Genomic DNA, 72,089 nt, shown 5'->3' on the forward strand with positions numbered 1-72,089 from the left:
TACTGAATTAGGTATGAGATTTTGACAATCTCTGTTTTGGCCTTACAAAAGAGGGTGATATTATCGACAAATAAGAGGTTTAACATGAGCAAGGCAGTGCAATGTTCTTTAGTGGCTTGATCAAGTACCATAGATAATTTAATCAAGCATGATAAACCAAGTATGGTGAGAGTGGATCTCCTTATCTTATGCCTTATAAAAAGGAAAATTATGGAAGAAAAGTACCAATCCACATCATGGAAAAAGTCACACTAGATAGCATATCCATGATAAAATTGACAATGTCCTTTGGAAAATGGTATTTCTCTCAAGTGTTTCAAATAAATCTCCATTCAAGCCTATCATATACCTTATTTAAATCTAACTTCCCACTACAAATTGAATACAACTTTTTTTCCGAAGCATAGTTTCAATTAGATCTTGAACACATTAATGGAGTGGAACCAGTTATCACTAGCCACAAGTAGATGTGAAATATTTGTAGGGCTACATCCATTGACATATTTTTAGTCTTCAAATCTTCCTTACTCTAAAATTTAGGGAGTGAAAATGTAATAATTGAAAAGTATGTATGACAAAAATTTTGTATGGCCAAACCCCAACAGGTAAATAATCTATCCATAAATGACAAGATTTTTTAATTTGAACGGAACTCTAGCGATTTCATTTTACTTTAAATCTTAAGGGGTCAAAGGTAAAAATTGAAAGTTTATACTAAATTGTGATAGGTCAAACCACATAGGGTGAATTTTAGTTTTCCCTAAAAGCTAGGTTCTACAAACTATAATTTCATCAGTAAGTCAAAAAAAATAAAAATAAAATAAAAGTGTGATACATTATATGATGTGCTTTACCAACATAGTTTACAAAGTATTTATTTATAATATTCTAAATGAAGCTCTATTGCTCAAGTTTCAAAAAATTTAAAATACTACTTCAATTTAATTTCAATGACCTTAAGCTTCAATAAAAAAATTAAAAATTAAAAATTGATCTAATTTTGTTTTTTAATTTCCCAAATACAAGTTAGGAGATGAATCAAATGATATATCTTGAACCTGTTGTATACAGCGAGTCTTTCAAAGATGTGAGTCGCACTATTGTGTGGGCCCACATGTTATGAGAGTACCTGTTGTATACAACGGTTACTAAATATCCTTTCACATATGTAAGAGAATTCGATCATTGGATCTTTAACCTACAAAGGAGAGAGAATATCTCCTCATGAAAGTGTTTTTTTTTTTTTTTTTTTTCTCCAACCTTTTTATTTTGAAGAGGCAAAATTCTAAGGAAAAAAATCCACACAAATAGAGGGGTCCCGACTCCCCTATATTCAACAAAACAGTGTTATGAAAACTTTGGAATTGACGGATTAAAAAGGCTAGTAATTGGTAGGTCATAGTTGGGGTGCTCATCTTTGAAGGACCGACATTCGTCTAATGCACGCAGGGCAGAAAATTTTCCCATTGATGATTGAACCACCACTTTGTCCAACCTGCCGTGGTGATAAATCCGTCTAGAACTACAATAATTATTGTGAAACGAATCTTTGGCAGAGGTTTTTTTTTTTTTTTTTTTTTTTTTTTTTTTTTTTTAATTATTTAACTCTTTAATTTATATATTTATGTACAAAATTTTAAAATCTCATACTCTTTTGTTTAAAGTTTTCAGGTTTTCTTCTCCAAAAAAAAAAAAAAAAAAGCATTGGTCTTGATAGAAATTTGATCATGCACTTGGGGCTAATACTTGAATCTTATAACTAGCACTGTCCTCGTATAGAATTTATTTTGTATAAAAAAGATCATCATATTTCATGAAGAGATTATTTTTGTATAAACACCAAACTTATGAAGTTGATTGTCTTCTTGAAGCTAGACTCTCTCTCTCTCTCTCTCTCTCTCTGAGTGTTTTTATTTTATTTTGACAAAACTTAAAACACCATTCTTTAGAATATGTATTTTAAGTTCTCCAATTAGATTTAATTATGTAATTTATTGACCAATGCAACACATTCATGTGGCTTGTTGGCTATTGCATGTACAGTTACAGCTCCCAATGCCATGTGATTGAATTTACCCTTTAATTTTTACATAACTAATTGAAGCAATAGTAGTTAGACAAATACATCAGAGCAGTATTAGCATGGCAAAATTTTCCAAAATTTTCACTAGGGATCTATTATATGTACATATACACTGACAAAGCTAATACGATCAACATGGAAAAAGCAAGAATGAAGGTTCTACATGCATCTTTCGGTTGACAAAGCTAACCTGACTTAATTTACTGTGACACCAAACTAGTTGGTCCGTTGCTATCCTAGACATGTTTAAGACCCTTGACACTAATTTCATATCTACTTGAGAGAAGAAGTAATGATGATCTATGCCATCTTCTTGATGCTTTTGCAACCTCTTTAATATGCAGTTTCCACTCCTGAAAATGTCTTTAAGCTTCTTCTCTTTCTGAAATACCAAAATAATGAGCATTAGAAAAGACAATGAGCATATATGGTTAAGCTAAAAGAACAAGAAATTAGGAGTTTATATATGAAATGTAGAGAAGCTAACCTTTTGAACATCAGTTCTAAGCTCCATCAAAAGCACAGAATCTGAAGGGTTTTGGAGTTCTACATGTGCCTCCTTTCGACATGTTAGAATCGTGGTACATGCATCTTTATCAGCATGAATGAATTTCCAAATGGTTCTCATTGATCCTTCCAAGTTCTCTATCAACTTGTCAATCGTAATTGCACCATCATCTCTCCCTTTTTTTTCTTTCCCTTTGTCCGCTGCAAGTTTGTACTGATTTAATTTTGCTACCAAATCAAGAATTAACTTAAAAGTGCCTATCAAATGGGACTATCTAAGATGAGGAACATGCAAAAAGTTACTAAATCATGTATTAGTCAGTCATAATAAACACAACTTATAAAACTTAAAGGAGTCTCAAGAATTCTCACCTCTTATTACTGGTACTTGAAGAAAGTTACGATTAACACATCGATTCTTGACATAATTTTCAACCCTTGGCCCTTGAAAAGGTTCATTTTCAATAAATCTTTGCAAGAGCACTTGAAACTGTTGAAATTCACCTGCAACTTCATTATAAGGAAGTAGTCCATAGGGGTCAGATTCCCATAACTCCAAGGCCTTCTCATATTGCCAGTGAAGGATTTCCCAGGAAAGGCATAACTGACCAACATAAACCACTTCCAAATCACTATGCAATTCTGTAATGAACTTCGTCATTGGGTCAAGTTCAGACTTTTTGCGTTTGCTTAGCCAGAAGCTCTGTGAAAGAATGGATTTGATTGCTGGAGCCGAGGATTTGTGGCTTGAAAACGATTGAAGTGGGTCCTTCGACTCCAAAAAACCTGTAAAATCATCGTGAGACACATGAGATGTTGTGCATCCTCCACATTAGACTTTTTTTTTTATAGTCTAATCCACATTAGACTTAAAATAATAGTCTTGATAATAGGACAACTATGCATTAGCATATCCCAAAATTCACTTTACCTAAATAGCTATAATTTATGCAGCACACATTTTAGCTTTACCAAACTCCTCTTGTCTTTTAGTACTAGTTTATTCACAAAAAGAAATCAGCTATAAGAAATTTTGGTGGAGCATTACCATCAGTGATAGACTTACAGGACAAGAAGAAATTCAAATTTCAGCAGAAGTCATTCCAGAATAAGATAAGTATTTCAAATGAAATGGTGGTGCTAATTGAAATTTCTGGCCCGCCAAATAACACTTAAGGACCATGAATGTGAAACTTTAACTAACCATTATTTTTGGACTCAAGCATAAAAGGCACGTGGGGTAGCTTAGTATGCATACCCAGGTAGAATGTTTTGGCACATAGACAATAACTAAACAACTTAACAAGAAAGAGATTACACATCATATGACACTCATTTCAAAGTAGACAATTTCAAGTTTTGCAACTTCTGGAAGGATTCTTGAAGTAGTTCCTTTACACGGTTGTACAAGTACGTAAGAAAAAAAAAATTCTTACTTGAAAAAAGGAAAAGAAAAAAATGTCCAAGAAAATAAGAGAAATATAGTTGACAACATAAATCTCTCCCAACTTTCTACTTTTATGTAATCGTAATTACTCTAAGGCTTGGTTGGGATCTAATTAGGTTCACGCTTCTTCCATGCCCAACTAACCAGATTTAGTGGGTCCTTGTCTCTTACTCCTCTTTTTTTTTTTTTTTTTAGAGAATTGTCTCTAACTTAATAATCTAATAGAGTTAGGTTGAATTAATGATATCATTTACTTGAATGTTATTAATTGTACATAATTATAGATGGGCTCATCAACAAACATGATATGAAAATTTTTGCTTAAAAAAAAAAAAACACAAAAAGAAATTTAAAAATTAAATAGCAAGAACTGGTAACAAGTAACTGACCTATTGCATACATCTTCTGGTAATTCAAGATATCGAATTTCCGCATACGTTCTCTGTAACTTTTGTAGAACTTGTGAAGCTCACTCATTCGATCACCATATTGGAACTTCTCATCAATCTTCCAAGGCTTCAAATCTTCAATTATTTTTGGACACTCAGATTCCTCAAGAATGGTGGGTAGGCCTGTGGCTTTGACCTTTTTCAGCTCCATCTTCAGCTGCTCTATCAAATCTTGATGTTCCCACAATGTTTCCAATCCATTTGAATCCTCAGCATCCCACTCCGATGAATTCTTTGAATTGGGTTTTCCATCCACTGATTTTTCATCTTTGCCAACAAGTTCTTCATCTTTGGAATTGCCGGTATCATGGGAAACATCCTCACCACGCTTTTCTGAGTTTAGAGTATCTGAATTCTTCATATCAGACTCTTCTAGTTTTCGAAGCTCTTCCAGAATATCACTATCTTCTCCATCAAAATCTTCTGGCTCGTACCCGGAATTCAAGTCCAAGTCTTCCACATTGCCTCCATCACTTGTACCCTCAAAATCTTTTTCTGACAAAAATCCATCACTGCTCAAATCAACTAATTGATCCATAACTGAGCTTGAAACAATAGAATCCAAATCAAAATCTGAAGCCATGAAGTCCTTCTCTGAAAGAAAATCATGTTCACCAGAAACATTTTCTTCACCTGAGGAATTATTCTGAGACTCCCCCAATTGTTCTTTCTCATAGTGAGCATCCTTAGAAGAAGTCGTAGCCTCTAGCCACTCTGACTCCTCAGAATTCTCAGAAATTTCATCATGAACAGCTTCTTCTACTGAATTTTGTTGAATAGAAAGAGAATCTCCTTCTGACAAAAACGAACGACCGTGATTCGCGTTATTTCCAATCAAAGTATCATCCGAAATAGCATAAAATTCTTTGACTGTAAAGCTTGAAGCTTCTGTTTCCTCCAAGAAGTGGCTAAAACTCTTGCCAGACAAAAACTCGTACTTATTGGTGCTTGTGGAGGGACTGGTGTTATCTAAGCTGAAAGAGTCGCCACCATTCCCTTTATTGCTTCTGCTGATTTCTTCATAAGTAGGAAACCTAAATTTGAACTCAAACTTAGGCGTTTCTGACTCTATTTCATCGAATTCATCGTGCCGTCCTTCCATTCTTCCAAAATTTTCAGAATATTCTACCTTAAACTCTGCCTCTGGTTCAGTATGATTTGAATCAGTTTCATTGTTTTCTTGGGAACCAATGCTAGAACAATCGGATTTTCCCCTTCCGAAACCAGCATACTCTGTATCCCCTCGTTTAAAATTTTCAGAATATGCTACTTCAATAGGATTGAAACAAATTTGATTCTTTTCTTGGAAAATATTTTCATTTTTGTTGTATCTGAAAAGAAAATAGAAATCTGAATTAGTCAATTAAAAAATATGAAGAAAAAAAAATTAATTGCAGTCAAAAATGGTAGTTGAATACCTGAGGAACACTCTGTTTACGAAACCGAACAGAGTAAGCCAGAGTCTTGAAACAGAGGCCAAGAAAAACCCCGCAAAGAGAACCATCTTTAGGTAGAAAACCCCTTTGGTGGAACCCATATTCAATAAATTGAAGTGGGTTTTGGGCAAAAATTTGTTAAGGATCGCCATAAAATAAATCCATCATAGTCTTTATTGAGTTTGAAGCAAATAGAGAGCAGAAAACAGAGTAAGTCATGGAAACTCTGATTTCTACTTTGAAATTTTCAAGTTAAAAAGGGACCTTTTACCTGTTAAAACTTAAAACCACAAATTGAGCACAAAAACATCAGTTTTGCATGGATATCCGACTTAAAAGGAGGTTGAAATCTGACCTAATTAGAGAGATTTAAAAGGGATTTGAAAGCAAAAACTGAGGACAGAAAAGAACCTGTCAGCAACTGCTAGGGTTGAACTAATCTTTTGGGTTGCTTAGAGCCTTGGTTTTCTGAGGACCGTTATGTGATACTCTTAGACCTACAGAAAACTTCATCAAGTTGGAGAGAGAGAGAGAGAGAGAGAGAGAAGAGGGTACAATTGAAAGTTTACGTCTTTATTTTCTAGGGGAGTTTGAAAATTTTGAAGTCTAGGAAAGTTTTATATTAATAAGCCGATTACTTAAAAGTATTTATTAGTTGAGAGAAGAAAAGTGTTTGGGGGGAATGTGGAAAGGAGGCCGAACTTACACGAGCCAGTTGTAATATCGGCAGGTCGGTGGGGAAATATCCATGGCCATGAATCTTGTATTGAAATAGTAATAAAATTAGATAATAAGAAAAATAAAAATAGTTTTTTGAGCAGAAAAAATAAAAATAGTTGGTACAACAAAAAGGGAAAAAAAGGAAAAATAGAATAATAAGTAATAACCTTCCAAAATTTTGCTATTTACCAAAAAGAGAAAAAGAACTTTAATTTCCTTAAGGTATAAGGAAATTAACGATAAAGATCTCCTAAAATGGTACCTAATTACAAATTTATAATTTTTTTGGTATAAAATCGAGTAAATTGGGCAACGGCTTGAGATTTCATCAGGCAAAGTAAATTGCAAATTTTAGTGCTTGACCAAGACTTAAGTTAGCCCACAAAAAGATAGTAACTTATTAAGGATAAAAGAAATATTTCTTTATACCTCTAATGTTTAATTAACATAAAGCTCATGGAAGGAATATTATTTATTTTATTTCTAATAAAACTTTCAATTCCTATTTAGTATCCTTATACCTTGAAGGAGTTAAATGTATTTTTCTTTAAAAAAAATGCTATGATGACAATATTTAATATTTTTACAATAAATTTTAAATAGTATGTTGTTACTCACTATTGCGTAGATAAAAAAGTAATTTTAGTAGTAAATTCAAATTAGAACCGATAACAATTTAGTACTTAAGATTTATTAAAAAAGTTTTGTGAAAATGAGATAAAAAAAAGCAAAAGAAAGATATTTAAGAATTCTGCGCCCCTAAATTCTCATCGTAATTGAATTTTCTAGCATGGAAAGGAAAACCTGCTGGACCACTCCCGACCCAAGTACAACTTCACTCGTTTTAGACCAACCCATTATCCAAGCAAGATGAGAAAGGGCTATGAAGTTTCCAATCAACGCGGAGACTAGTGAAAGTGGTTTTTCCTTTTCTCTCTCCTCAATTTCTATTTTGCTTTCAAAAAGTGAAAAAATATATATAATAATATTCTTTTTAGTTAAAAAACTGATATTTGGTAATTGATTTTTCTCTTATTTTTTGTTTTCAATTTTTTTTTTGAGATTAAAAATCTTGTTTGGCAATCTAAAATAGACAAAAAATAAAAACTGTTCTTAAAACTCAAATTATAAAGGAAATTGAAAATATATAAAATGTTATTTTCAGTTTCTAATTTTCAAAAGTCAATGAAAACATGCATTTAATCTAATGAATCCATCTCATTTAATGAGTTAGTATTAGAGTTCAAATTCTAGTTATATGGGTAAGGACCCAAGATCGTATATTGGGCTTTGGGCTTTGGGCTTTATTCGAGGATATAGATAGGTCCAAGGAGGAGCAAATAATTATTAGATGTTCTTAGTTCAGGTCCCATAAGTAGGGAGCAAATGAAAGGTTGACCGAGGAGTAGCTCCTCCTCTGATTTGATGAATATAGTTCAAAATATGTAATCCAGCAATTAGAGTGATCTTCCAAGAAGCTCCAATAATAGGGACATGCCTCATGAATATACGAGAAGGAAGAAGACCTAGAAATATCTAAGGGAAAGCTGCTACCATTGCATTAAATACACTGCAGCTACTTTTCTGGCCATATTTATGTTGAAAAGACCTCTGAAAAGTGCTACCTTAGCTATCACAACTCACAAAGAACTAGAGAGGGTGTCTGATGGGACAGATACTCAAGTAAAAGCTCGGATGATCAACATGCGTAGGATGAGGATGGTCCGGAGGAGGATATATAATGTGAATGACTCTTTGTGAATTGGGGGATGGGAAAAAGAGATTGAGAATACTGTAGCAATCTAAATTGTCTCTGTATCCAACTGCAATCAATATATATAATTGTGACATCCTCGGACTAAAAGTCCATTGATATCAATACCTCTTATCTGTGCTTGATTGTCATTTAATTCAATACTAGTCGTTGTTCAAATCATTAGGGCATAGTTCTTTGACCCATTTTCTACAAATTTATTGTATTGGGCTCATTGGACCGATATCCCATATACTTTGGGCTTGGACCACAAGTCGGGACTCTACACTAGTAATAACATATTTTAATATTTTCTATTTTTTTCTTAAAAAATTTAATTTAATTTTTAAAATTTCAACTAATCAAACATGTTTTTTTATTTATTTCAGAAGTACAAAAAAATTGTTTTTTCTTTATATTTTCAAAAACAAGTTTTTGAAAATAGAAAATAATAAGTATTACCAAACATAACCTAATTATCTCCAAGTAAAAATTTTCAATTTTATGAAATACTTTCTTTTCCTCATATTTGTGGAGCTTAAAATTAAAAGTGATAGTTTTCTTTTTTGTGCGCCACATACATTGGATAGGAGTTGAGATGAAGCACATAATTAAATTGACCTCTCAACTAATATACATACATATATATATATATATATATATATATATTTGGCACAATATTAAGTCAAATGAGAGTTAAAATTTGCAAAATGAGTTTGGCACCAGTTTTTGTGATTTTGAGTTGCCTAATTCTATACTTTTTTTTACACCAAATTTATGTTTATGAAAGTTTGAAAAAAAAAAATACAAGAAAATTTCTTATTTCAAAGAATAAAAAATAAGGTAAAAAAAGAGAGTTAAATACTTTTTTTTTTTTTTTTCTCTCTAAAGAAAAATTTATGATTTTTTTTTTAATTTTTTTTATATAAAATAGAAATTCTACTCTAGTATAATCTAAGTGTATAGTGTGAGGCTCCTTCCTGGAAACTTGAATCTCAACTCTTATCTCCACACATTCCACAAGCACTTATACTTGTGCAATGACCATCTCACCAAGGGTGTGCAATGATAAAAAAATTTATGCACTACTTTCTAATATTCGAATCAAAATAATAAATTATTTGATTTCACTTGCTCAAACCAGATTTTTAAATGTCTACCTTTACTTAATTGATTTATTAGATTAATTAATTTTATTCTATAAGTAATCTCATCAACATATGTAAACACTAACAAGATACTATCAACGTTGATGAGGGGGCATGTTCTCATTATAATTTATCCAAAACTATTTAAAAGTGAAATATTTCAGGACTTATAGTAGATGTGATTAGAGTTGAGAATAGCAACGTGTAAAATGCTAGTGTAGGGTTCAAAACTCCACGAATTATGTCCTTCCAAGATATAAAAAAGACATTATTATATATGTATAATTTTTTTCTGAATATTATATGTATAAATTGAGAGCATTATTATTATACTTCTAAATGAAGTAAATAATATATATATATATATATATATATATATATATATATGAATATGATGGTTGGTAGGTCTTGTAAAATCAATACATGTCCATTTTATGTAATACAAAACACCCAAAGAAAAAGAAAGATAGGTTCATCCGAAATTACAACTCACATAAATGATAAAGCTAAAGAGTCAGCTGATGTGGATGTTTACATTAATCTTATTGCTATACGACTAAGTTCAGGAAAGGGTCTTCTTCCCTATTTCTTTCTTATATTTTCTCCCTTCTTAAAATATTTTTTTATTGATAGGTTATATTTGTATTGTTGTTGAAAACATCAATACATAAATACAGTAATTTATTTTTTTAGCCAAAATATTGGGCTTGAATTGTCATCCAATTCAGACATCATAAAATAAAAGTTAGGATTGTCACACACATCCCATGCGAGCTAGTCTCACCTTCTGTAGAGCACAAAACTAGTGAAATTCATGGACTTATAACATGTTGAAGGCTATCATGTTCCGAATTACAATAAGATGAAAGCAACGCTCAAAGAGTGAAATCAAAGTGTTTGTTATTAGCTACCTTAAAATTCCAGTGGCCACACCGTGTGCAAAATTGAGAAAGCCTTTGGCCTTTTTCTCCTCGTGCTTAATTGAAAAATACTTGAACTCTGTTTAATCATCTCGTGATCTAAAAGAGATAGTTTGATCAGGACAATGTATCTTGTGTATCAAGTTTATGCAATCACAATATACCTTTTTTTTTGGTTAGAGAGGTTCTTTGAAACTACATAAAATGCTTTCTAATAAGGTTCAATGCATCAAAACCTCAATAAGGTTCCTCCTTTGAGTGCCAGATGTTCTGGTTTGTGTGGACGAGGAGTATGTGGAGTAAATTCGTTTAGGAAGATTTCAGAGATTCTGGTGCTTTGCCATAAGAAGGCAAGCATGTGTTTGTAGAGGTTACAATAAGGAGTCTAGTTTTACAAGGGTTTTGAAAGTAGACAATTAGAACTACTTTTTCTATTGGATTGGGTTCTCAGAGTGGATTTTCATTGAAAAAGTTCTTCTTTTCCACTTCGTTATTAAATTTTGTTTACTACTTTTTTTATATTGCTTCTAGATTTGATATTTCATAATTATGGTTGAATTGTTTATCTGTGTGGATTAATTCATCATTTGTGTGTAATTGATCAATAAATTGTATGACCCTATTGTGTAAACCACGTAGAGGTTTAAACTAAAATTTCAACATTTCATGCTCTAATTTATAATTGTTTTTTAAAAAAGGCTCTCTATATATAGTCTTAAAAGTTTTTTTTTTAATGGTCATAATCAATGCATAAGACTCCATAGATTTCACTGATTATGCGTTTAAAATTTTATGATTGGGTACTTTGTGTTTGTTTTATCTTTTGCATGCATCATTTTCATAAAGTTATCTCTTTTTGTGTAATAACTTGATAATTGGAAGAAGGAGAATTTGAACCAATGGCAGAGCCACTTGATGACCAAGGGGGGCCTGGCCCCCCCAAAATTTTTGAAAAAAATAATTTTTTTTTTTGAAAATATCTTAAATAATTTGATAGTTTTCAAATAGCCTTATCATTTTGGCCATCTATACCTAATAATATATATACATATTTAAGAAAGTCTAAAAATAAATATAATTTTCATTTAAATAAAAATACAATCTATAAATATGTGTCAACAAATTACAATAATTAAATATTCATTATCTTTAAAATGAACATATAGGTATTTTAACAATTATTTTAAAAAATAAAAGGGAAAAAATTGAGTTATGAAGTATTGTATATTACTATTTTATATTTCATACACAATATATATATATATATATATATAGCCCCTCCAAAAATAAATTCCTGACTCTGCCACTGATTTGAACTCTAGAAGTCTCTGTTAGAAACATCAAGAAGTGTCAATTGAAAGTCTCTCTTGGCCTCATAAAGTTATTTTTATTGAAACCTTTAATTGATTAGTTGTATTTTATTCTCCTACCAAAACATGTTAATAAAATCCTCGTATAAAAAAAACGAATATGTATAAATGCATTACATGGACAACCATAATTTTTTAAGCCGTAAATATGAAACAAAAAAATAGTCAGAAATCTCAACCTAATATTAATGGAAGGAGGAAAAAATGGGTGACAATAAAGCACACACTAGAAGGTTTATAGTTTATAACTTTGACCTAATAAGATCATTCCATGCCGGCCTTTTTTGGCTGAATTGAATGGTTGTGGCCAACATATATAGCCAGTCATTTTCAGGCCAGATTGACTTCCGAAAAAGCATGGCTTATGATGTTCAAGTAAACCCTTTTCTTGTTCAAGCATTCACATGAAGGAAAAAACTTTTATCATTAAAATATGCATTATTAGAATAATTTTCATTGATGAAAACTCGTGCGTGCATGCGTGAACTATGACTTTTCTCATATTGAAATCTGTTGAATGTGACAGAATCCCTTTTTTTTATCCAGCTTCTTATTAGCATTAAAACATAAATTATGTTTGAATTGGTTGAGCACAAAATTTTTTGAGTGCTTATGTTAATTAAGAAATTGGAATTTTTAATACTTTTTTATGCTAAAAATTGGAATTCTTAAATTTGAACTGAAAAAGTGAATGAACCTTTACGATGCTTAGATTTATATATCAATGGTCCCTTTTCGGGGACATCTGTCTTCAAGAATCACGAGTATGTATGAAAGCTAACAATACAAAGACGTGCCCAAATTGTGCAAGTGTTCCTGAATTCATATTGCATATTTTACGAGTAATAAAATAAAATATTCCTGAATTCATATTGCATATTTTACGAGTAATAAAATAAAATCTTATATAAGCACCTAAAATAATTATTTTCCTTAGTAATGATAGGAATGCAAAACTTTTCACAATTTTTGACAACTTTTTAAATATGAATTCTAATATATCATTTAAACCGTTCTGAAAAAGATGGTATTCTTAGACTTTTTTTTTTTTTTTTTTTTTTTAAGTAGTACAAGAAATGCAAATGTGAAACTACATGTTGCTCGTAGGCCCACAAAATCAAATCACCCTGCCGTCAAGCTCTATGTTTTGATTTCAGCGAGATGATTTGATTTTGTGACTTGGTGGGTTTGTGGGTTTCTGACCAGTGTGGGCATTGATGTTGAGGGGAGATCGGCGTGGGTCATTGGCTAAAAGTTCTGTGTGGGTCATCAAGTTGATCGGTGTGGGTCTATAATCGGTGTGGTGGTTGTTGGAATTGTGGTAGCTGGTGGCTGGCGGTGGGTAGGATTGTTGGGTTGAGAAAGAGAGAGAGACAGAGAGGGAGAGAGAGACAGTGAGACCAAGAGGGAGAAAGGATGAAAAAGAAAATAAAAAAAAAGAATAAAAATAATAAAGAAATAATATTTAAATGAAATGTAAAAAAAATAAATAAATAAAAGTTTTGATATAAGGTATGTTGTAAAGTGATGTGCTAAATGTTATAAAGTTGGTTTTTTAGATACTAAATGCTAAAATTTTTACAATCTTTAATAAGAATGCTCTAACATGGACAAGGAAAACGAAAAATACGTATAGAAAAAAAGCAAAAAAGAAAGAAAAGAAAGATAAACATTTTAATTTTTTATGATGCACTTGGTTACCGAAAATTACTATTCATCCTAATATTTTGTCCAATTAAAAAAGTAAGCCATGCCGTAGGACCAATAATGTTCTTTTCCAAATTCCTTTTTATTTTTTATGAACCCTTTTCCAAATTCCAATTGCAATAGGAAAGCAGGACAAACGCATATATCCTTTAAACATTTTTTGGAATCTATTTGTTTGTGCACCTAAACAAAGATGTGAAGAACTATTACTAGAATCATTATAAAGTAGCTCTGTTTGTTTTAGCAATAATATTTTCTAGAAAATGAGTCATCTTTTAAAAAACATGTTCTAAAAAACTGTCTTATTTTTCAATGTTTATGGCAATAACTTTAAATGAGTTGAAAAATAACTTCCTAACTTCCCTTATTTAGCTTGCTATGAGATAGAATTGTTTTTTTTTTTTTTTAAATTTAATAGAAAACAATCTTTAAAAATAGGTCATACTTTTTATATTAACCAAAAATAGTTTTCCTTTGACACTAGAAAACATAAAAAATTATTTTTACATAAAGTTTTCCATCGAAACAAACGGAACGTTCTATCATAGTCTCAATTGTTTAGACATTTAATCTCATTTCAAAAAGGGTTATTTTTTAATCATTACATTAACCTTTCGTCTTAATATAAATGATAAACTTGACTTCAACACAGCTTTAAGAGGCCTCAAACTCAATAACACAGAATTTATTTTTAACAAGTAATGTCTGTTTTCTTTTTTGGTAGAATATCTTACAAAGTTAATAACACTTGACCTTTTAGTTTTTGTTTCTTTTTCTTTTTTAATCTTAATGCTGAGTTACACAATAACAGTCATATACCTCTCAATTGGGATCAACTAGACAATGCCAATTCTTTAATACATACCTATTTTTGACTCAAGGCCTAGTACACACTTTACCACACCTCAAAACCATTCAAAAGTGGCCACCAGCTCAATTCCCAGTGTAAAATCCAATACACAACATTCCAGTTTTAAACTTCTAAAAATTTTCCTATTAAATTTCTATGTTATTATTATTATTTTTTTTAAACATGGATTTTATATACTTTTAGATCATCTAACTAACCTCTCGAGTGTAGTAATCTCCCTGTCTAATATGAATATGATTTCTCCTTATTTCAAAAAGTGTCTATTTAATCTATTTCATGGTCTAGATATTATTATATAAATCATTAAATCTAACAATATACAGCATAAAAGACTATATACCTTTAGATTTATAAAATCTTATACGGACCCGTAAAATGAACGAAATAGTCAAGGATTGAAATGAAGAGATCCTTTGTCCATCCTACCCATCAAATAGTTATATGAAGGAATTCTTCATAAAAAATTTAAAATTTAAAATTTAAAAAAGAAGAAGAAGTTATATGAAGGAATTCTTTGACATTGACCCGAGGTCTTGCCTAGGAAAGTTAAAAACCCAAAATCTAATAAACCGCTAAACCAATTTCTGAGGTAGAAGTTTTACGTTATCTAGATTTATTAAAGAATCATGCTAATGAGTGCCCTTAAAATATTTGTTAACAATCCAATTAAAGAAATTTTTTATGAGAAAAGAAAAGAAAAAGTGATTAATATTTTGACAATTTTTTTTCATTTTCCATAAAAGTGATGTCAAAACTTTCCTAAAATAGATTATTAACCAATACTCTAAGGGCACTCATTAGCATTTCCCTTTATTAAAACCCAAAAACTTGTATATTTCATCTCCAACTCAGCTCCAATTTCAGTCTTCAAGTCTTAAGTTTAATTATGTTGCAACAATTTAAAATTTCCTAAAATGAATCAACCAAAATTTTTTTCTCGCTTATTTTTGGTTCAGGTGACCCACCTTTAGACCTTTTTTTGAGAAGAACCCACCTTTAGACCTTGTATTTATTTATTTATTTATTTTTCAATTTCTAGACTCCAAACAAAACATAGAATAAGACATGAAACCGTGTCGGCTCCACAAGTATATATCTAGAAGAAAGTGTGACGTATAGAAGTCTATTATATTACAAATATAAAGAAGGTTTCTGAGGAAGAAAATCAAAGAAAATTAAATTGTAGGTTTCTTATAAATCTTACCTTCGGATTTCAAAAACTCTATATCATATATTCTTCTTTGCTATCAGCAGATGAAGACAGAAGACATTTCTTAGCCAATTTGTGTGAAAGTTTTAGTGCAAGAAGAAAAAAGACGACATATGACCCTCCATTTGATGACCTTCATGGCTAGAAAACAAGCCACCCCTAGTCAAGATCATCATCCTCTTAGATCTCAATTGAAAATGATAGTAGATTGGGATATGAAATGGTTCAATCTTGAAAGCCTTCTAGCTAGCAAAAAGTTAAGAACAGTTTATTTTGTGTTCATTATGTCATTGTGTTAATGAAAAAAAATTATGAAATAAAGATTTTGTGATCCCTCTTGTGAGTCTTAAAAATAAAGTGGGGTCAATAAATATTTGGCATTGAATGAGATAAAAAGTATCATAACCAAATATTATTACCTCATAATTATTTTGAGTAAGCTGCTTATGTTGGGGTTTACTATTAAGTGGTGTAATAGACAATCTAATTCAATCAATTACCCTCAATCTTTCACTGGTCTACCTTTAAAGTGAAGTAATGTACTGGGTGTGGAGGATTTTGCTCAAAATGGTATGTGGCCTAGATGATTATGGTGTTCTGCGTAGTTCGGTGTAATAACCCAAATCAAGGTTTGTTTGCTCTTCAGTCAATGTTCATGTTAGGAGAATCAATATTATTTAAAGTGAGTTGAAAATTTTGATGACTTTCCAACTTTTTTTTAATGAATGAAACACATACACACGTGGTGCAATATATATTTTAATTCTCTTGAAGTTTTACTCTTATTCATATATTTTGACATCCAAAAATAAAAATAAAACACCATTTTAAAAGGAATTGATAATCTAAGTAAATTATCACATTTTTTAAAATGAGAAATCATATATTTTTTTTGTTATATAATATGTATGGACAAAATTTAAGTACAGTATATTATGTGCTGTTCTTTAGGTTCTCTTATTAAAATTCAGTTATGTGGCTACTTAACTTTTTGTAGTGCCAAATACTAAAAAAATAGTTCCACTGCTGTGGATACTCTAATATTCTATCATATACATACATATTGAGTAAGATTTAGGTACAGTACTTAAGTGTTATTCCTTAAGTTCCCATTTTAAAATAAACATTACAATAAAATAATATATTTACTACAATAAAATAATATAAACATTACAATAAAATAATATATCTACTACAATAAAATAATACATCCCACTACAAAAAAAAAAAAAAAAAAAACCACAAACCGATCATCTGAAGATTCTGAAGAACAATAAGCAAACCCAAAACCCCAACCACCTCCACTGCCACCCATAACCCACAACCACCTCCACTGTCCACAGGCCACCATTAACACAACCCAAATCTATCAAATTTGCAACAAAATCATCTCAAAAACCAACCAAAATTACACAAAATAAAAAACAACCAAAATTCAACAAACCCACAAATCCAGCAACAAAAAAACCTAGTGACACCCACACCATCGCCACAACCAATAACAATTGCCCACAGTAATGGCTTGGGACAACCCACCACCACCACGAACATAGACCACAAACACAACCCATGAACACAACCCAATCAACAACCCACCACCACCACCATAAACCCACCTCAACAATCACTACCCACAACTCTGATTCAAAAAAAAAAAAAAAAAAAAAACCACCACCACCACCACCGGGCTTGGGTCACCAGTGGCTTGGGTCGCTGGTGGCTTGGGACTTGTGTCGGCAACGGCTTAGGACTTGGGTCGTTGGCGGCTTGGCAGGCAGGGGCTAAGGAGTGGTGAGGAGTTGGAGGAAGAAATAAATAAATAATGAAGGGGGAGAAGAGAAGGGTTGGGTTCATTGAAAAAGAAAGGTGAAGTAGAAAGAAAAAATAGAGAAAAAATGGCTGGAGGAAGGAACAAAAAAAAAAAAAAAATTGAAAGGGAGAAATGCTCGGTTGGGTTCAGCGAACAAGAAAGAATAAATGTGAAAAAAAAAAAAAAAAAGAGAGAAGAAAGAAAGAGAGAGAAAAGATTAATTTAATAAAAGAAGAGAAAGAAACCAATTAAAATATATATTTCTTTTTTTCCTTTGAGCTACAGTACATAGCCATTTTAAGCCGTGTACTGTAGCTGAGAAGGTAAAATTTTTGGATAGAACTCCACTATTGTAGCTCACTTTTTAAAATTAGTAGTGCTAAAAATAGCTATATAACTATTTAGCACCACTAATGCTAATGCTCTTATATGGGTATACTTGGATATTTTTCTCTTTATTTTTTGGGTGAAGTATATACTAAGTATTCATTTGAAGGTGCAGTGGAGGTTAAATTAAGCTATTTTTTCAGTTTATTTAACTTATGTATGATTTTTTATTCTTCTAAAAAAAAAAGTTTAATTTTTTAAAATTTACTTTTAATAAACCTAGACTTTTTTTTTTAATATTAATAAAAAAACCTCTCCCATTTATTATTTTATTTTATTTTATTTTTGAAAAGAATGTAAGTAAAACTCTCCCAAATAAATTCAAATATCAACTAGCCTATTATCAAAAAAAAAAAAAAAAAAATCAACTAGCCAAAGATCTGGACCATGAAGTTGCATTTTCCCAGGCCTTGTTGGGCATGGATAGTTTGGGTTTCAATCTTGCAGCCCAAATCACCGAGGTTTTGAACGTGTGTGGAATCGTTAATACCCAGTTCGCCTAATTATATCTAAAATTAAAGTATAGTTTTCAAATAAAGAGTGGGCCTCACAAATTAGCCCAATTTAACGAGCCAGTGGAGACTTTTGGGTATATGACGAAAGGGTTTGTCGGTGTGTTTAATAATGCAATATGAGGCCCAGCTTGGGCCTAGTGCACCTTTTATTTGTTTATTATCAAATGTTTTCAAGTATTGAAGTAGGACCAATCAAGGCCCAACAGTAGTAGGTGACAAATAACTACTTCGGACCTATGTTGTTCTAAATGTATGGAGAAACCCCGCAATGTGTTAGGAACCTCAATAGTTAAAATGGATGAGCTTCTAAAGGTTGAATTAGATTCGGAAAGTTACATAATAGTTAGGTATAATGGATGAGTAAGAGTGAGTTGGTTAGTCTAGAATTCTATTCACATTTATCACATGTGTATTCTTACAAATACATGTGATATTAGCAAGAGTACATGAAAGATTAATAAACCAAAAGTTTTGAGCATTGTGCCAATTAAATTAGGCTAGTCATCTATAAATAGATCTATGTAATCCGTCTTTGGATCATCTGGAATAGCAATTAAGTTGTTGCCTTTCTGCATTTCTCTTGCTTAATATCTTTTTTGGAGGGTTATTACCTTTTTATATATATATATATATATATATATATATAAAGATAGAATTCTACTCTAATCTAATCTATGTGTATATATATGTGAAACTCTCTTTTAGAGACTTAAATTCCGGCTCTTTCTCACCCCCCATACTCCACAAGTACTTATATTGATGGAGTGATCAATGCGCCAAGGATACGCAATGGTGGAGGGTTATTACCTTGAATCAAGTCAATTCACATGCAATTTTTATTAATTTCCTTTAGGAATCGGTAGGTTCTTAACATAATTAGCCCTCTAAAGTCAAAACACATGAACTAGACGACCATAGCCACCTTTGACTCACAAACAGCTACTTGTTTCTCAGTATGTTTTGGACAACTAAGATTGTAATTGTTGTCAGCACAAAAAACAGAGCAGACCTTATGTCAAGCACTTCTTTTTCTTTTTAATGGAAAGAGGTGCAGGGCGGTGTCTACAATTTAGGTCTAAAACTCACCTACAATCCTATTAAAATCAATTCTAACTCTTTCAAATACACATAAAACAAAACGTTAAAATCCATTAATTTTATACTCTTTAAATTTGATGTCGCTTCTAAATTGATCATTGATTCATTTTTTTGAATATTGTTTTGTAACGACCATAAAAATACATAATCCCGTACCCATGAACCACATGTTCCATACAACCAAAATACCAGGTCATATTAAAGATGTTTTGGTCCTTTTAGCCTATTCCAAAATCCAACCATTCCAGGCCAATTGTGATAGAATTTGGACTGAGTTAGAATTTTCGTTTTTGTTTGTTTGTTTATTTTTTTGTTCAACTTTTGGTGTTTTGGCAATTCCCCCCCTCTCCACATTAAACATAATTAGGAACATTTCAACTTTTAATTGGGTTATTTCTCAAATTTTGATTTTCATTAGGTAATAAGATGCATGGCATGAATTATATAGTTTTTATATTTATTTTGTAAGGTTATATTTACAAACACAATCAATATATATCTAGCGGTGAAACAATAACTAATATCTACATATTCAATTTTAATGGTGAATATGAAATATCTCCTAAATGATTGGTACTTAAAACTTTTATTTTATCCATGAAAACTTGGAAATACAACATTGAGTATTATAAAATCGATATCAAATATCAATGTAATCATTCCATCAGAGTTTGTTACATTTCATAGTTAACCCACTAAACACAATGCCATTATTTTTTACAAGAAAATTATAAAAAATTAAAAAATATATATATATAGAAAAAATAAACTAAAATAAAAAAATAAATACAGAAATATATAATGTGTTGTGCATGTGGCCAATAATGGGGATATCATTGCCCTGGCCAAGCTAAGGATTACAATGGTAGGTGACAAATAACTACATGCTACCCTTGGAGGGAGAAAATCGGCACATGACCCTCCTCTAATCAGCTCTTTCACGAACTCGGCTCATATGAACCTAAAGAAAAAGAGAGTAATTATTTGGTATTTACTATTTATGGAAGGACAAATTTTAGTTACAAAATTGGTTATAGTTGTAGTTGTAGCATAAGGCTACAACCTTAATTAATAAAATAAACATTATTATATATTTTGAAAATCTGTTCGTTGAGTTGCATGCTCTTTACACTCTTAATATACATGTCAACTTTTGTGTCAATCAGATGTTATTTACTATATAATCTATAACCTTATATTTAATGCATAACTTTAAACTACAAAAAACTTGCATTTTAAACAATTTATTGATCACATAGCTATTAATTTTTAATTTTTTAAAAATTTTGCAAGTATGAGAGATATAAGAAGAAGTAGTAGTCTAACGGTATATTTGTCAAAATTCATCTAATAAAAAGATATTAAGTTTGTAGTTTTAGGTTACAATCAATTTTGTAACTAAATTTTGTTTTTCATGGAATACTAACAGGGTACTCAAGCTAATAAAAAACACTAATCTAGAATTGTGTGGAATATAGAATAATGTAAATGGGATTTGCCTTTATATAGGTCTTTTCAGTGAAAGCAAAATTAGATTAGAAGTAACTATTTCCATATTGTGATGGTGTTGTCTTTTTATTCTTTTATGAATAATTCTCATGCTGCTGTCATTATATTTTCGGAACTTTCTACTGCACAAGAATTTCACAACTACCTTTTTATTTTTATTTTTTTGAAAAATTATTTTGTATATCCAGTGTATTATCCATTTTGATTTATCAACCTTTTTTTTTAATTCTTAATTAATTAATTTTATAGTTTTTGTTAAAAGAAGTTCTCTACTTTATTCTTTTATATTAATATATATATATATATATATAAAGTTTTCTAGTTTATGTAAATCAATTACGCCTAATTGATGCAAGATCTATTAACACCCCCCCCCCCCCCCCCCCTCTTTTTAGAATAAGATTTAATAACTTAGTAATGCTGCATACATTATAGTCTACCTTATAAGAAGAACCAAGGTTCTAGTCCACTCATTCTCCAAAAAAAAAAAAAAAAAAAAAGTTCTAGTCCACTCCCCCACTTATTATAACAATTGGATTATAAAAAAGAAAAATTCACCAAATTGATTTTTGAGTTGAGTGTTGGAATGAATCAAGGTTCTAGACTTCTAGTTCACTCTTTATTAGAGATTCCATGAAAGGAAAATTATGGAAGTTTTTTTTTTTTTTTTTTTTTTGACAAATTACGATAGAGGGAAGAATTTTTTTCTATTAATTTGCCTAAATTTTGGTAAACTCTTACTAATTTAGATGAAATTTAACAATTCAAAACAAGTCATAAGTCTTAAAATTTTCTCCATCGTTCACTCTTGGCACGATAGTCACTCTACAAGGTATAAGTGCTTGTGGAGTGTGGGGGGCAAGGATCAGGGTTCAAGTCTCTAAAAGGGAGCTTTACACACATATACAATTAGATTAAGTTAGAGTATAATTTCTATTTTGTATACAAAAAAAAAAGTCTTAAAATTTTCCAAATACCATTTTTTTTTTCTTTTAACTATATAAGGTAAATTGAATTTTTAACTAAAAAAGTTGATGAATTATGCCTGTCACGTGAAATATTTCATACATGCCATGCCAATCCTAGCTGTCTTAATTAATAAGCAAATTATAGGGTGAACTTGCATCCTTTTAATTAAGGAAAATGTTAAGAAGCATCGTGTAGGGCTTGTTAATGTTGCACTCATGTGAGTCCCATTTGATAAAAAAAATTGAACAAAAAGAAAAAAAAAAAGATATAAAACTAACCCCACAACTTATTTTAATTTTTTTCCCTCCATAAAGCTGGTCTCACAATCTAAAAGTTGCAAAAATATAACATAAAACTGCAATAAAGCTTAAAAAAAGTACAAAGGGCTGTAGTTAACGAGCACCTTACAATGAGGTGCCCGTTAACACAACCTGATGATGCGTAAATTGTCAATCCTGTAGATTCGTCTAGATAGAGTCGAATTGTCGTCACTGTTCCTGCAAACGTAGGACAAAGGCTCTCCTAAGGTGGTCACCGATGTGGTGCCTGCCACAACATCTCCAATGCCAAAGTTAGTGTATAATAGCTTTTTGAGAGAATAAGAAAGCTCTTAGTATAAGAGTATTTTTTGGGTGTGTCTATGTACCTTGTCTATCTCTGCTTAGTGTGTATATATAGCTTCGTAGTTTCTAGCCGTTGGGGCCTTAATTGTGGCTTTAGTGCTTCTTCTGTAACGCCTCAGGGTTTATTACTGCAGGTTTTGATGAGCTTCCAACAGTCTGCCAACTAATTGGTAACTGTTCGAGGCATCGAATCCTCTCATTAATGACTCGCCTGCCTTCATCCATGCCGTGTCAAGGTGGATGAATATATTTGATAAGGTCGTCTGGGAAAGGAGAGTTCGTCAGTCCCATCAGCTGCCCCTTAGGTTCTGTGGCCATTGTGGTGTGTCACGATGACCATCAGAAGGTGAAAAGTTTTCTGCTTAGACATGGTTCTTGGGGTATCATTCTGCATTTAATGCGTGGTGGTGGCGCCACACACATCGTGGTCATATGGCGTGTTCTGACTAGTGGAGTTATGCCCCATTTGTGTGACTCTTGGGTTTCCCACTGAATTTCAATTTTTTGTGCCTAGTTTTTAAACTTCCTTTCTTTCCTCTTTCCCCTTCACTTTTTCCAACTCTTTCTCAATCATTGCTTTGTTCTTCTTCTTCTTCGATCTGCTCCACCTTGCAATTTTCTTTGAGCTTTTGCATTCTGTGGTTGCTTCCTTTGAGGTATGTCTCTCTTTTCCCTTTTCTTTTGCTTTTTATGGCATAAATAGATTGTGTGGGTTTTTGATTTCTTTTCTGTTTTGATTTTTTTTTTTGGATTTGTCTCTTTTTCTTAGTTTTTTGGGTTTCCATGGTTAGTAGCTCCGAAGTTAGGATAGTTTGTCCTTTTATCTTGTTCCTTTTTGCGCGTTTGAGGGCTTCCTTAGGTGTTTCCCACTCCTTCTCTCCTTTGATTGAAGGTTTTGTTTTTTAGGGTAATAGTCTTACTGTGGTGTTGGCCAATTTGTTCCCTTTATTGCATCAGTCAGTTGATTGGTTTGAGGATTTGGTAGTTGAGCGAAGAGCGATGTCAGAGGTGAGATCAAGTGAGCTCGAGATGGGGTTGTCGTCTAGCGACGATCTCGTGGAGGTAGAGGCAGACACCACGGCTTCTGACCCGCGTGAAATTAGGGCTTTCCATGCTCTTGGGGAGGTGTGTAGTCTAGACGATGAAATGCCCTCCAAGTTCAGGGGTAGGTTTCAATTTCCTGATAGGGTTAGGGTTTGTCTTCCTTACGGGGAAGTACGGGCTTGTCACTTTTTACCCGGGGAGGTTTGCTTCTATGAGGCTGCTTTCCTGTGCGGGCTTAGATTCCCCGTCCACCCCTTCATCATGGAGCTTTTAGGTCATTTTAACATTGCTCCTGAGCAACTTATACCAAATTCATGAAGGATAGTGATCAGTTGTATAGAGATATGGCTGGCTGCCACTAACAGAGATATGGTCAAGGTGGATGAGTTTACTTACTTGTACCATTTAAAGGAGTCCAAGGAGTATGGGTACTACGAACTGGTGCCTTGGACGAGGGAGGCTAGGATCGTCAAGGGCCTGCCCTCATCATTCAGATATTGAAAATCCCAATTCTTTTTTGTGTTTGGGGATGAGTGGGAGACTCCTTCTGATGAAGTTTGGGGTAATCTCCCTAGGTTGCTCTGTTGGTGGAGAATCCCGCATCTAGGTGCGTTGTCTTTTCTGCTAGTTCTTCGTCTTTTTTTTTTTTTTGGTATACATTCTATCGTCTCTAATCCTTATGTTTGTTCTCTTCGGCAGTTAAGAGATGACCAAAACTTAAGAGTAGGTATAGGCAACGTGTTAAGGTGGCTATTGAGAGCAAAAATGATTGACGACTTCGACGATCTTATTTATCCTCGTACTCTAGCTTTGCACTGCCTCGGTCTAGAACCCTTTGCCTACATCCTGCGCACCATAGAGATTGAGGAGAAGAAGAGTGAGTATTCATTTGGCTCATCACTTTTATCTTTTTAACAAGTTTTTTTCTCTTGTAGGGATGATGACGAAATTTAATCAAGGGATATACACAAAAATGAGGGCCAAGAAAAATGAGTCCCTTTCCAATCTTGGGACAAAGACGGTGCAAGTTGTGGAGAAGAGGGTCTTCGTCACTCTAACTACCCTTGACACTGAGACGACGAGAATAGCCTCCCTGGCTACCTCGATTGAAGAGATTACTCCTTTCCGGAAGAAGTAGCGTGCAGCTGATAAAGGGAAGGATAAAGCTGATTCTCGCTCGTTTAGTGTTTGGGACGATGCTAGCCTCGCGCTGGTGAGGGCACAAGAAATCTTTACTATCGAGGAGCTGAGGGTCTTCTCGGGCATGTCTCCTAACGAGGTTGTGGGTCGTCATCTCCATAAACTCGTCCAGGTAGTGTACTTGTGCAAATTCATCCTTTTCTATTCCTTCTTTTTGCATTGTTCTAAAGTCTGGGTCCTCCTTTCAAGTGCTAAGGGAGAGTTTTCATATCACCTCGGAGTACCTTACCCAAGAAGCAAAGGTTGCGACTACAGTGTCCAAGGTGGAGGCTTTGGAGGCAGAGAACTCTAAATTGAAGAAGGACCTGATTGCTGCTATGGACGAGGCTAACACCGTCAAAGAGAAGGTCAAGGTCTTAGGGGACAACCTCAGAGCTGAGCGGCAGCTGACTCTAGAAAAGGATGAGCAACTCCTAGCCACGAAGGAGAAGATAAAGACCGTTGCTGCCAAAGCCGTTGAGGCTTTCCAGTAGACCGAAGAGTACAACACTGTGCTTTTCAGTTGGTACTACAAGGGCTTTGAGCTCCTTCGTAGGTACCTGGTCAAGCATCCCTCTGAAGTGGACATGGAAAATATAGACTTAGAAGTGGTAGATCAGGAGATGGCAGCGGACGAGGCCTCTCAGTCTACTACTGCCGCTTCTGCTAGCGATACTTCCAAAGATGCTCCTCTGCCTCCTCCTGCCGGTGATGATGCAGCTGCTTCTTGAACCTACTCCTGTTCTTATTTTATATTTGCTTAGTGTATATATATATATATATATATATATATATATATTGGTGCCCAGTGTGTTTTTGGACTTTTTGATTCTACTTTCTGAACAATATTTTTATTCTAATTTGAGAACAACGTCTCTGGCCCAGTGTTTTGGGCTTTTAATTTTATTGACTATTCTGTGTTTACCTGTCTATTGTCGTGCATGACATTTTTTTTTTACTGTATGTGATCTCTATTCGCTTCACTGTTTGTCTGCCCACAACTTGTGAAATGACCTATGTTCATTATTAGTTTGTTTCATCAGTAACTTACATCAATCTAGATGGAATCTTGTTACTTAACCAAATTTTTGTGACTTACACCCATTGAAGGGATCTTGTCACTTTTTGGCTTCGTTAGTAACTTACATTCGTCTAGGCAGAATCTTGTTACTTAACCAAATTTTTGTGACTTATACCCATTGAAGGGATCTTGTCACTTTTTAACTTCGTTAGTAACTTACATCAGTCTAGGCAGAATCTTGTTACTCAGCCAAAATTTTTGTGACTAACACCCATTGAAGGGATCTTGTCACTTTTTGACTTCATCAGTAACTTACATCCATCTAGGCGGAATTTTGTTACTTAGCCTTTTTTTTTTTTTTTGCACGCATCACACTGGCTAAATAATTCTTTTATTGCTTTTATTTCAAACATGAATACATTCGTCCATTACAACTACTAACGGTATTGTTTCAAATGCTCGATATTCCATGGTTGCGGCAGTTTCCTCCCGTCCAACGTCTCCAGGTGATTGCTGCCTTGCCTGGAATAATGGGTGACTTTGTCCTAGGTTGGGCCGAGCTTCCCTTGAGTTAGGTCTTTAGTGGCTGGTGTGACTTTGCGCAAGACGAGGTCTTCAATATTAAGTCACCTGAGCTTCACATTCTTGTTGTAGTATTCGGACATCTTCTATTGGTATTTCGCCATCTTGCGAGATGCTCTATCTCTAGCTTCATCCAAGTAATCCGAGTTGACTCTTAGTTGATCGTCATTGCTACCTTCATGGAAAGCTTTTCGTCTTAAGCTGGTGATTCCTACTTCGAATGGAATTATTGCTTCGGTGCCATAGGTGAGACTGAAGGGGGTCTCTCTTGTTGGGGTTCTTGTTGTGGTCCTGTATGCCTACAAAACATTGGGCAGCTCTTTCAGCCATGCACCCTTTGCCTCATCCAGCCGAGCCTTGATGATCTTAAGTAATGTTCGGTTTGTCACTTTTGTCTGACCGTTAGCTTAGGGGTGACCAGGGGATGAGAATTGGTCCTTGATTCCCAGCTCTGAGTAGAATTCCCTGAAACCCTGACTATCAAACTGCCGCTCGTTATCTGATATGATCGTCAGTGGTATCCTGAATCAGGAGACTATATTCTTCCACACAAAGTTCTAGACTTTCGCCTCCGTTATGGTTGATAGTGCCTCTACTTCAACCCATTTTGTGAAATAATCAATGACAACTAGTAAAACTTTTACCTGTCTTTTACCTTGGGGTAATAGGCCAACAATGTCAAGTCTCCACTAAGTAAACGGCCATGGGGAGGCTATTGTCGTTAGTTTCTTAGACGGGATGCGTTGGACGTTTCCAAACCTCTGGCATTTGTCACACTTCTTGACGAACTCTTTTGCATCATTCTACAGGGTAGGCCAAAAGTAACCCGTTCAGATAACTTTGCTGATCAAGGATCTCGGGCCTGTATGATCTCTGCAAATCCCTTCATGGATCTCCTTCAGAATATATTTAGCTTCCTCCTCGTTGACGCACCTCAGGTAGTGCATAGAGAAGCTTCTTTTGTATAGGGTATCATTAAAGACCATGAACCTTGCTGCCCTCTTCCTGACCTTCCTTGCTTCTTCGACGTCTTATGAAAGCCGTCTGTCTAGAAGGAAGGAAAGGATTAGAGTCATCCAGCTGCTTCCATTATGGATTGTGAAGGTGTGGACTTCTTCGATGCTAGGGCATCTCTAGACTTCAATCTTCGGGTCTGTACTCGTTGGTCCTGCTTTTGACGACGACTGTTTCGCCAACTCGTCTGCCCCTATATTCTGGGGATCTGTGTGAATTCTACCTAATCAAACTCTTGTGTCAAAGTTTTGTCAACTTTAGGTATTTTTGCATTCTTTCCTCCTTTGCTTCGAATTTCTCATTTATCTGGCCTATGGCGAGCTTTGAATCGCATTGAAGGAGCAAGTTTTTGACTCCTAGTGCTTTCCCAACCCTTAGTCTCGTTAGTACTCCTTTGTATTCAACTTCATTGTTAGTGGCCAAGAATGCTAGCTGAACTCCATATTTGAGCGCCTCTCCTTTAGGGGTAATGATAATGACTACTACTCCGCCCTTCTTTCCTATTGACAAACCGTCAGTCTGAGTCGTCCATCTTTCCACCTCATCTACGGCTCCCTCCTTGTTGGGGATTGTAATTCAACAATGAAATCTACCAGTGCCAGCGCTTAATAGCTGTCCTGGGGTGGTACTTAATGTCGAATTGGCTGAGCTCAATAGCCCACTAGATCATCCTTCCTGCAGCCCTGGGCTTGTTCATCGCCTTCTTTATAGGTTGCTCCGTCATCATCAATATAGGATTTGCCTAGAAATAGGGGCGCAGCTTGCATGAAGCTACGATTAAAAGGAATGCAATCTTCTCTATGTGGGGATATTTGGCTTCTGCCCTTTGGAAGGCCTGGCTGACATAGTAGACTGGGAGCTGTCTTCTATCCTCTTCTCGAATCAGGTAGCGCTCATACTTGTAGCTGACATTGCTAAGTATAAATACAGGTTTTCTCCCTTCTTAGATGGGCTCAAGAGGGGTGGATTGCTTAAGTATTGCTTGAGTTCCTAGAAGGCTTTTTCACACTCATTCATCCAAACGAAGGCCTGCTTCAGTGTCTTGAAGAAGGGCAAGCATTTTTCCGTTGCTTTTGTGACAAACCTATTGAGCACTACTATTCTCCCTCTGAGCTTCTGGACCTCTTTCACGGTCTTGGGTGACGCCATCTCTAGTATGGCTTATACCTTATCTAGGTTTGCTTCTATTCCCCTCTAGGACACCATAAACCCTAAGAACTTCTCTGATGCCACCCCAGAGGCGCACTTGTTGGGGTTTAACTTCATTTGATATCGTTTGAGAGTTGTGAACGTCTCTTGGAGGTCGTATAGGTGAGCAGAATCTTCTTTACTCTTGACAAGCATGTCGTCCACGTACACGTCCATGTTCCTTCCGTTCTGTTTACTGAACATCTTGTTTACCAACCTTTGGTAGGTTGCTCCTACATTTTTCAGCCCAATGGGCATTACCTTGTCGCAGTAAAGCCCTTGGCTTGTGATGAAGACAGTTTTCTCCTGGTCTTCCTCTACCATTTGTATCTAGTTGTACCTCGAGAATGTGTCCATAAAAGTCAGGAGCTTATGCCCTGCTGTGGAATCCACCATCTGATCTATCCTCGACAAGGGGAAGCTGTCCTTTGGGCAGGCCTTGTTCAAGTCTGTGAAGTCCACGCACATCCTCCAATTCTCATTTACCTTCTTTACGAGAACGATGTTGGCCTGCCAATCCGGGTGGTAGACCTCACGGATGAAGCCCGCTGCTAGTAATTTATTTACTTCATCCATAATTAGGGGTGGCAATTTGTGTTCACATGTCGGGTTCGTATCGGGTTGAGTTGTGAGTATTATGTTATGTGGGTCAACACGAACCCGATCTGTTTAATAAACGGGTCAGAATTTCTCAACCCTAACGTGACCAGTTTATTAAACGATTAATCCGACATGACACGTTTAACTCGTTTAATTAGCAGGTCATGTTAGGTTCGACACAAATGACCTATTAATTAACTTGTTTAATTGATGGGTCATAACTAACCTGAATAACTTGTTTGATTAATAAGTCATACCTAATCCAAATAACCTATTATCAATTCCCATATATCTCTTCTAAAAAAAAAAAAAAAAAATCTCATATATCTAAAATTATATTATTACCATATATCAACTTACATGGCATATCAAAATACACATGATGGCAAAATTTAAGTCCAACCATCCAAGTGCCAGATCAAACACTAAAAGACATCTAAATTAAGAGACTGTATTAGAAGAGATTGAGGGTTCCATTCAAGAGGTGTCTCCCTTGTGCTCATTCTTATTGATATTCATCATTATATCTTCAGCATACATTCAAATGATGCTTCAAATTTCCAATACCATATACTTCAACAGCAATATATTCCTTTCCACACTTTTTGCATTTGCAAATAGGCTTTTCTCTATCTTTTGTAGGAAGCATATGAAAGAAACGCCAAACACTTGAAATCTCCCTCCTTTTGTTGTCTTTATTATTTGTCTTAGTCTTAGACTTAGACTTCTTTGGTGGAGGAAGTTCAGCCAGTTCATCAAGTTTATCTTTCAAGTCAATGTCTTTACCTTCATTTTAGTGTTAATAAGCCGCATCTCATCATTTTCCATCTAGAAAAATTTAAAGAGAAATGATTAAGTAGAAAATTAGTAATTCTAAGATGACAGAAACAAATAAACTCGAAAAGAAATCATAAAGCACGACAAATAATTTTAAAATCAACAAAAAAAAAAAAAAAAAACAAATCTATTATTAGTACTAAATAGTTAATAGTATAGTGATTCGTAAAACTATTAGTACTAAATGGTTGCTTTGTCTAGAAAGTCCCCATATGTTCAAATTGCTCATAGGGCTAATGTGATTTGTAAAACCACTGTACTTGATGTCATGAGAAGACTTTTGTAGACTGTGGTGGGCTGTGCTAGTAGTGGTGGGCTGTGCTAGTAGTGTTGGGCTGCTTCTTATTGCACTAAGCCTAAGTTTTCTAGATAAGGGGGTTGGGATCGGTCCAGTTGTAACTCAATTTGGTCTGGCTTGTGCGCAAACTAAGCCTGGTTTGCCAGGAATGTGCTTGCGGTAAGCAGAACTGTTTCAGACAAGTTGTGGTAGACAGACATAATAATAAAAAAAATAAAATATCTAGTTACTTAATAGGAAATGACCAAGTGAACCCCAAACACAATCACAATAATAATAATAATCACTTTTACAGAAAGAAGAGAACAGAACGAAAGGGAACAAATAGTAATATGAATGGGTTAATCAGAAGATGAAGAAATCAACTAAAATTGGTCCGTAGGAGAAAAATCAAAGAGGAAAGAACATTCCTTCTCAACACAATTAATCTCTCAGGAAAAATCCTTCCGTGGAAATTAACTGCCCTGAGAGAAACGGACCTGAATGGTTGATGCATAGAGGCCCCTTTTGGTTTTAACAGAGAGCAGGATTTCATGAGGGAGAGAGGGAATCAATCTACCGATGCATGCCTGCTGTTCTAATTCTCACTTTACTTTCTTTCTGGTTGTTTTCCTTCTTTCCCTCCCACTCGTTTTTTTTTTTCTATTTTTTGGTCTCTTTTTTTGAATTCCTATTTCTTAGTTATGATTTCCGTTCTTGCTCTGTTTTTAGGTTCACGGCCAAGTTCTCTTTTTATAGCGTCTGCCGTGACCGGATTTTACTGTTTTAGCCCTTAACCTCCTTTGTCTGGTTTGGGTGTACTGGTCGACCACCAGTGGTCCGTCTGTGTGCCACCCCCCTCATCACCAGACAAAGAAGAGTATTTTGTTTGTTTGTCTGCCGTGGCACCCTTTCCTGCTACGGTTTGGGTTCTTTCTCTCTCCCTATCCCTCATGGCATGCACTTAGTGGTTCCAACTCAGCTTGCTTCTTTTGGGTAATAAGTCATCCAAACAGGACACTTCCCTGAAAGAACTTGAGCCGGAACCTGAAAAATAGATTTTTCCCCTCTCCCCACCACCAAACCATGCCCTCTGAATCTCTGACCCCTGACCTCACCATGCCCTGTATTGGCTAGGTACAAACTGGTGGTGCTTGGGCTTTGCGCGTACCTTCCTTCCATATGTGTCCAAAATTTGCTTGCTGCTCATTCGTCTGCCGTGGTCTATAGGCTTGCCTGCATAGGCTGCCGTCCATTTTCTTTGACATTTTATGTGGGCTGTTTTTCGATTTCCTGCTTCTCTCAAGAGCTAGGCCTTATTTGATAATGAGTCTTATATTTCTTTGGCCCGTTTCTTGATTGCTCTCATTTCCTGCCATATTATTCTATTATTCCTACTGTAATGACTCAATCCTACTAGGCCTCTTTAGGCCAGCCATTTACTCTTTCCTCTAGTGGCTTGGTATGGCCATTGGGTTTTCCTACTTATGGGCTCCTATGTCCCTTTTGTCTTTCTCTTGGGCATCCTTGGCCCACTTGCTTTCTTTGGACTTCCTTGACCCTTTTACTAACTCTACATTCCCATGGGTTTTTACTAACTTCTTTGGGCTTCCCTGGCCCAATTACCTTATTCTCATCATTGGGGTTCATGGGTCTGCTATTAACCCCTTACTTTCTTTGTTTGCATTATTTTGGGCCTGCGGCAGCCCTTTCTCACTTTTCTACATCATATACTGCCCATGGGTATGCTATTTCTTTCTTTTCGGGCTTCTTTAAGCCCACTTGCTTCTTCAAGGCCCATTTGTTTATTTCATGGGCCTGTGATCCATTATTCTTGCCGCTTGGGCCTAATGGTTTTGCCATCTGCTTGCCAATTCTTTGCTGCCCTTGTCGTTGGGCTTTTCTTCTTTCTATTTGGATTCTCACAAATGACCCTCAACATAGACAAAGAATATTAAGAGGACCAAAAAAAAAAAAAAAAAAAACTAGAAAGTCATGTGATGAGAAACAGGTGTGTGGCAGTGGAATTTTTTTTTTTTTTTTTTTTAAATATAAAATATCTCATGCTCTAGTCTTTTCCCCAAACAGATAACACAAACACACCATAGCTCTCTTTAGCCTTTTCAGTTCATCTCTCTCCCCGCTTTTCTATCTCTTTTTTGTTTGTCCTTTATGAGAATCTCACTTCTCAATCTCTCTTACAAAAAATAGAACCGAGCAAATTTCCCCTCCCATTTTAGTTCTCTTCCTAAGCAAGCTGATCTAGCAATGACAAATCTAATATCTAAGGCTTGAGCTTTTGGCATTATAGAACCGTTCACTCTGTTTTTTTTTTTTTTTTTAACTAAAATAATTCATGATTTTCAACTTGGAAAAGTTATAATTTTTTTTGCAAAAGTGGTGTGTGTAAAATTGTAAATGAGTGTGAGAAATAGATGTTGTTCATATACCTTGCTAGTGGATTCATTAGTTGAAAGCTAAAGAAAGAGGTGAAGTGGTGAAGTTGTGAACCCCGTGAAGGAGAAGAGAGAGCAGAGAGGCAGGTACAGTTTTGAGGAGAAGAGATAGTAGTGGAGGCGGCTAGGGATTTGAAGGGAAGATAGAGTAGAGGGTTGAGAGATATGTGGACGGCTAAGTTTTGATTTTAAATAATGTAGAATCTGTAGAGAAGAAAGAGGAGTGGTTGGAGTTTTGAGGAGAAGAAGAGTCAGAGAGTTAAGGTTGATGACAAAACGAAGAGACAGAGTAAGAGTGATTGAGATCTGGTAGTGAGGGAGGAGAATAAGGGAATAGGAAAGCTTATATACCTAGCTTTATAAGGGTAAACTGGTAAAATTACCTTTATAAGTTAATCAGGTCAAACAGGTTCACATGTTAAATACGAACACGACCTGTTTAGTAAACGGATCAGCCGTGTCGACCCGAATATGACCTGAACCCATTTAGCCTCAACCTATGACCTGTTTATAAATGGGTTAGTCGTGTCGGATTTTGCCACCCCTATCCATAATTGCCTAGTTTTGTTCTGGAGAAAATATCGTTGTCTCTACTGGACGGCCGGGCTTTTTCTCGGGGTCCACATTTAACTTGTGTTGGATAATCTCCGTGGATATGTCTGGCATGTCCTCGTGGCTCCAGGTGAAAATGTCCAGGTTCTCCTTAAGGAACTGGACTAGCTTCTTCTTCGTGTTTGCACTCATGGTCGTCCCTACCCTGGTAGTCTTCATTGGTTCCCCGTCTTCTTTTTCCTCGATCATCCACGTATGGTTTTCCTTGGCTACCAACACTGCTTGGTAGCACTCCCTAGCCAGTACTTGATCTCTTTTACTTCACCTACATCGTTTTTCGTTGGAAATTTTACCTTCAGGCAATAAGTGGATGTGGCTACCTTCCAGCGGTTAAGTGTGGGCCTCCCAATGATCATATTGTATGAAGAGGGACAATCTACCACCAGGAAATCTAACTGACGAGTCAGTTGTCTCGAATGAGACCCTACTGTGACTGTTAACATCACTATCCTTTGGGATACACTCTGTCCCTACTGAAGCTAACGAAGAGGGACTCAAAAGGGCCCAACCTTCCTGGATCTAGTTTCAACTATTGAAAAGTGGAGAGGTAGATGATGTCTGCGAAGCTGCCATTATCTATGAGGATTCTCCTGGTATTGAATCTTTCTATCATGAATATTATGACCAAAGGATCGTCATGAGGCTGCCTCACTCCTCGGCGTCTTCTTTCGAGCAAAACATGTCCCTGTCCGTTCGTCTTTGCTTCAAGAGGGGTATTCTGTGGACCTTGTTCACCTGCCTCTGATATGATTTCTTGAGAGATCTAAACGACCCACCTGTGGACGGCCTACCTGTGATTGTCTTTATCTCCCCAATCACACTTGGCTGACGTTGGGACGTGTGATCCTCTTCCCTTGGTGAGGCTTCGCGCTTGTCCTTGTTATCATCCTTGGACCTACTAGGTTCTCCCTTCTTCACAAACCTCTACAGTTTCCCTTTTCGTATGAGTTCCTCTATCTGCTATTTCAGGTCCTTGCAATCCTCTGTGTAGTGGCCGTGATCCTTGTGGAAACGGTAATACTTCTTGTCAAACATGTTGGGCGACGAATGTAATGGCCTTGGCCATTTGAGGTAGTGCTCATCCTTAATTTGCACCAAAATTTTGTCAACAGGCATAACTAAAGGAGTGAATTTTACCGTATGAGGAGCTTTTTTGTCTTTTACCCCTATCACTAGTCTGACGATCTGAACGCTCCCTTTTTTGTCCTTTCCGGTCATCTTCCTTCCTTCCTTTTTCGCTGGTCTTCTCTACGTCTTTTATCACAACTAAGGCATCTTCGGCGTTCATGTACTTCGGTGCCTTTAGGAGCATCTCAACCATCGTCTTTGGAGGATTCTTCACGAGTAAGATCACGAACTCCTTGGATTTCAATCCAGCTTTAAAAGTTGTTAGCTGTACCTTGTCATCAGCTTCGTTTACCTCTAAGGTTTCTCGAGTGAAACACTTTACGTATGACCTCAGGGTCTCATTCTCTCCTTGTCTGATGGTGAGTAAGTGGTTTGCTGGCCTCCTTGGGTGCTGTCCTTTGACGAAGTGGAGTAAAAAGGAATTGCCCAATTACTCGAAATTATTGATGGACGATGTTGGTAACTTCGTGAACAACTCCCTTGTAACTCCTTTGAGAGTGGTAAGGAAAGAGTGGCACATTATTTTGTTAGGGAGCTGTTGAAGGCCTAGTGTCGTCTTGAAAGTGTTGAGGTGGTCCAGGGGGTCCTTGAGTCCGTCAAACAGTTCAAGTTAAGGCAGGTGAAATTTTGACGACACTAGGCATTCTAGGTTCGTCGCCGTAAAAGGTGAATCCATCGTCCTGACCATTCTATCCAGGCTTCAATGTGTTTTCCCTTTAATGGTGTTCCTTAGCTCGTCCATCTCCTTTCTCATTTCCCAAAGAAGATCCGAGCTTGGTCCATCTGGAGTGGTTGGTCTTCGACAGTCACTCCTTCTATGGCTATCTCCCTCGTCTTCTTGATTGGTCCTAGACCGGTTCTCCTCTTGTTGAAGCCGCATTCTCATCTCCTGGTTCTGCCTAGCGAGTTCTTTCACGCTAATTGTAAGTGTTTGGATTTGCAGGGTTAATGCTGCAGAATCTTGGTTGGACTCCATCTGAATTTGGGAATTGACTGGAACTACGCTTTTGAACCTAAGTGCGAAAATGTTGTCCCCACAAACAGCACCAAGCTAATGATGCGTAAATCGTCAGTCCTATAGGTTTGTCTAGATGGAGCTGAATTCTCATCACTATTCCTGCAAACGTAGGACAAAGGCTCTCCTAAGGTGGTCACCGGTGTAGTGCCTACCATAATATTTCCAATGCCAAAGTTAGTATATAGAAGCTTTTTGAAAGAAATAAGAAAGCTCTGAGTATAAGAGTATTTTTAGGTGTGTCTATGTACCTTGTCTGTCTCTGCTTAGTGTGTATATATAGTTTCGTAGTTTCTAGCCGTTGGGGCCTTAATTGTGGTTTTAGTGCTTCTTCCGTAACACCTCAAGGCTTATTAATGCAGGTTTGGATGAGTTTCCAACAGTCTGCCAACTAATTGGTAACTGTCCGAGGCATTGAATCCTCTCATTAATGACTCGCCTGCCTTCGTCCATGCTGTGTCAAGGTGGATGAATATATTTGATGAGATCGTCTGGGAAAGGAGAGTTCGTTAGTCCCATCACAACCCTTTAATTAATAAATTTCCTCAGAATCAATAATCATATGCAAAGTTTATTGGCAGCAGAAGAAACTTATAATTGAAGCAGAAAAAGAGAAGGAAGAACAAGGCCATATGTGCTTGCTCTTTCATCCCAACATTTAAAGCCGCATAGAATGGCAGGGTGATAAGAATATAAGATAAGAGCCACATGGAAATCCCCTTCTAGGGGCCAATATATATCTATAATACCCTAGTCAATGAAAATAAGTGCACTGTTGTTATTAAATTTGATAGGTCAGACTTTAGACTCAATAGGAAACTTGGAAAAAACAAACTTCTCCTTCAATTTGATTGTTTTTTCTGGATATTCTTTTTAGTGAGGCAAACCATAACATATATAGTAGCAAGAAAAACATAGCACCATTGTGGACATGTGAGAAGAATTGTACTTGGCAATTTTTGAAAGGGTTACAAACTTGTAATTAGCCAGGCTAATAGCAAAGAACTCCAGAAGGATTAAATTACCATTAGGATTTTTGGTAATCGAGTTGAAAGTTCATTTCGATTTAGGGTCCGTTTAGATACAGCTGAAAACTGAAAATTGAAAAACACTATAACAAAATAATTTTTAAATGTGTGAATAGTACCATGAGATTTATTTTTAATGAAAAAGTTGCTAGAAAGTGAGGTTTGTGGGTCCTGTGACTAAAAAGTTGCTGAAAAATTATTGAAAAGTTATTGAAAAAGTTACTGTGTGTGCACTGTTCCCACCCCAAAGTCAGCAATCATGGCTTAAAAAAAAAAAAAAATTGAAAATGTAGACGTGAATGCTGGGAAGCGCAAAACGCGCTTCGCAAACGCATACTTAGTATACATTCAAAGTAAGACTCAGCGTGAGTTTGCGCTTCCCAAACGCATACTTAGTATACATTCAAAGTAAGACTCAGCATACACTCACGCCAACCCTTTCAATGTCCCAAGCAAACCACACATGTGATGCAGTCATATTTGAATCATTTGATCATCTACGCAGTCAATGCAAGTCGTGTTTTTTCTGCATGAGGTGCAGCAATAAATTTTTTTTAATCCTTATGATGTGTGTATCTTTATTTTTTACTATTTATTTTTAACGTGGCCTGTTCTGACACATGCACCAAATTAAATCAAGCAATTTGTTCGTCAGAGCTTCAAAGCGCTAGGCCTATGTTCGAGTGACTAGGAATGAATATGATGATGGAAGTTTTTTGTTTATATATATATATATATATATATCAAATTTTTTTTAAAGGAAGATATATTTATTTTCTTTTAGATGAACGGTAAAACTAATATACAATTCGTACTTAAGTAAGTGCGCGTGCAATACATTAAATTCTAAAATTAAATTCAAACAAACAGTTGTATTGAGTAATAAAACACAGAAAATGTTATTATCTCTAAGGATAATTAAATTAAATTCAACTATGTATTTGAATCTAAGGCTGTGTTTGGTTCGCGTAAAATCATTTCCGGAAAATATTCTATTTTCCGGAAATGCTATTTTCCGGAAAATATTCTATTTTCCGGAAATGCTATTTTCCGGAAAGGAAAACGTTTTCATGTGTTTGGCTGTCACAAAATTCATTTTACGAAAAATTAATTTTGGTGTTTGGTTCATTTAATCATTTTACCGGAAAATGCATCAAATCCGGCGAAACGCTCGTCCGACGAGCGTCCGAAGAGCGTCCGACGAGCGTCCGTCGAGCGTCCGACGAGCGGCGCTCGTCGATCGCGCCACTCGATCGATGATCGCGATCGTGCACCGCGCTGCTCGTCGGCGCGGTGCGATCGTCAGACGAGCGGCGCGATCGTCGATCGCGCCGCTCGTCGGCGCGATTGTCCCTCTCTCTCTCTGATCTGGGCTCTCTCTTCTCTCTCTCTCTCTCTCTTTTTCTGGAAGTGAATTGAAGTGAAAATGAAGGCAGAAATGGATTTCCGTGGTCAAAGGGAAAATTCGTGGTCAACCGGAAATCATTTTCTAGAAAATAATATTTTCCGTGACAGCCAAACGCATGCATTTTCCGGAAAATCATTTCCGGAATCACTTTGAAGTTGATTCAAACGCAGCCTAATTGGAGAACTTTAATATACTACACCTAAAGTACTATGATGAAATAAGTCAAATCCTATTGATGCTTTTTTTTTCTTTTTTAAATAAAAAATTTGTCATTCTACGGCCACAACTTTCGCCATAATAATTGTTGTCATAATTTTGAAGTGATCGATTGTGAGTTTTTGTTTATCACTTTTACATAAGTCTATTGCTTTTTTTTTTCATCATTTATGGTCAATAACACTAGAGTTGTGGGTTAAGACAAAAGTTGTATTCATAGACTTTCTCTTTCTTTGTAAGTAAATCCCATTGAGGCTTGAATTGATAATAAAGTAAATAATTAATTTCTCATATACGAGTATAAAACTTGATATGTTCATGTTATTATCTCCCTGCTAATTATAATAGAGAGATATTTTAAATTATGGTTTTTTTTACAAGTTAATAAACACAATCTTGGTTGCTCTCTAAATTGCCCTCTACTTTATCTAAAAAATTAATCCTCTCTTATTATATTATTTGATTAGAGTGTACATTAGGGTTGTTGTGAAAACTTGTTCTTTTTATTTGAAAGAAAATACATTAAAAGATATTTAAAAAAATAAATAAATTAAATGTTTTAAATAGTACCAACAATTCGGAACAAAAGGATTCATGTATTAGTTATGGACAAACTACATTAGATCCATTAAAATATTTTTTCTTTTCTTTTAAAGAACAATATTGTTCTTTACATTAAATCAAGACATCAATTAACTTTTAATATAAATGAGATTTGAACTTTTATCTATTATTCAACTACAAAATTTTTTTATTAATTGAGTTAATTGAACCAACTCCCATTATGACATTGTTCACTTACAATCTTTATACTATAGCAGTGCCTCCAGCATTGGACAATGAACATGGTCTAATTTCCATGCTGTTTCGTGTTTTCATTATTATCTCTGCAAATTGATTCTCACAAGCCCGTTACTCTCATAACTTAAACCATTGACCATTGCAAATATCTATGGACTATGGAGTTAATGCGTGCAAGGAAGATAATATATGAACGTGCCCATCCTTTTCATCCTGAACCTTGATAGAGCATAGATGAATCCCAAACAGTATCTGAAGCTGACTTTATTGGAAAAATGTGCAAATTTAAATTAATGAAGGGCGGCTCAAGGAGTTCAAATAAATATGGTTTGACTTGGCTCCTAGGGCTTTTGGCCTCTTCCCAAGCTGGTTTCAATTGCTTGTCTACTACGCCAATGTCTAGTTGATATTCAGCACCTAGATTCTAGAATGTGCCTTGGAACTAGACCTAGCAAATGGGTTGAGACGATTGGGTTCGGGTTCGATTTGGTTGGCTTCAAGTTAGGTTGGGTTTGGATCTGCAAAAACAAGTCATCTTAACCAGGTTACAAAACTTGTAACCCTAACTCAGTCTTATAGGGTAAAGTGACCCAATATAACCTGTATTTTTTTTTTTACATGAACAAATAATATAAAATATAAAAAGACTTATTCGTATTGTCTTTGTCTTCATTTCAATAAAAATATGAGAATAATAAATTAAAATACTAAAAAATAAATATGAAACAATACATAAAATTTTAAATTTACACTGTCCAAGTTAATAATGCACAAATACTTTAAGTTATACATTCCAAAGTTGTTCACTAATCTTATCTTCAATACCAAAAAAAAAAAAAAAAAAAACTTATATATAAACTATATCATATTATCAACCTCGTCCAGTGCATCTATTTGCATATGTAAAATATAAATAAACTTTGATTACCTACAAAGATATTTAAATATATAAAACCTTTAATCAAAACATAACATGTTAGGTAAAGAAAGTGAGAAGAAAAAGAAATAAAAGAAGTAGAAATGCCGAGAGTGAAAAGAAATCAAAGAAAAGAGTGAGAAAAGACCAAAAAAAAAAAAAGGTTAAAAAACGATGTCGACCTTTGTGGCCTGTGGGTCAAACCGAACCGGCTCGAACTTATACGGATTCGAATTTGGTCGACTCCTTTTTCACGGGTCCAAAAATCCTATAATTATATTCATATATTTTTTTCAGGTTCAAACAGATTAACATGTCTGAATCCAATTTTACTAGGTCCACATTTATCTAATTAATTAAGAATTCCTAGACTCTTCAAGTCTGCTTGAATGTGGAGGACTGCGCCACTAGCTAGCACCTTTCATTCACTTGGTCTTTCTGGTACAGGGAGAAGAATAAATGGGAGGTAGAAAAATAGTTGCCGGAAAGATTATTGATGATATGCTTTTGCAATTTTATTCTCTTATACTCTGTTAATTACTGTTATGCATATACTCCCATCAGTAATTGATGTTATGTCGGTGTGGCTTATTTACGTCAATTAGTTGACCAAGTCCTATTAATATTAGGACTCCAATCCAATGTTAGCCGACATTCAGGGAAAAATAAAAAACTATATATTGGGTTTTACAATAAACCATTTAAAAAAAAATTATGGGAAAATGACAAAGTGGCTAACATTTTTGATAGATTTTCAATTGTCTATGAAAAGTTTCTTAAAATGGAGTGCAGAATAGATCTTGAGAAGTGCTACGCCTATAACATTTTTATAACAAATCCTAAGTGTCAGATTATTATGGATTTTTAATTTGAATCTATCACTAGATCTACTTCCTGCCCATCAATAACAGCAAGTAACAATCTGTCACCTATAATTTGTTGTGAAAGTATTATGAAAATGTTATATATGTAGTATTTCTCATATATGTTAACTTTTTGTTAGCTTACTCACTTAAGTTGTGTCGTGGAGCTAGTGCTAGCTACAAATTAGAGATAAAGAATAGAATTTTGTCTATTATTTGTTAGTTGAGAGAAATAGATCATTATTGTTTTTTTTTTTTTTTTTAATTATTATAATTTTTTAGAAGGCTCTTTGGGTCTATTTGGGTTTTGAGTTTTGTGATAGTACTTTTATGTTAATTTTGTAATCTCCTTATTTATTTAGTGAGACTTTCTCCTCCATACCACCCACGTATGTGAGTCTAAGGCTAATAATATAAAATTTTGCATTTCTTGTGTGATTGTCTTTCTATTTAAATAAACCCACTCTTGTTTTAATTAGTTGATGTGATCATGTGAACTCATTATTTTTTTAGTTATAAGTACAACAAATAAGCATCAAAATCAAAACTTTCTCTGCCTCACCATTGCTTACAATTTAACCAATATAATTTATGAAGTCTATTAGGAATAAAACTATAGCGTAAAATGAGATGTTTTTCATTTTTATTTTTCCTAATTTCATAAAATTGAGAATTTTTTCTCTCATAACAAGTCAGGTAGAGGGATTTGAATCCAAATTCTATCAAATAGGAAAATCAACTAATACCACTAAACTACAAAACTACAAGATGGCAGATAGCTAATTTTATAGAGAACTATAGGGCAAACTTTAATACTATACTAAGATTGCTCCCAATTTTTTTTTTTTTTTTTTTTTGTCTTTTACTCGAATAGTCGTACTCTTTAATTTTTTTTTTTAAAATTTTTTTTTTTTTAATTTGAGACATTTTCTGCCCATCACACCTTTCTCATGTATTAATTTCAAATTCAATTATAGGGGACCATAGGGCTATTAATAAGCCGGTTCCATTAGTCACATACCAAAAGCTTTCATGTCTAATCTATCATTTTCAAAATTCATGAAAGGTAAGTTCAAAATTCATGAAAGGTAAGTGTGATACTGAATGCATCCAAACCCAATTTGCATACTAGCCATATAGTGTTAAAAAGATCTAATTCCACTCACTATATAGTACTATTCCTCTCTCTCTCTCTCTCTCTCTCACGCAAGCTGCACGTGCACAGGCGCCTCAGTTGTTGACTTGTTGTATTTATAATACATAAAATAATAGTGTTCCAGAATCCAGACTTCTTGTACAATGCCCAACTGAGCTTCAGTCGTCCCTGAATCTTCAATAAAAGAAAAAAAAATGGTTTTTTGAAATTTTATGAGGTAGTACTATGTTTTACTGAGGAACTTTTTGCAGTGCCGTGAATTTCCTGAAGAAGGTTTCACTTTTACATACAAAGCATTCATGGCAAATGCATTTAAAAGACAATGTTGCCGACAACAATATATAGAGCTGTGCTAACAACATCGACATAGAGACCAGTCAGCATATAAGTGAAGCTTGTAATGGTGGTGTAAGCATTTATTTTTTGCTTACCAAATTATAGCAAGAACGCGTAGCATAATGTTTTGTCTACCCTTTGATTTGAATAATTAATGTAACATTAATTTCAACATCTTTGTGATTTGGTGGTATTATTTGATTTTCCTTGTATGAATAATCTTAGTTCGAATAAGAGAAAGATTTGGAGTTCGATTTTCGCCTACATACCAAATCAATTGGTGTTTTGGTCTAATGATAAAAAACAATAATCAAGCGTGGACTCTATAGGTTGAAATTAAAAATAAAAAATATATTAATTTAGAAAATACCTTGATTATGTATATGACGGTGTCAATTATAACAAAACAACACTTGGATACAAAAGAAATTTTTTTTAACTTATATCCACCATATATGTGGAAGAAATTGATTAGGAAACAAAAATAAGAAAACTAATGTGACTTTAAGGCGTGTTTGAACACTGTTTAAAGTGAGAACACCTCAACTCAAAAGAGTTTGCTATCAACTTTCAGACAATTGGTACAATAAAGCCACCAAACTGCAAACAAGACAAACTAATTAAATTATATAAGTTTCAAACCCTTTATTAGATCATGACTCTTCATTTGATCAGTCGGTACATTTTTAAAAGAAAATTATGACTTCTAAATTTGTATCTTGTTTATTTATAAGTTATAACCTTTAAAAAAAATATTTTTTTATAAAAATTCAAAAGAAATAACACGCAGTTTTACTCCAATTTTGATACATATCATAAAATTCATAACACGCAATTTTTAGAGTCATGTCCACAACACTCAACTATTTAATTTGTACGTGTTTGTGACTTTGTGTTACTTTTATATACCTAACAGAAATTTTAAAATCTTCCCATATAGGATAGGGTTATAAGACGAAAACTCCATATCACAGTTTATACTAAATCTATAAAAATATAGGCATTTTACATGAGGAATGCATAGATGTCATTTGTAACTTAACAATTTAGCAAACAAACCAGTTTATAATTTGTTGGTAATAAACTATGTGGTTTCTTGAACATAATTACTAAACGAGTAGTGCCATGGACACACTATTTTTTATAATTTATTTCACAACCGCTATAGGGCTATCCAGAAACCTGCCCAAATTGACACACCCATTCATTTTGGAAATCAACCTATTGGGATTCAACCACTTTTGATGGTGGCAAGGTTTTGAAACACACCTCTTACGAGTCAATTGTCATTGAGAATTTGACTCAACCCTCAACCTATATGACCTAATAACCCTTACCTCTTTTTCTTGCAACATCTTTGCCCAAAGATAGTGGAGATCTTAAGATTTTCAACTCTCCTCATTGACACAAACCCCAAACCATGATCGGCATTAGATCTGCAACTATTGTCATATTTGTCCAGTTTCGACCAAATTTGACTTCTACTCTAGCAAGATCTCCGCCCAAAGATGGTGGAGATCTTAAGATCTTTGCCGCTCCGGGTCATCACTAGTCCCAAATTAAACCATGATTATAACCATATCTTCAATTGTTGTCGTCTTGGTCTGGTTTTGACCAAATCCGATTGCCACCATGGACACTTGAATAGTCAAGCTGTCCTTTCTGTTCGGTTGATAGTTGGGTCACTTTTGTTTGACTCTATTGTGCATCATTCATAACAAGTCATGTCATCCATTTGAAAATTAGTGTTTTTATTTTTTATTATTATTTTTTATAATTATGTTCTTAAACTAATTGTTACTAAAATATTGGATCACTTTAAGGTGATCCTTTATGTCTATCCCTACAACTAAAATTTGCCTATTTGGTATGTATGTTTAAATAATAGTTTTCAGTTTTTTTTAAAAAAAAATATATGTGAGTGAAAAAATGTGTAAAAATATGTATAATGTTGTTTAAAAACTGAAAACATGTATTTAAATAAATGTGCCAAACAGATCATATCTCCGAGAAAATAACTTCTTGTCGTTCATTAGCTGTCTTTTAGGAAAGTTAGGTTTTTTGAGTGTACTAGTCTACAGTGCTATATACGTACCGTGCTAGAAGCTTTTTCCTCTTCCATTATACAAAGCAATTACACTTCCATTTCGATGAAAATCTCATCAATAAATCATGTTATTGTCTTAGGAAAAATAGATTCAGTAAAGGTTTTTTTTTGATAAGTGATTCTATGAAGAATTAGTTTCACTTTCACAAATTTCCCTAAGCTTTACTTGACAACTATCAATTGTTTGGCACAATGTTAACTCTAGACTCTAGCATGATACTCTGAATTTCCTGTGATTAATTCTGCGCAGTGTAGTCTCACTTACATTTGTTTCATATCCATTTTACCATTTACTTTTCATATCGTTATAAAAACTTTAGGAAAATGTTAAAGTTTAGATTAATTTATTAGCAAATGCTTATAAATTATTATACCAATAAATGTAATTAGTGCTACATCAACAATATATTATTACCGTGCAATTTAGAATGATAGTCATTTCACAAATATAAGTTTATTTAAGGTGAGAGGAGGTAAGACCCGGGGTTTAAGTCTGCAGAAAGAAACTTCACACACATACTTAAATTATGTTAGAATAGAATTTTTATCTCACAGATAAAAAAAAAATATATATATATATATTCTATAATTTAAAAATTAACATATTAGTTTGGAAAAATTATAAGTTGATTAAAAAATTTGATACTATGCATGCCTACTGTCTCATGCTGTACTGAAGCATATGCAGAGAGCAAAGACAAAGTGTCACGCCTACAAATACTGTATCACGCGCTGGAAGAACATGTTCTTCTCATATGCTAGTGGGCCTATAATGTTGACTCTTGCTACTTCAAACGTCAATAATTTAATGCCAATATTTGATTAAGGAGAGAAAGGAATAAATTTTGATTAGAACTTAGATTGTCTCATCGTAATCACAATTAATTGCCACCCATGCATGCAATCGTTCATGATGGACGAGGTGAATGCATCAATCTATACAACCTCAATTGGCAAATGGCAATGCACCTAATACAATTATGCTAAGTACAGCAACTAAATTGATCTTATAATTTCCCAATTGAAGCTGATCCACTAATTAATTAGATGGTAGATCTCTCTATTTTCAACAATAAAACTTATTCCAGGAATATTCTTTGGCGTATATTAGCCCTTTCTCTCTGTGCGTTTATAGTTCGGGTTATACATGATGAAACTATCATTAAAATACACTATACTTTATTTGTTTTAGATAAAATTAAAGTACAATACTTAACAACTTATTAGATTAACATTTTGAGAATTATACAGATAGATTACAAATTCTCTTTGTTCTTAACATTCATACTAAATTTCGTATTGTTTGGATGTTATTTAGTATTTGATTCCTAAACTTATGTTTGTGTAAATTTTAAAGTATAAAAAACCTAAAATTTAAACTTGTTATAGATGAGAAGATTCTTCATATTTTATCTTCTTGGTATTTTACAACCATTTAGGGAATACAGATATAATATAATTCAATGATAAATTTGTTAAAAAACACGTTCAAATCTAATACAGAGTTATCAATTGGTATAATATGGGCATAATCATGGTATATTTTGAACATAATCAACATATGTATTGAATAAATAATTTTTAGGAAAAAAATACAGAAAAAAAACCTTGCAGTCTTATACATGTGACATTTTAAACCCTACACGTTAATTTTACTAATTTAAACCCCACACTTTTATTAGTGTGACAACAAAACCCTCGGTCCTATTTCATTAAATTCTGTCTTAACGGTAAGAAATTTGACATCAATGTATACAAGAAAACAATTTTTTTTTTTCAATATACCAAATTAGCAATGGCATTTTCCATTGAACTTAGAAAGAAAATGGTAAAGATGTTGAAATAAGTTTTTTGCCTTTTTGGTAAAGTTTTCGTACTAGATCCTTGTTGAGTTGCTATATTCAAAAGAGAAAAAAAAAATTAACGGATAACCTAAGGGCAACAATTTATGACATATTTCTTTAAAAAATTATTAAAAAAACAAATAGTTTTTTTTTTTTTCTGCGTAAAAGTGATATTAAATTCTTCTAAAGTGATCTATTAACAAATGTTCTAAGGGTACTTGTTAATCCAACTCTATTCAAAATAAGCTTCAATACATTTTTTAAAATATATATTTTAAATATTTGTAAGATATTTGTTAAAATCTTTAATCTATTCTTTATAAGAGCATTAGCATCAAAAAACTCTAATTCTACTCTATTTTACCATTTCAAAAAGTCACTTTATCATTATACCATACCATTTTACAATACCTCTAGCATCCTAAAACTCTATTTTTATTAAAATATTATTTTTTAATATTTCTTTATAACTGTCATTTTTTTTTCAGACTCATATTTCCTAGGCTTTCCAATAGTCTTTTTTTTTTCCTCTCCTTCTCCCTCAACCTCTAGCAACACACAAGCCATCAACAACCACAGCCATGGCACCAAAAACCCAAGCCACCGATCAACTCAAGCCACCGATCAGAAACCCACGCCGCCGATCAACTCATCAACAACCATAGCCACGACACCAAAAACCCATTAGCACCTCAACCCATCAACAACCACAGCCACGACACCTCAACCCATCAACAACCACAGTCATGGCACCAAAAACCCATCAGCCCATGCCGTCGATTTGAAACCCACCAGAGCAAACCCATCAAAAAAAATCATCACCGGAGCCACCATCGGAGCTACCGATGATCAACCTAACCGATCCACCCACCGATCAACAGATCCACTGTTTCAAACCCACCATCAACCAATCCTAGCCCACCGATCCAACCATGACCCAAACACCGAACCCAACCCATTTCAGCCACAACCCAACCATGACCCAAACACCGGACCTAACCATGACCCAAACATGACCCAAACATCGGACCCAACCACGACCCACAACCCCTTTAGGCACTGGTCACCAAAAAAAAAAAAACCATAACCACCACAGTGACCCACGCCAAAAAAAAAAAAAAAGCTACCACAGAACTGCCGAATTGCAACCCACCAGAAAAACTGAGCCACTGTGATGTGTGATGTATGTTGGGAGGAGAATGGTGTTTGGGTCTAAAGAGAGGAGAGAGCAGATGGAGAAACAGAGAAGGAAGAGAGAGAAGAGAACTAAAATAATGAGATAAAGGAGAGAGAAATTTCGGGGGAAAAAGTAAATAAATTTTTTTTTTTTTTTTAGAATACTGTTACAGTACAATTCTAAAGTTAGAATTGTACTGTAGCACTATTGCAAAAAAATTTGCAATAGTTAAGTTTAGTATTGTCTGATGCAAAGGATTTTAAAACTTCAAATGTCAAATTGTCCTTAGATATGACATTAGCATTGGAGAATGCTAATGCTCTAAGAAGGGATTGTATATTTAGTCTGGCCAAAACAGTCTAAGAAACCAATCAAATTTAATTAGTAGAATATTACTTTTTGATGCCGAAAACCGCACCAGGTGCCGCTGTGGATTTTAGCAAGCAAAAACAGTAGGCCAAAAAACTCAAATAGAATTAGAACCTTTCAAATCCCAATTCACACCCCCACATTTCTCTCTCTCTCTCTCTATACATATATATATATATATATATATTTTTTTTTTTCCAATTAAAAAGCAAGGTACAGAGCTTATAGCAAATCATATTTATCATCATTATACTCGTAAACAGATCTCGATGACGGAAAAAGAGCATTAAATTCTTTCTGTTTTTGAGAGAAAGATAAGTCAATTTTTTCATTGTCGAAACTTGTATGAAGTTACTAGAGGTTTGGGTTTTATTTTTAATTTTTTTTCACTAGAGTCAGCCAGCAAGGTTTCAAGTCATTATTCATGACATGTGGGGTTTAGAGGCGCAAAGCAGGTTTTAGGGTTTTCACCCAGTGCAGCCACATTGAATGCCACGCGGTTTTGTGAGGCAGAAGAAGAGGGCATTGTCACAGCTGCTGACTTTGGCTTGCCCTTGAGTTAATGCTCTTGCTGTCACCTTTTGACTCTTTGGCTTCCTTTTTGCTTTCCTTAGGTCAGCGTTTCTCTCCCCACCTCTTCCTTATAGCTTCATTTGTTCTATTTATGCAGGACCAACAGACCTTGGCCTTGGACACTTGTCTTTGCTCATCTAAGAAAGAAAATTAATAGAAACTTTAGAGAGGAAGAAAGACCTAGCTGAAGAAAATTTCAGAAGACTTTTTTTGTGTAAATTAAAGCAGAGAAGTGAAAAAACAAGGTGTGAAATGGGTAGGCCTCCTTGTTGTGATAAAGAGGGAGTCAAGAAAGGACCATGGACTCCTGAAGAAGACATCTTATTAGTCTCTTATATTCAAGAACATGGTCCTGGGAATTGGAGGGCTGTTCCTACCAATACAGGTTAAATTTCTTTGTTTTTCTATTTTGAGCAAACTCTTTTTGATTTGAATAGTTTTTTTTTTTGGTTATTTTAGGGAAATGTAATAAAAGATGATTTTTTTTTTTTTTTTGTTCTTTTCTTAGATGACTGTAAGAGGTTTATGTTTAGTTTGAGATACCTATTTGGGTATCTTTGCTTTGGATGATCTTATACTACTTGTATTGATTTCTTCTCCATATATATGTGGGTTTTCAGGGTTGCTTAGATGTAGTAAGAGTTGCAGACTTAGATGGACTAATTATCTCAGGCCAGGGATCAGGCGTGGTAACTTTACTGACCATGAGGAGAAGATGATAATCCACCTTCAAGCTCTTTTGGGCAATAGGTAACATCTCTCTCTCTCTCTCTCTCTCTCTCTGTGATTAAGCACTTCTAATTTAAAAACTTTAAAGTTCTAATCCCAAAAAGAATAGATGAGGGTTGTTTTAGTTTAGTGATCTCCTGGCTAGCTAGCTAAAAGATATATAGTATTAATTTGTAAGAAAACTAAAGAAATATAGCACTATTAGTTTAATGATCACTGGCTGAAGAAAATATTTGTAAGGAAAAAAAAGTATTAATTTGTTTGTTGTTGAAGTGTTTGGATTCTTTAAATTAATTTATGGCACATTGATTATGGTGCAGGTGGGCTGCCATAGCTTCATACCTCCCACAGAGAACAGATAATGACATTAAAAATTATTGGAACACCCATTTGAAGAAGAAGCTCAATAAGATTCAATCAGGCGCGGAAGGCCATTCAAAAGATGGGTTTTCTTCACCATCACAATCAATCACAAGAGGTCAGTGGGAGAGAAGGCTCCAAACAGATATCCACAGGGCCAAGCAAGCTCTTAGTGAGGCCATTTCCCCAGAGAAGCTAAGCAACTCTGGCTTGTCTGAATTGAAGCCCTCTACTGGGTGCTTGTCTAACACAAAGCCAGCAGCTCAATCATCAACCTATGCATCTAGCACTGACAACATAGCCCGGTTGCTCAAAGGTTGGGTGAGAAATTCACCAAAGTCAGCTAGGAGTAACTCAGCTATAACTCAAAATTCCTTAAACAACATGAGTGGGACTGATTCAGTATCCAGTGAAGGGACTCCAAGTAAGGCAATCAATGGGATTGAACAATCTGAGACATTTGAATCTCTGCTCGCGTTTGAGTCTTTTGACTCTTCACATTCGGATACATCACAGTCTATGTCACCTGAGGCAAGCCTTTTCCAAGATGAAAGCAAGCCTTTGCCATTGTCATTGCTTGAGAATTGGTTGTTTGATGAAGGTGCTAGTCAAGGGAAAGAATTCCTTAGTGATTTCTCATTAGATGACAATGCTAATTTTTTCTAAAATGGTTGTTGTTTTGGGGCATCTTTTTTGTTCTAGGTCCTGAACTGATTGAATTTAATAGTTGCCTTGACAGAAGGAGTTTCTTATTGCTTTAGTGCTAGAGCAAAAGTGTAAATTTCACATTATTGTGTTAAAATGTCCTGATTGAGAATAAATTAATTTCCAGTCTTGTATCTGCCCCTAATGAAATGTTTTATATGTTATAGCTTGATTAGAAAATAGAAATGCAAACTAAATTTCAATTTAAGATATCTTAAAGTTTATGGTGGTAATTCAATTCTACTATTAAAAGCTTTGTAGTTTATTGTCATTGTTTCTTTTCTTTTATGAAAAGAATTAGGGTTCAAATCTTTATTTCTTTGTAATTCAATTCTACTATTAAAAGTTTTGTAGTTTATTGACATTGTTTGTTTTCTTTTATGAAAAGAATTAAGATTCAAATCCTCATTTCTTTGTTTATATATACTATTGAAATTTGAAGTGTTGGAGTTTGGACTCCCAATCTTCTATTATTTCTACTGATTGTGTGATCGATGGACATGAGACCTTTCAATGAAAATAAAAAATTAAAGGTTATAACTCATGAATTTTCATCTTCTTCATATATTTACTTCCAAATTAAAAGAAAGAAGAAAAGAACTTGTAGAATTAAATTTTGCATGCCAAAAGTAAGTGAGATAGCTAGCATATTCATCACCGAATTAAACGTTTATTAAAGTATAGGAGAGCATATTAATACCGAATACTATTGAATAATCACTTCTTTTATATATATATATATATAAAAGATAGAATTCTACTCTAGAATTATTTAAGTGTATATGTGTGTGAAGTTTCCTCATGGAGACTTGAACTCCGGTTCTTCCCCCCCATACTCTACAACCACTTATACTTGTGGAGTGACCATCACACTAAGAATGTGCGTTGATTATTGAATAATCACTTAAAAGTATTCATTTTAGGATTTAATTTGGGGTTTTTTTTTTTAGGTTAACTAGTTTATGTGTGAAGTTAATGAGCAATAAATACCCAACTACTTAGTTTATAGCACAACATAATGTTTAGGCCATTGTAGACAAGTGTCTTAAGGGTACAAGTGACCTTACATTAATTAATACTCCATTAATTTATGTAATATATATATATATATATTTTTTTTTAAATTTTAAATTAAGGTAATTTTGGGAAGCAAGAAATTACTTAATTAAAATATAAGCTTTTCATGTTATGTAAAATGTAATAGGGAAAATTCATACAAGAAATTCTTTGTTCTTGGTTTTTTTGCAATTTTTAACCAAACCAATTAATTAAGAGATGTAACCCACAAACAATAAATGCAGATTAGGTTTCTATTTCTAGATTCATTTATAGGTTATAGGTTCAATGCACTTGATTTAACTATGGTTAATATTATAATAACGTTTCATTAAGATAAACGTTTTAATAAATAGACCATTGGATTTTATTATGTTCTTATACTTTTATATTATCTATAAAATATTTCAAGTATTTTTATAATTATATTCTAAAATTATAAAAATGAGCTTGTAAATTAAGTAGTAAATAACGCAATTAATGTGAAATTTAGGGAAATGAAAAGGCGAAATGTAGTGTAATTGTGTAAAGTAGGTAGAAAACATGTACTAATTTAATGTTGATAAATGAAAACTTTTAGTTTAATCAAAAGTTAGAAATGACTATAATATTAACAAAATTTTATATTAAGTGCAACTTGAATTCAAGTCATGTATGTCGATCTTTACTTGGCAAGAAATTTATTGTTCTTGTTTAATTCGTCTATTTCCATTTGAAAGGGAAAAATCAATTATCATAACTTATATCACAAGATACACTTGGCGTCCTAGACTCTCTCTCTCTCTCTCTCTCTCTCTCTCTCTCTCTCTCTCTCACATTTACCAGTTGAATAAAAGTGATCAAATGCTCTATAAGCCAGAAATAGCTTTGGAAATATGCAAATTGGCCTTAAATGCACATGTGAAAGGCTTTGATATTCATCACTCGTTTTTTGCAAGCTGTAGGAATTTTATTTTGTCCAAGCAAGTTTAATATCCACACTGTAAAGGTGTAGAAGGAAAAGAACCATAAGCCTCTCATGATGAATACCATTTTCCAGATGGCAAACCAAGCTGTTAAAATGTAAAGAAAAAAGTGCCCCATTCACCAACTTTGGTAATTGCTATTGAAGGGTCTATTTAATACTTGCCCCCCTGTTAGTATCAGAAGGTAATGGCATGGCATAGAAGTCATGTCTATGCGAAATAGCCTACCAAAGAGATATAAAAGTCAAGGTACCACTTGGAAATGAAGCTTCCCCTTGGACATTTCACATAATTTAGTGCAGTTAACATAGACCATATAGTGAAGACGGTGAGGGTGATGGGCTCACGGTCATGGGTTTAAGCTGTCTTGGCTCAGAGGTGTATTGGAGCTCATTTTCCTTTCAATAAAAGAACCATCTAAATCAATAATTCTTACTAGTCCTCTTATTATGTCCAACTACGTAATTCTAAAGAACAGTGCTTTGTGGACTGATCTAGTATTTTCCATATCCTTTCAATCTAACTAGCTATAAACCACAATCCTTAGAGCATCTCCAACTGGTTTTGCCATCCTATCCTATTTTACCATATTAAAAAGTTATTTTATCAATTATACCATACCATTTTACAATACATCCAACATCCCAAAATTCTATTATTTTACTATTTTATTAAAATATTATTTTTTATTATTTCTTTATTATTTATTTCCAACATCCTGCCAAAACCACCAAAAACCACATCCTGCAAATCAGAACCACCAACCAAAAAAAACCACATCCAGTGGGTAGAAACCAACCCCAGCAACCTGCAACCAAACCCGGCAAAGAAGAGTCTTTGCCATCAACCCTAGCAACCTGCAACTAGCCACTGCCAGCCACCACCCTCGGTGGCAAAAAAACCCACAAAACCTCAACCACTGTGAACCCTCTGTGACCCATTCCAAACGCACCTGAGACCCATGGCCACACCCATCTGCAACCCACGAAACCTCACCTGAGACCCACCTGAAACCCACGGCCACACCCATCTGCAACCCACAGCCACACCACTTGAGACCCACCCACCATACCAAAACCTAGCAAGCCACAAATCACAAAATTGACAATCCAATCTCACCTCACAAATCATAAAAGCGGCAACCCAAACCCCATGAATCCGATCTCACCTCCAATGCCCATGAATCCAATCTCACCTCAACACCAAGAGTCTTGGGTCTGAAGAGAGAATCATCTAACTTGTCGAAGAGAGTCTTGGGTCTGAAGAGAGCAGAGAGCAAATGAGAAAGAGAGAAGGAAGAGAGAGAAAAGAAGAGAAAAAATGAGAGAAGAGAGAGAAATTCCCAGGTTAAAAACGACCTCAAGTATTATTATTATTTTTTTTAATCCTATTCAGCTACAGTACCATCTTACATTTAAGATGGTACTGTAGCTATATCTCAAAAAAATTTAGCCTTTTCCCATTTGGCCTTCCCGTTGCTGAGCAGTTTTTGGGCCTGAATGCCAAATGTACCTTACATTTGGCATATAACAGGCCCACTGCTGATGCTCTTAGAATTTGTATGACAGGCCGACCATTCCATCTTTTAAGGTATGATGGACTGTAGAGAATTTAAATTTTCCCCGACCAAATATATTATTCCAGAAGGACAAAATCATGTGCCTTTCAAACACCACCTCTTTTATATATATATATATATATATATATATATATATATATATATATATATTTTTTTTTTTTCAATTTCTTTTGGGATGAGATTCAAACACCATCTTTTAAGAGCATCTGCACTGGCACTTGTATATGCCAAATGTAAGCTCAAATTTACAATTCAATCCAAAAGCAACCCACAGCCGGACTTGTATTCACTAACTATTGCAAAAAAAATTGCAATAGTGCTACAGTGCAATTCTACCTAGAATTGCACTGTAGCTTAATTCTAAAAAAAGAAAAAACTAATATTTTATTGTGTAACTTTATCAATTCCTCTCTCTCGCATCGGGTTTTGGGTTTTTGTTTTTATTTGGGTTTCAGGATATATTATTTTATTGTGCAGAAATATTATTTTAATATGTTGTATTGTAAAATAAAAGTTGGGATGCTAAGAGTATTGTAAAATAGTATGGTATAATTGATAAAACAGCTTTTTGAGATGGTAAAATAGCATGTGATAGGATTTTGGGATGTGAATGATCTAAGTGCACATAGTGGCGAAGCCACTCAAGGACCGAGGGGGCTTTGGCCCTCCCAAATTTTTTTTTTTGAAATATCCTAAATAATTTGAAAATTTTTAAATAACCTTATCATTTTGGCCCACATACCTGATAAAATACATATTTAAGAAAGTCTAAAAATAAACATAATTTTTATTTAAATAAAATAAAATCTATAAATAGATATGTCAACAAATTACAATAATTAAAACTCTAGCATCTTTAAAATGAACACATAGGCATTTTAACAATTATCTCAACAAATAAAAGGGAAAAAAATTATAATTTTCATCCCAACACATCATCTAGGGCTTACTTGTACCACAATAGTAGAAAAATTAAAAAGTCAGAAGTTTTGTTGATGTACCGTACCACCAAGTCCCCTACACAATTGCATAAACATTTTGCCTCACACAGGTGACTCTCTCTCTCTCCGTTGTCAATCTTGTCTCATAATTGTTTAATTTTAATTAAATACACTTTTGATTATAGCACATATTGAGTTATGAAGTATTTACATTACTATTTTACATTTCATGCATTCAAAAAAAAAAAAAAAAATTTATATATGGCCCCCCAAAGATAAATTTCTGGCTCCACCACTAAGTGCACAGTAGCACTAAATGCAACATGTATATGAATTAAGTTCAAATTATATTTGGTGTAACTTTATATAATATATTATATAACTCCATAACTTTTCATCGAAAGAGTATTTTGATGAATCAAGGTTTTTTATTATATTTTTTTATTTATAACCTCTGTGCTTGATATTAAGAGAATTAGAAATCAATAACTATCCTATTATAAAATATTTAAATTTCAAGGTTCTTTTTTTTTAAAACTTTAAAACTACAACAAAACATGAGTTTGTAGATAAAATAGTAAATAATATTTGATTAATACAAACTTTGGCATACATAATAAGAGCAACGAAAACATGTAATCCAAAGATTAATTCATCAAAATATTGTTTTAATAAAAAAAATACAGATATATAAAATTGCATAAAGTTAGTCATAGTGTAACACTTTGTCCATGCATGTTACACTACTCAATAACATTTTATCAATATTTCAAAAATTCCACAATTGGATCATGACTCCTCATTCTTCTTAACACACATGCCAAGTTTATGTAAGTTGGATATTATTTAATATTTGATCCACAAACTCATACTATAACTCTATAAGTATACTTTAAAAATAAATAAATAAATAAATAATCTTAAAAATTAAATATTTGGGTTAATTACAGATTATCCATTTGTGTGGTTAGACCTGAATTCACCTTGTCTACTTGTAGTTCAGAAGTTGGCAATTTACCCACCTAAGATATGCTTTGTTTGACCTTTATAACCTACCTCTTGCTTTTTTGTTAGGAAAACATCTTTTAACACAAAAACTTAACATAAAACAGTCATCAAATAATTGTTGGAAACATTATTTTAATCGTAATGTTATTGCATGTTCCAAATGTGTTTGAGAATTATTTGTTAAAAGACTAAGATTTATTGGGATAAATCCCCATCTATGTGTGAATTAAATTAAATATTACCCAAGCAATAAAGAAAATAGAAATCTACGGAAGCAATAAAAAAATCAATCGACAAGAACACCAAGAAATTTCGTGGAAAACCCTCAAATGTAGAGGAAAAACCACGAGGCAAATCCAATCAATCCACTATAATAAAATAGAGATTACAACACTCAAGTTATACTCAAAACCTAAGTTCACAATAAATTGGTAAAATACAATAATATCTCTAGAAACAAATACAACCTCACCACAAAATCCGATAGCAAGATCTTCCACTCTGAATACTCCAATTCTCTATGATTGTAGCACCCAAATAATCATCTTAGAGAAAATTCCCAATTTATCTTCCTTGTGTGTCTTGAGCAAAAGAAAAATCACCTTTTCTTTTTTCCCTCAGTACCGCACAAAACACTATTCCTTTTTCTTCAGTCGGCTCCATATATGTGTTTCAATCTTCAGTCTCTCTCACTTTTTCTTTGTTCATGAAACCCATGTACTAAGCTTTATATATAAAGCTTTGCCACCTGCTGACACTGTTAATTCTATTAGGAATAGGAGTTTTTGACTTCCTGTGTAATTGGTACATCTATTTTTGTATGAAATAGGATTCATTCAATGCTCAAATACAAGTCCTATATAGGCTAGACGTTAAGCTACCGTGCACCTCCCAATAATCTCCCCCTCTAGCCCATTGAGGAGAGAGATCTTCATCCCAACTCTTCAATTAGAATTCATGTCGGCCATTCCGACACAAAGCTCAAGCTTCTCTTTGGTCACAACCAACACATAAGTCTTATTCTTATGCAAAGAATTCATCTCTTCTTGCATAGCCTTCATCTAGCTCTGCTTGTCCTTATGAGACTCTACTTCTTGAAAGCATTCTAGCTCCCCCTCATTTGTAAGAAAAATATACTCAAGAGAGGGATATCTAGTTGATGGGCGACGCTCCCTAGTAGACCTCCTCACTTGAGGTTCTTCAAGCTCTGGTGGAACAAACTGCTCCCCCTATTCAATATCTTCAATATCTTGAGCATCATCACAATCAACTCCTACTAGCTCATCACCATCAACTGCTATTAGTTCATCACCAAGATTCTCATCTTGCACCTCTTCCCTATTTATGGCATGATTGGAGGAAGAAGAGGTAGGTGTAAGGTCGGGAACACCTACAATAGCATCCTTTGTCTTTTTAGTTTTTTCAAAGTTTGCCAAATTTTCATTCTCATGAAAAATCACATCTTGACTTTTGATCATCTTCTTTTTCTCAAGATCCCATAACTTGTAGCCAAATTCTGCATCTCCATATCCAACAAATATACAAGGAGTGGCTTTGCTATCAAGCTTCAATCTTTATTCCTTAGGCACATATGCAAATGCCTTGCACCCAAATACCTTCAAGTGAGAGTAAGAAATATCTTTCCCAGTCCAAACTCTCTCTAGAATATTAAACTCCAATGGAATTGATGGAGACTGATTAATTAGGTAGCACGCAGTTTGAACAGGTTCACACCAGAATGACTTAGGCATATTAGCCGTTCTTAGCATACATCTGACCTTCTCAACAATAGTGCTATTCATCCTCTTTGCCACACCATTTTGTTATGGGGTACCAGGAACTGTCTTCTCATGTCTAATACTTTTCTCGGAGCAGTAACTCTTGAACTCATTAGATGTACATTCGCCTTCGTTATCAGTACGAAGACACTTCAAAGGCTTCCCTTTCTCTCTTTTTGCTATGGCATGGAATTTCTTGAAGTGCTTAAATACTTGGTCTTTAGTTTTTAAAATATACACCCACACCTTTCGTGAAGCATCATCAATAAAAGTAACAAAATATTTATTACCACCTAAGGACTTCACATCAATGGGACCACATAGCTCAGAATAAACAAGATCTAGCACATTGGACTTTCTAGTAGAGGGAATACGAAAAGACACTCTATGTTGTTTTCCAAATAAACAATAATCACAAGGTTTAAGTGACATGCTTTTGGCAAAAGGAATAAGAGACTTATTTGCCAAAATCTGCAACCCCTTTTCATTCATGTGAGCCAGCTGCCTATGCCATAAGTTAGGCATAGAATCTTCCTGAGTTGCACTAACAACATCTTTGCACACCTTTACTTGTGTCTTGTAAAGTGTACAACAAATCTTCCCTCCAGCAAGCACCAATAATCCTTTGGAGAGTTTCCATTTACCATCTCTAAAATAGTTTCCATAGCCTTCTTTATCCAGAATGTGAGTAGAAATCATATTTAAGCGCATATCAGGCACATGTCGCACATTATTCAATGCCAAGGTGTATCCAGTGTTAGTCTCAATGCAAATATCTCCAATTCCCACAATGTCAGCATAACTCTTATTGTCCATCTTCACTCTCCCAAAGTCTCCTACTTTGTATGAAGTAAAGAGCTCCTTTCTTGGAGTGATATGACAGGAAGCAGCTGAGTCAATCACCCATTCAACATAAAAATGTGAAACATTGCAGCACTCATCCTCTCCTATAGAGAGCACCACATCTTCAGTTGTCGAGATAAAAGTGGTATTTTGTTCTTCTATCTTATTCTGATTTTTCTCATTTTTCTGTTTATTCTTCCAAGCCTTGCAGTTTCTTCTTATGTGACCTTCCTTATCACAGTAGAAACACTTGAATTTTCCTTTCAATTCTGACTGACTTCTGGATTTACCACATCCCTTAGAATTTCTAGCCTCACTCCTCCCTCGGTTCTCTGTGACAAGAGCCTATGCATTATCCTTGTCCATGTCTTTTCTTCTTGTTTCTTCATTGAACAAGCTATCCTTGACCATTGCAAGTTATAGCACACCATTTGGAGCAGAGTTACTAAGTGACACCACCAAAGTCTCCCATCTATCAGGTAAGGAACTCATAGGTAATAAAGCTTGAACCTCATCATCAATTATTAGCTTCATTATAACCATCTAATTCACCAAGTCTTGGAACTCACTCAAATGCTCGGCAACGGGTCTCCCTTCCTTAAGCTTCAAATTCACAAGCTTTCTAGCCACAAAAGCTTTATTTTGAGTTGTCTTTCTTTCATAGAGACCCCTCAATTTCTCCCAAAGAGCTTCTGCATTAGTCTCTTGAGATACATGATGAAACACATTCACATCGATGCATTGCCTAGTACATCTAATGGTTTTTCTATTTAACTTCTCACAGTCTTTATCAGACATCTCGCTTGGCTTAGCACTATCACCCTTAATAGGGTCATGCAAATCCTTACAGTAAAGGACATCCTCCATCATTGGCTTCCAAATCGAATAATTTGATGTCGAGAGTTTAATCATAGTGCTCATATTCATATTCATAATTTCCATTTAATTCAACACAAGACAATCACATCCAATAACCAATGCTTTGATACCACTTGTTGGGATAAATCCCTATCTATGTGTGAATTAAATTAAATATAACCCAAGCAATAAAGAAAGTAGAAATCTACGGAAGCGAGAAAAAAATCAACCAACAAAAACACCAAGAAATTACGTGGAAAACCCTCCAATGTAGAGGGAAAAACCACGGGGCAAATCCGATCAATCCACTATAATAAAATAGAGATTACAACACTCAAGTTATACTCAAAATCTGAGTTCACAATAAATTGGTAAAATACAATAATATTTCTAGAAATAAATACAATCTCAATACTAAATCCAATAGCAAGATCTTCCACTCTGAATACTTCAATTTAGGGGTGTGAATGGGTCGGGTTGAGGGGGATTTTTTGACCCAACCCATCATGGGGGTCAAAAATAAATTCAACCCAACCCAACCCACATGGGTTGGGTTGGGTCAGGTTAAACCCATGGATTGGACAATTTTTTTTATTACTATTATTATTCAATTGAGCAGAAAAAAATATATATCACACTTGCCACTTGAGTTGATAAACAAAATATACATTAATATATAAACTAATATTCCAACTTAGTTGTAAACAAAATATGTTTAAGTATCCAACTGAGTTGATAAAAAAAATATAAATGAACTAGTATCCTAATTCACTTATAAACAAAATATAAATGAGTTCCTAATTCAGTTATAAACAAAATATATCTAAAATTTTAAAAATTTTTATTAATTATATAATATATTTAAATATATATTAAAAGAACAAATAGGATTTTATATTATATATGATAATAGGAACCGAGGAAGTGCTCTATAGCTGGTTTTTTTAAAAAAAAATTAAATATATAATATATTTTAAACATATATTAAAATATGGGTGGGTTGGGTCGGGTTTGGCAGGTTTGTAATTTTATGACCCAAACCCAATCCGACCCACTTTTTTTTTTAAAAAAAATTGTAACCTAACCCAACCCACTAAGCCCTAAAAACTGACCCAACCCGTCGAGTTGGGTTGGGTCAGGTCGGGTTGGGTTTGGCAGGTTGGCAGGTTTTTTGCATACCCCTACTTCAATTCTCTATGATTATAGCACCCAAATAATCATCCTAGAGAAAACTTCCAATTTATCTTCCTTGTGTGTCTTGAGCAAAAGAAAAATCACCTTTTCTTTTTTCCGTTAGTACCGCACAAAACACTCTTCCTTTTTCTTCAGTTGGCTCCAAATATGTGTTTCAATCTTCAGTCTCTTTCACTTTTTCTCTATTCATGAAACCCACATACTAAACTTTATATATAAAGCTCTGCTGCCTAACACACCTAATTCAATTAGGAATAGGAGTTTTTGACTTCTTGTGCAATTGGTACACTTATTTCTATATGAAATAGGATTCCTTCAATGCTCAAATACAAGTCCTATATGGGCTAGACTTCAAGGTGCCGTGCACCTCCCAACAAGATTAGTGTCGCACTCCAACTCATAACTGTTATGATATTCTCCACTTTGGTTACACAGACCTATGACTTTAAAACATGTCATGTGGAGAGTACGTAGTGTAACTAATCCTTACCCACAGGATATTGTCCTCTTTAGCATACCTATTCCAAAATGAGCGCACCCTCAAGGTTTTTTTTTTTTTTTTTTGGCCTCCAAAACAGTAAAAAAAAAAAAAAAAAAAAAAAAAAAAAAAAAAAAAAAAAAAAAAAACACACACACACACACACACACAAGAGCTTAAGATCCGATTTGCAAGTTTTCATCACCCATCACTCTGTTTTCATCACTCATAACTCAAAACTTGTGGGTCCCATAAAGATGAAGTCTGTTTGGCTGTGGTTTCAAGTTTTGTTTCCATCACTCAATTATTTGATTTTTGAGTGATGAGTTATGGAAACTAGAAACAAGTTTTAGGTGTTTTCAAGCTATGGAAATAGAGCTATGGTGGCATTTTGGTAATTTCACTCAACTAATGGGCCTCACGGTTAGTGTATAATCGTTTCAATGCCAACCTTTGCTCCCTCAACAGCTCTCTTAATACCAAACTAAACCCCTTTCCCTTCCATTAATTTCTTTCTCTTCTCTTCCCAAGCCGGCCTCTCCATATCCACTGGTAGCTGCTCTCTCTCATCCCGGTCTACCACTCTAATCCTATACTGTCACACAACCCACATTCAAAGATTATAATTTGTCAAACACAACTCAGATCATCAATGCAAATCCACTGGTGTGGTAGAACTTAATACACAATACAAAATCGGTAATCTCAAATTAATGTCAAGGATTTGAAAAGGCCTCAAAACACCCAATACTTTGACCAAAATTTGAAACCCTCCGGATCAGAAAATCAATGAATCAAAGAGGAAATTACAAGCACCAAACCCATACAAAGGAAACCCATCACCGATATACCCACAAAATTCCTAACTCAAACTAACTCAAATTGGAGAGATGTATAGAGCCACAATAACAAAATAAAGGAAGGCGAAGCAAAAAACTCATGGGTCATGATGGAGGAGATCGGCGCCACTACTGCTCGTCGGAGTTGATCTTGCAAGCTAGGTGCCAGTGGAGATTGGCGCTGGGTGAGGTGGAGATCAGGGCTGGGTGGATTTCCTTTGCTGGAGATCGGCGTTGTTTGTACTCGGTGAGGTGGAGATCGGCGCTATTTGGACTCAGTGAGAGGAAGAGAATGGTGGGGGCGGAGAGGAAGAGAGAACCGTGTGTTTGGGTATTGAGGGAGAGTGATGAAAAAAAAAAAAAAAAAGGAGAAAAGGGGATGTATACGCAGGTATGGTGCTTAGGCAGTGGGTCAGGTATAGATCCCACAAAAAGTAGAAATATTTGAGTGATGAGAAGCTGAAAACAGTGTGCCAAATGTGTGGGGTTTAGGAAATTGGGGTATTTTAAGTGATGAGTGATGAATGACGAAAATTAAGTGAGGAATGATGAGTGATGGTTTTTTTAAAACCAAACAGCCCATAGGGCATCCAATAATTTTTAATTTTATTTTTATTGAAACTCCTTTCCAATCATACTACACATTAGTCTATGTGCCAATCAAATTAGATTAACTAAGATTTATGCCCTAAAATCCATTTTGTAAGAAGTTTTAAATTAATAAAAGTGTTCTATTTTTTAAGATCGAACATGGAACATAATGCATAATCCATGAGTTGTATTGTACATGATTTAGGTATTTTGATGAAATTAGCACATACAAAATCTAAATTTCAATTCTTTGTGACTCATGGTGATCTATCCTTTTATAGTTGTTGTTGTTTTAATAGTTTTTGAGAAAACATGGTGATCAATCTTGATCATAGAAATTGAGACTTCTAAATAATATGTTGATATAGTTTTGGAAAAAATTGCTCAATTTGGCACCAAGTTATTCTTTTATCTTTGAAATTGTCCATTTGTAGTTTTTAGTATATTTGAGTTTCGAATCCAAGTACCTTATTCTATGACATGGATTTTACCGATTGATGTAATGGAAACCTGCCCATTAATATATGCGACTCCAATCCATTTGAATAAGAACCAACAATAAAAAATTTCATTAAAAAAAATTGAAAAAAACTCACTAATTTTAAGGGTGTATCCAGGTTGGAATAGTATAATTTGAGGAGCATTGTCATTCGAATTCCAACTAACTTTTTTAAGTTGAGAAACCACCAACCAAAATTAATTCATTAATAATAAAATAACAAAATCATGGCAACGTATACGTGATTGGTTTAGGTTGGTCGAGTTGGGCTTTTAGTCAGGCCCAGTAGGCTATTCATATTCAATAAATAAATAAAATAAATAAAATAAAACTTCCTTTGTCAATCAATATTTGACCCCAAAAAAAAAAAAAAAAAAAAAAAAAAAAATTCCCAAGTGCATCAAACGAACAAGTAATCCATTAAAATGGCACATACATCAATCTAGCAAAATAGAAATTACAAGTGTATACAAATGTGAACCAAGGATTAGCAGCAATAGAGACTATAGAACAGTGGTGGCTCTATGAATTTTGTTTAGAGGGATCATTAAAAAACTTGAACCAAACAAAATTTAATAAAAAAAAGATTTTGAATATATTGAGTTATCGAACAAAAAAAAAAAAAAAAAACGCAAATATATGAAGTTTTACAATTTTCTTCTGAATTTTCATATTTTAAAATCATTACAATATAGTTTATTATCAATTGTCATTATTTATTGTTAATATTGGTAAGTGTGACCATTTTATTTTATTAAGTTTGTATAACATTTTTAATTTTTTTGAAGTTGTCATTATCTATTTGTCATTGTTTTTATAAAAAATATTTCAAATTAAATAACAAAACTCAACCCATTGTCACTATATTAAATTGGCCCACACAACCACATTCATCCATACATAAATAATACATGATGCATCTACATAACTAATAAAATGCTTAAACAATTACTAATTTTACTATTTTGGTTCTTGAATCACTAACGTTATAACAAAAAGTTATTATAACATGATAATAATATACACACATGTAACAAACCCTCCATATTTTTTAATTATTAAATTATATAAAGTTACATTATATTTGTAGTACACAACACACATTCACATACATCACAATTCACACAAATAACATAATAAAAAATAACACACACAATCAGTATTAGACACACATTCACACACATATAATATAAATTTGTAATAAAAAGAGACACTTACGATTTACAAACATTTTCTTTTTACTCTTAGAGAGACATGTGATCTACGTTGTTGTTTGATTTTGGGCTAGGCTGATATGTTGTACACCCTAACCACATGTGGTTAGGGTGCACAAGGTTTAAATCAGAGTGTACAAACATATCTTCAGGTGTAAATTATACTAATAAAAATATATATATATATATATATATATATTAAAAAAAAAAAAATCAAGTCAGGGGGTTCAATTGAACCCCTAAGCATAAAGTAACGCTGCCCATGCTATAGAAGTACAGATTGAGAATGAGAGAGCACCAAAGAAAAAAAAAAAAGCATACTAAAATTACCTTCTTTTCTCTAGCCCTATTACAATATAAACCACAAATTTTTTGTTGTTGTATATATAAAAGGTAGAATTGAAAACCATGGCGTTGGTTTAGTTTTTTTTTGTTATATTTGACCACTTAAAATTTGGAGTAAAATAAAATTGCTAGGATTTTGTTGATTTAAGCAAATTTTATATGCTGTGAACAAATATTAGAGGTGTCAATTCTTTTTAGCGTGTCGAATTTATGTCGTGTCGAGGTAGGGGTATTCGACTAAATGGCTCAACTCGAATCTGACTCATTTAATAATCGTGTCATGATCTTTTAACTCTAATCCGACTTATTAATAAAGTGGGTTGACTCACTTGACATGCTTAATAAACAGGTTATGTTGGGTTGATGTGAATATGATACAACCCATTTCAACCTGCTTAATATTAAATATAACATCCATCTAGAATTTTTTTTTTAATTTTTTTTACATCCCAAAAGTAGTGTATACACTTCAAGTCTTCAACCAATTTCAATTTCCAATTATATTGTTTGTAAGTTTTTGTAATTGCTCAGTTTTCTATTTAAGTTTAAAATATAGATTAGATATAAAAGTTATTTGAAAAATCTAAAGTAAAATGAATATTTATTTGTTATATGAATTAAATGGATTTTGGTTTGACACGAAAAAATTGACATGTCAAACGTATTTATTGCGGGTCACGTGAGTTGACCCGCTGATGACATGTTTCTTATCGTGTCGCGTTCGGGTCGACCTGTTTATGACCCAGACTCGCTAAGACTCAACCCTAACCCGCAAAAACCCGTGTCGGATTCATGTTGTGTTCGTGGGTTAGGTCAAACATTAACACCCCTAACAAATATCTTTGGCCCTTCTTCTCAAAAAAAAAATAATAAATAAATAAATAAATCTTTGGCCCTAATATGGAAGGTTGTGTAAAACGCAGCAAAAGTGGTTTCTAAAATTATTTACTTGAATAATATGGATGCAAAAAGGTGGAAAATTAGATACACTTGCTCTTCTATTTCCATCAAATCTCTTTTCCTTGTTGCCTTTAAACTTCTTCTTCCTTTATTTATTTATTTATTTTTGTGTGGGGAGTCATGTCATGCCAACGTTATAATGTCTCACAGCGGATCATATAGCAAATGCCTTTGCACTTACCATCTCCTTTCTGTCTACTGTAAATTCGATTTCTAATAAGTTTATCAAGAATAAGAAAAAAAAAAAAAATCTTTACAATTCATTGTATTATTGCATAAGAATCTTTGAATTTGAGGCTAGTGATGCGTAATTGATAGAGAAAGGAGTTAATGTACATGAATCTATGCAAGTGATTAAAGCGATTACTAACTATGTGATTGAGAGTCATTTTCTCATAATCTCTCTGCGCCATAATTCTACATTTTTTTTTCTTCATCTATTTAAAATCTTATGACCAAATCAGTGAAAGTTTTTAATTAAGTGGTCCTGAACTTAGTAAAGATTAGTGATCTTGCAATTTTCTTTCTCATCAAGTAAACGAGAAATATGACTAGACAGCATTTAATGTGAGACTTTGATGAGTGTACCACTTCCCTTACCTATAACCCTATGATAGAAAGGAAAGAAACAGAATGTGATAGATTGAAAAGGATTTTCTAAAAATAATCCATCATCACCCCTATTTGAAAGTTTGATAGGAATGAATATATATATATATATATATATATATTTATATAATTATTTATTTATATTTATATTTGAGAATACTAAGTATTTTAACACACACGAAAAGATGAGAGAAGTTTTTTAAAAAATTGACAGTGGTATGTATCTAAAAAGGCCTAATTTTTTGATACATAACACAGACTTTAAACCTGATAGAGATGAATATAATTGTTAAAAGTGAATGCTTATTTCATTCCATTCGTTTTTAATAAATAAAAAAATCTTCCAAAAAATGAGAAGGACATAGATTGCTTCAATGAAATATATGTGAAATACCGCTTTGATATGCCTATTTCAGGAAGGAACAAACAAATGTGAAGGATATAATAATAAAATGACATATTTCTTTATTTCCATTCTTTATTTTACAAACTCCCAAATTGGCCAAACACACTAGTAAAAAATACACAATATTAAATTTCATTCTATTATTTTATGATGTATCCATTCCATTAAACTCTCAAATATAGTGTTAAATTGAAATTCAATAATATATATATATATATATATATATATATAATGCTAACTTATGTAAAGCTTTTGTAACTCAATTGATACTTTCTGATGTTTTTAATAAAGATGTCCAAGATTTAACTTCTACAATCATCAAACTGTTATAAAATTAAATTTAAAAATAAATAAATGAAATGGTGTTAATTTATGTAAAGAATCAAAGCAACCCTATTAAAGTGTAAGTCTTATGACTTTTTTCTTTTATTAAGCTGCCTACCATTATATATTTTTTTTAATGAAAGTTGTCTACCGTTTATTCCATCCCACTAGTGTAGATGTCTTGGTTTGAAATGACATAATTTTTAATGAAAAGATATAAATATGGTTATCTTTTAAAATGATCGGTGGAGCCAAAGACAATTTTTTTTTTCCTTCTTGCTCAGTAAATTGCCAAGATTAACAGTTCATTGTAGCAAGAAGATATAAAAAATATATATTATTTTATCACTTAGTTGGGTTTCATGGCAGAGAGGAAGAGAGAGGAAGTGAGAAAGAAATTAATATAAAAAAATGAATAATGTTTAGCTAATAGTAAATATAAGACCATTGATGCAAAGTGTACTCTGAAATTGTGTGTTAAAATAGATAAAGTAGTTTTTTAAAGTATTAAATGCTAAAATTTTTAGCTCCACCAATGTGGATACTCTCCCTCAATTTTGAAAAATTTCCTTTAATCCTAAAAAATTATAAATGTATCAAATTAATCATTCCATTGTCTTGTCATTATAATGCTTACTTGTGTGGTAAAATTCTACTAGGTCACTTGATGCTTCATTATAACGGCAAGGTTACAGAATGAGTAACTTTTTATATTACTAATTAACAATCTTTTTTAGGATTAAAAAGAACTTTACAAAATTCAATGATTAAAATCATCTTTTTTAAAAAACAATTTAGTGATTAAAATAAAAAGTGATCCAAATTTTAGGAATCAATCATATACTTACCCTAAAAACTATAATTTTTAATGAACTAATATTTTAACACTCTCATGAAGAAAGTAAAAAATTTAAATGGAGATGAAGAGAATACTAAATACCATAATCTCTATGGAAAAAGGATCTTCTCCATTTCACTAAAAATATAGAGACTGAAATGGAAAGAGTTTATTTCACAATTCAAATTTTATTTCATGGACTTAACATGTATAGAGTATCACATTATTTAAAATTTTGAATAACGGAGATGATCCAATTTATATATGGAGGTTGCACTGTAAAATAATTTCTCTTTTTCCAAGTGAAATGGAGAGGATCCAATTTGTTATTTTTATATAGAGGTTGCACGATTATTTCATATACAATTGCTTGCTATAAGTATTCAACTTGATTCGTAAGTGTGCTGTTGTGGTAGTGCCATTCTTGTTTGTGAAAGTAATAAGTCTTGTGATACACAAATTTCTATACAGCTTGGTTCATAATTAATGGTTGAGTTGGGATATTGTAATGGTGCACGATAAAGATGATGTCAGCGTTGGATTCATGTGAAAGTGATGTTATACCAATTACAACTGACTATCTTAAGAACTTGTAAAAATTGTTTTACACCTAAAATTACTCTTGTTAAAAATCACATGTTACTCTTGCAGCTAAACTTATACAAAAATTCACTTTCTACCTTGGCTTTTTGAGTTTGTCAATTATTTTATTAAGTAACCTGTTTTATAATGGTGTAAAGCATTACTTCAACTGTACTCCTGGGGATTAGGTTTCCAATTCACAGTGGATGCAGTAGATTTCATTTTACCTTAGTACCAAAGACATTTACAAGTCCGTCCTACAATTTGGAAGTATATCAGCTAATTAACCCACTACAAAAATTCTGTGGTCCAAGCTCGAAAGGGGTTTTCTTTTGCATGGAGGAAGTAGAAAAGTGCTAAACATAAATGGGTAATATAATTTGAATTACATGGATAAGAATTCTATAGGTCAAGTTGCATCAATCAGCACCACATTTCCTTAAATAAGTTAAACATTTCTATTTTAATCTGTTTTATTTATCATTTATTCATTTTGATAAGTGACTTACTTAGGTCACTTTTCAGTTTTCATCACAATTAGAAAAAGGGAAATGTGTGATTTAGAAGCCTAAGATGCTTTTGTCCAAGGGCCCCCAAAAGCCATAATCACTAGGCCTTTTACTGTGGGCCTATCAAATGGGTTGGGTTGGTGAGAAGCAGAAGGCCTCATCTTTCTTTATCTTCCCAGTACACAATCATACTGCAGTCTTTGTCAACCCTCAAATCCATCCCAACTGTCCTTTTATTATTCATTTTCTGATTATCTTCTCTCTCTCACAATATCTTCCCCCACAAAAGATACTCTTAAGAGTGCCCCATACTCAATTTGTTAATGACATCAAGCCACCAACTCTAAGCCCTAGATTAAAGCTTGCATGCATGTTGAAGTTCCAAACCAACCTTCCAATTGATCATGGTTTATGGGATATAAACTTACCTGCACCATTTGTAATAGAACATTTGGTGTCTATTTGGTTGGAGTGATTTTGGGGAGGAGAGGGAAAATTAGTTTTTGAGTTGTTTGATTTGAAGGAAAAAGTGGGAGAGAATTTGGTGGGTCCCCAGATGTTTTCTCCTTTTGGCCCACCAAAATCAAATTTCCCATGGGAAGAAAATGGGAGAGGTGAGGAGGATAGATGGAAAATTACTCATCTACCCTATTTTAATTCCTACATACTGTTATACTGTGTAAATTGTGTTTTGTTTAATCAAACGACATGTTTTATTATAAAACAATAAAATTATTAAACTTGTTCCTTCATATATATGATATTGTAGTAACAGACTAATAGTGAAACTTTTTTGTTGCGTTCAATTTCCTACGTAATTCTTCAATGTTATTTCTCTACCTTGTTTTATTAGTTTTTTTTTTTTTTTTTAGAGGTTTTATTAGTTGTGTACTTGTGTTAGCTTTCAAGTTTATAATATTTTTTTAAAAAAATTACTTTCTTAAAAACTATTAAAATTTTTGTTATTTATGTAATAGGGCTCCTTACATAAAAAACACTTGTTTAGAGAATCACGAAGGCCATAAAAAAAAAAATAAATAAATAAATAAATAAATCAACAATATTTGTTTCAAAGGTCATCCGGACTCTTTAGAAAATCTTTTTTAAGAAATTTTCATTCTTATTTTCAAGGTTTTTAACTCGCCAAAAAATCAACTTTGTTTTTTGGTAGTGGTTATAATACTAAATTTATACAAATAACATTTTTTATCTTCACAACCAAATAAAAGAATTTTCCATCCATTCACTTTTCTATCTTTCCAACCAAATACACATGAGAAAAAACTAAATTTATTATATTCCTCAATTTTTCATACCCAACCAAAACAAAGCCGTAGGGTTTAATTCACGTTATTTCCACAAGACGTGTAAAATATCAAGTACAGTTCACCAAAGAGTTAGCAGTTACCCAAATGGAATGAATTGGCACGAGTTAAATTCAAAATGATGACAAAGATATTCATCTAGGTTAAAACTACATATCCCAATGATGTTTTTTTGAAGAAGATAAGGTTGTTAAGCAATGACTTCATAACAATACTAGTACCTTTTTTTTCCTTTCAATGAGGTATTGGCATATCACTTCCCAAAAAATAAATAAATAAATAAATAAACTTTATTGATAAGGATGCCAAAAAAAAAAAAAAAAAAAAAAAAAAGAAAAGAAAAAAGAGACGAATATGTTGGGCACTCCATTCAGGCTGTTCACAGAGCAAAATCTTCCCAAACTAAATGTCGATGAAAATGGCAAAAAGTTTTTAATTGTGTCCCCTATCAATCACATAGGCCAGCATTACCAAACTAAATGTCGATGAAAGTTGAAATGTTAGTGGGAGGTTTTAGCTTACTTTTGCACTTAAAAATCAGTCATTGTTGCAAAAGCAAAGAAACATCTAGGAGCACATGATTTCATTTTGTTGGCTATAACATCGTTCACGAATATTTTTACAAAATCAAGAAGAAAAAAACAAATATGTAATGCATATAAAGTAAGATAAGAAACTAGATACCTCATTGTGTAGGGAAAGTTTGGATGAACCTTCTTTTTTTTCTTTTTTTAATAAGCAAGTTTAGAAATACAGTTGCACCTATAATAAAAGTATCATTTTAAGAAACCATACAAAAGTATCTTTTTTCTTTTTGAGAAAGAATAATGTACATAAGCTAGCAATGAAAATGAGTTGGTATTTTAAGCTAAGAGAGCCTTATGTTAGGTTCTAAAAATTTAGAATAATTGACAAACCGTAAACACAAACTTGTCTAGATTTAGATCTCAGAGTTTATAGGATTTATTAGATATTGCTCAAGATGTTACAAGTCAGAACACAAAAACATACAAGCTGTAAAAAGAAGAATTCAAAACATGCCAGGTTCGACCAATCGAGAGAACAGATTCGACCGATCGAAAGACGGGTTCTGCAGAATTTAATTAAAACCCATCAACCTATTAAGCCCATTAAGTGATTAGAGTTTCAAATCTATTTCACATAGTATTTAAAGGAAACCCTAAGGCACGTTTTGTTATGACTTTGGAGGTGCTTTTGTGAGATCTAAAAGATGTTGTGTCTTCTCCTATCAAAGTCACTACTGAAAATCATTCTCATACTATTAGAACTGGTAGATCTAAAGTTGCTGCTACAAAATCAACAACTGCTAACGATCTAAACCTTTGAGTGGGATCTCAAAGTCACAAATGGGAAGTTTATGTTCAGCAAATCCAAGATAGAAGAGTTCGTTGAATTGGAGCTACACGTGGTAGTGTTAGTTAGTTCTACTTGAGGTAGCTTTAGATTTAGGGTTTAAATCTGTTGTAATCTTCCATTCTATTATAGTGGATTTGTTTACCTTGAGAATAGTTAGGTTAAATCCTCCCTAGGGTTTTACCTTGAAACGATTGGTTTCATTGGTTTTCCTGGATAATCAAATCGTTGTTTTCTTTATTTTTCCACACTAGATGATATGATTGTATGCGTTTAACCTAGAATTGAATAATTAACCTAAGTAACTACTTAGCTAATTACTTAGGTTAAACTAATCTATTTTCAAGGTGTCTAAACATAAACAAACACCTTACTTTATACAATTCAAGTCACACCAAAAAGAAAAAAAATTCATTGATTTTATGGTTAACAATTTATTTTTTAACAAGGATATTAGCACCCTTTTATTAAATTTTTAGAGTGTATTCAAAAAATAAGAACTCTCAATAAGTCCGTAGGACGATGGAATTCTTGATTGTCCAATGACTTCCACTTTCATACTTTTTCAATGTAATCTTTCCATCCACTTTTGTTAGAAGGGTTATCATTTTTAGTGTCCCAAAATGTAATAGTTCTGGTATTTTTGAATTTTCCAAAATAATGTTGTTTCTAGGACTTTTTAAATTTCCAAGATAATCTTGTTTCTAGGACATCCAACACGTCATAATGTGATGGAATTAAATAGAGATTATTTGAATAAAAGTAAAAATTATAAGATTGAAATGCATTTGAACAAAGTTAGAGGGTGCAATTTATAATTTTGTAATTTTTTTTCAAAGAGGTATTAAAAAATAGGATCCATAGATTTCTTGAGCAATTGTGGAGCACTTGCGCACCCCTA

General features: G+C 33.7%; 2 protein-coding genes across 4 annotated transcripts; one reads left to right on the plus strand and one right to left on the minus strand.

Moving 5' to 3' along the window:
* Positions 1-2,038: 2,038 nt before the first annotated feature.
* On the minus strand, positions 2,039-6,572 carry LOC126715153 (uncharacterized). Of its 3 annotated transcripts, none has more exons than XM_050415612.1 (6): positions 6,334-6,572; positions 5,905-6,193; positions 4,427-5,817; positions 2,963-3,376; positions 2,571-2,791; positions 2,039-2,465 (listed from the first exon to the last, which is right to left on the minus strand). In XM_050415612.1, exons 2-6 carry the CDS (start codon positions 6,072-6,074, stop codon positions 2,214-2,216), a joined length of 2,448 nt encoding a protein of 815 aa, XP_050271569.1. In that variant the 5' UTR covers positions 6,075-6,193; positions 6,334-6,572; the 3' UTR covers positions 2,039-2,213. The 3 variants fall into 3 exon arrangements, with proteins under 3 accessions (XP_050271569.1, XP_050271568.1, XP_050271567.1); XM_050415611.1 differs by having other exon boundaries at positions 5,905-6,202; XM_050415610.1 differs by having other exon boundaries at positions 5,905-6,572.
* Positions 6,573-48,249: 41,677 nt separating this feature from the next.
* Positions 48,250-50,203, plus strand: LOC126715154 (myb-related protein 306-like). The gene is made up of 3 exons (XM_050415613.1): positions 48,250-48,664; positions 48,900-49,029; positions 49,329-50,203. Exons 1-3 carry the CDS (start codon positions 48,532-48,534, stop codon positions 50,032-50,034), a joined length of 969 nt encoding a protein of 322 aa, XP_050271570.1. The 5' UTR covers positions 48,250-48,531; the 3' UTR covers positions 50,035-50,203.
* Positions 50,204-72,089: the final 21,886 nt, after the last annotated feature.

Source organism: Quercus robur, chromosome 2 (assembly GCF_932294415.1).
Source record: "Quercus robur chromosome 2, dhQueRobu3.1, whole genome shotgun sequence".
NCBI classification, from domain to species: Eukaryota; Viridiplantae; Streptophyta; class Magnoliopsida; order Fagales; family Fagaceae; genus Quercus; species Quercus robur.

What these genes read in the sequence shown, in the direction of transcription:
- LOC126715153 (XM_050415612.1), bottom strand. Translation starts at nt 6,074, where the DNA reads ATGGCGATCCTTAACAAATTTTTGCCCAAAACCCACTTCAATTTATTG. An exon ending in GTAAACAGAGTGTTCCTCAG is followed by an intron (nt 5,818 to 5,904) that starts GTATTCAACTAC and finishes TTTTCTTTTCAG; the next exon opens with ATACAACAAAAATGAAAATA. An exon ending in CCAGAAGATGTATGCAATAG is followed by an intron (nt 3,377 to 4,426) that starts GTCAGTTACTTG and finishes ATGATTTTACAG; the next exon opens with GTTTTTTGGAGTCGAAGGAC.
- LOC126715154 (XM_050415613.1), top strand. Translation starts at nt 48,532, where the DNA reads ATGGGTAGGCCTCCTTGTTGTGATAAAGAGGGAGTCAAGAAAGGACCA. An exon ending in GGCTGTTCCTACCAATACAG is followed by an intron (nt 48,665 to 48,899) that starts GTTAAATTTCTT and finishes GTGGGTTTTCAG; the next exon opens with GGTTGCTTAGATGTAGTAAG. An exon ending in CAAGCTCTTTTGGGCAATAG is followed by an intron (nt 49,030 to 49,328) that starts GTAACATCTCTC and finishes ATTATGGTGCAG; the next exon opens with GTGGGCTGCCATAGCTTCAT.